Source organism: Camellia sinensis, chromosome 1 (genome assembly GCF_055761805.1).
Source record: "Camellia sinensis isolate YWXY chromosome 1, ASM5576180v1, whole genome shotgun sequence".
Lineage (NCBI taxonomy): Eukaryota > Viridiplantae > Streptophyta > Magnoliopsida > Ericales > Theaceae > Camellia > Camellia sinensis.
Window position 1 is genome coordinate 37,137,319 of NC_138961.1, and position 53,116 is coordinate 37,190,434.

Genomic DNA, 53,116 nt, shown 5'->3' on the forward strand with positions numbered 1-53,116 from the left:
AAATACAGATTTCAATGAATTGTCTCAATTCAAGCAATCCAACCTTCACCCACAGGCATTCAGGCAGTTATATCACATAAACAATTAGCCTCATGGCAATACTCACATGCATGCAAGGATGCTAAAGCATAAGCACTTACCGAGTACTCCGAGCCAAAATAGAAACTAGTTAGTAATCAAATGCATGATCCTAGTTCATGCTAAGATGGCTAATGCAACACATGCAAAGATGTAACTAGAATAGGCTCGGCTACTCTAAGAATGACATATGAGATGCGACAGTTCAATACATGTATTTAACTTGGAATTGAAATACAATGCAGTTAGTATGATGCGCCGAGCCCGGTGCATGCAATACAGATGAATGATGCAAACATGTGAGCATAAGGATGCTAATTGAAATATTCCCTAGTACTAACCATCAAAAGCAGGTAAGTAAAAGGGAGAAAGAAGTGGGGGTTGGAAGACACGCACACACGCACCCACATTTATTACAAATTCGCCCTCCCTCGAAGGAACCAAAAGAATATACAAATTAATTAACCTACAAACTAATTAATTATTACAGACCACCTAACTAGTAGAAAACAATAAACAACCTCAGGAAGAGGGTCCGATGCATGCATGCTCGGGTTTGCTCGAAAATCCGTCGCCATGCACAAGCTGCCTCTGTTTTCCCTGCTCTACTCCTCTGAAAATTGCACAGGTCCCAAGGTACACTCCATGGACAATGTGGAACACCACCGACCAAGGGAAATCACCACCGGCCAAAGGGAGTTGGTCATCGACCAATTATGGAGCTCTCGGCCACAAATATTTGGTCGGTCGGCAGTATAGATGGTCGGCCGGCCAAAGATTCCTACAGAAACCTGTTTTGACAGCAGCAGAGGACAGACAAGGCATAGCAAAGTATTTTCAAAGCAATGTTTGCACCAACATCCTCCTTATCATGTTCGTGACTCAAAGGAGGATGGTCCTCGACCCTCGGACCACTAATCGCGCATTTCAATGCGTGATGACCCAAGAAGCCAAAGCATGCAATTCAATATTAGAATGAAATGCATACAAACAAACAAGGGGCCCAACCTCAATCATGGTTAATCAAAAGGCAAGGCATGCATGCCAAATGCAACCTAAGCATGTGAGCTAAGTATGCAACATGAGCATGGGTGCAAGCAATGTATACTAGGCACACAACCTAAGCTAACAAGCATGTAAGGCACGGAACCAAGCCCAAGGACTTAAACTATGGTCATCTGACACGTGAAGCAAATGACCAAAGTGAAACAAAACAGCCCCAAATCATGTCAAAACAAGGTCAAAGACACACCTAGATGGCATCTAAATGGCCTAATTCTAAAGGCATGCAAAAGGGACCAAACATGGAGCATAAGACACCAACCTCTTAAAGTATTAAAGGAGCATCAAATGCAAGCATACAAGCATGCCATAAAGACTGAAATGACATGGCAAGTGGTTCCAAACCACTAAAATAATGTAAATAGAGCATGCTAGAGGGTTCAACACTCAAGGCCTACAAGGGAGATTACATGGTAGCTATACAAAGCAAAGCATGGATGACCTAAACAACCAAAAATAGTCCTCAAGCACACTAAAACATGCATAAAAGCTTCACAAAGCCAAGCCAAAACAAGTAAGAATAGTGGTCTAAATGCTAGATACATGTTAAGGCAATTTCATGGCATTACAAGACAAGTATGCAAAGCAAGCATGGTGTCTATAAACTAACTTAAAACAGAGGTAAAACATGGTAAAATACTACCAAATACCTACTCAGACATGGTCAACATGAACTTAAGAATGATGCTCACACATGAGGCAAAAATGGCCAATATTGAAGGCAACAAGAAGAGGGGATGGCCCTCTCCTTCTTAGGACCTTAAACCACCATCCTCACCATTAAAATCCGTCAAGATTTCAGTGGTGAGGAGGCCCAAACAAGGTGGTCCCGGAGCTCACCAAAATAGCACAAAATGGGGGCCAAACAAGGCCTAAGAGGGGGTAAACAACCCCAAATACAAAAGTGGTCTTAAAAAAACTTCAAAAACATGAAAAAATAGAGCTTTTATCAGTTATACACTAAGCTCAAAACAGTGTGCAAGATAGGCTAAAGACTTGTGCAAAACGGGGAATAAAAGAGGGAGAAACTCACCCTTGAAGGCTTTATTCAAAATCAGCACTCCAGTAGGTTTTTCTGAGTCAAAACCAAGTCTTGAGTTCCCACAAGACCCTCCAAGAACCTTAGATGAGTGGTGGAGGTGTGTGCTTAGGAGTTGTGGTGCAAATGGGCCAAGAACTATGGACTTTGAAGCTAAAATGTAAAGATATAGGGAGAGATGGATGTTTTTTGCCTTAGACAAATTTCTTAGAACCCTTGCAATGGAAGAGGAGCTCTTCTGTTATAGAGGAAGAAGTGTCCAAGTTTCTCTTAGAAGCTTGGAGCAAAGGGGCCAAGCTTCTCTTAGAAGCTTGGAGCAAAAAGGGCCAAGAAGGCCAAGCTTCATGGAGAAGCTAGATAAAAGGGCCAAGCTTCTTGGAGAAGCTAGACAAAGGGTTCAAGCTTTTTGGAGAAGCTAAAACCAAGGGTTCAAAAGGTTCAAGCTTCCTCAAGAAGCTAGAACCAAGGGTTCAAAAGGTTCAAGCTTCTTCAAGAAAAGGTCTCGGCCAGAAAAAGTGGCCGATTGACCAAAATCAGTGGCCGGCCGACCAAACACAATGCCAACCGACCATCAATAGTGCCGACCGGCCATCACCAATGGCCTGTGGCAAAGAAACAAGGCCGGTGGCCTCAAGCCATGGCCGGTGAGGTGTGGGGATGGCCTACAAGCTATTTCCCATCGTCAGAAGCAAAACAACAAGTGTTTGATGCAAAACCAAACACAAAACAAACAAGTCGAGAGGTCTTGAGGTAAGGCGCGTAGCCGAAACCTCCGAGAAGATGAACACAAACAAGGGTAATCATCGAGTGTTCAAACGATGACGTTCAAGTCTTAAGGATGGTCAAAAATAGGGTGTCTACAGATATGTTCTAAGATGTGAATGGTTCAGATTATCAAATTAGTCGCTAAAATGGGCCTAATAAAGTGCGCAATAGTTGTTGCTACGCATGATGCATAGCAGCAACCGCAAACTCTTACTTGGGAACCTACTATAAATAAGCCAGTTTTTTACTATAAATAATAAGTTAAAAAATAAGGCATGTGTTGTTATTTTTGCATTTAGTACGAACGAAAAAAAGTCACTTTTTCTCTTCGATGAAACACGAATTTAAGTCTTGTTTAACAATTTACTGTTTTAATTTAAAAGTTAAAAAGTTACTAAACACTAAAAAGTCAATAATTTATACCAAAAAGTTAAATATTTTATTTTCTCCCTAACTTTTGTACATCTTTTTATAAAAAAGCAAAAAATTATTCCAAATATATTAATTTTTTTACCTCATATTTTAGCTAAAAAATTAAAAAGTTCATAACATAGGATGTTCCCAAACGAAGGCTTACACTCGCATTTATTCTCACGTATCCCATGACTTTAGGGGTAAAATGGAAATTTTCCCTATCAAGAATGTGATTGGACAATATTTTTTTATGGTTATGCAACAATAAATTTTTCACTGCATACCATTTTCATAATTTTTTTATTACACTTATATCTCTTTATAAAATTATCATTTTGGACATAATTCTAAACCTTATCTTTTGGAACAATCACCTACTATCAACCTCCGCCACTTGCTTTCCACTCTGGCCACCGTCATCGATACCCAGCCACCATCGCAACCAATATTTTAAAAATCGGACCGGTGAACGAACCGGAAAAGGCATACCGGAATCAAATCGTGACGTAATAAATATATTAAAATTATATTTAAATAAAAATATAAGTAATAAAATTATAAATTAAAAATATTAAATTATCTTAAATATTTGTCCTAATATTTTTTTTACTGAAAAATATAATAATATATTTTAAAATATTATTAATTTTAATTTTGGAAGATGAAATCAAATATTTAATATTCCCTCCATATGATTTTAATTCAAATAATTTGATTGAAAGGAAAGCAAAAATTTTGGAGGGATATCAAAATTTCAATATTCCTTCCAATACATTTGATTGAATCCCAAATGGATTTCTTGAGTTTTTTTGAAAGAGTTTTTTTCTTATAAATAGGTGAAGACTTTCACAATAATTTCATCAAGCTCTTAATGGGATTCCTCACAAGAGGAGACCCTTGAAAAAGAGTTTCAAATTAAAATTTTCTTATATTCTTACATTATATATATATATATATATATATATAATAAGAAAGAAAGAAAGAAAGAAAAAATTTGAAACCGGTCTGGTTCGATCAATCCGTGACCGGTTCAACCGGTTTAATCGGTGGGTTCACCGGTTTAATCGGTGGGTTCACCGGTTTTCAATAAATAGGCCAGTTTTTACAACTGGCCGGTTTAAGGGGGCTGACCGGACCGGAACCCCATCCAGTCACCGGTTCAAGGTCCGGTCCGGTTTTTAAAACCATGATTGCAACCCCCACAGCCTCCCTATCTCACCGGCGACTCCTCTCTCGGTTGCAAACCCTTCCTCCTACCTGCGATTCCTCTAATTAAGGGTGAGTATGGTCCTCATTGGAGTAAAATTATGACCAATCTGTTATTTACGATTCCTGAAAAATTAGAATAGTCCAATTCGTTTAAATCGTAGAATCAATCCGAATCAATCCATTTAAACATGGATTGGATCGGTTTAGGACTACGGATTCACATAATTAAATAACAAAAAAAATATATATATAAAACATTTTAATTTCATAAAAATATAAACATATCATCATATTAGTTCCACAATAGCAACTTGTCTTTACATAATAGTGATATATTGTTCTATAATTTAAACAACCATAAGAAAACTAGTTCCACCACAAGTATTTAGATCATTACAAATTAAAACTAAAAACTAACAAACAAAAGCAACAAAAGAAGATACTATGTGGGTTTAGGTTTTATATGGAATAAGAGAAGATACAATGCGGGATGGTGTATAATATAAATATAGGCTATTTATATACTATCCAGATCGGTTTCAATCCGAAACCATGGGGTTCAATCCAGAATTGATTCATGGACTACAGATTTTTAAATTTTCAATCTGGAACCGAACCACGGATTCAAAAAAGCAACCTAAACCTACCAAATTGGAATGAACCGGATCGGATTATGAATTTTACGGATTTCTTGCTCAGCCCTACCTCTAATTGCTGTCACTAGCCACCACTACAACCCTCTCCAGCCACCAAAGACTTTCTGCCACCTCAAACAACCACCCTTGCCATCACGAACAGCCCAACCCCTCCCTCTCGGCCATTATAAGTCATCTTTCCTCTACTTTTCTCCATTATAGAGAAAGATAGAGAGAAATCGGTGCCAAACTTTCCTCGTAGCCTCGCAAACCTATTCGTAGCCCTAGCCCACATCGATGATCAGATGACAAGAGAGAGATAGAGAAAATCGCGATCGCTAGCTTCAGAGAGAGAATTGAGTATGTAGGAAGATGGACAGAGGTGAAACAACGAGGTGCAAAAGGGACAAGGAACAAGGAGGCTGTGGAGGTAAAGGGAAGATGAGGGGCTTGAAAAGGGCAATGAGATTCGCTGGAGTTAAGAGGGGCGATGAGCAGTGATGACGGAAATGATGGCTATGATGGTGATGAGGTGGTGGCTAGGGTTAGGGTTTGTGATAAAGGAAGGTAAAGGTAGTTTTGTATTATTTCAAAAATTGGTGTGCATTGAGAAAAAATTAAAATTGTATGCAGTGTGAATTGAGAAAATGGTGTGAATTGAGTGAATCAATGATATGCAAATAAAATCACCCTTTTTTTTTATAATTATTTGTCAAAACTTAAAAAAAGCAACTATATAAGCACTTTCCAAACAACATTTTGAAAAAGCAACAAAATAAACAAAAGATAAAATAAATAAAAAAAACAACCAAATACCTAAACAACTTCTCAGAATTTTAATATTTTGGGTAAATTGCAATACACCCCATTTGATTAAAATATGAATCTCTCCTTATAATTTTGAAAATTACATTTCACCTTTTAAGATTTTTAATTTCATAATAAATCGTGTATTTTATTAATAAATCATCAAGTCAATTAATAGTTTTTAATGATATTAGAAATATATTTCAATTAATAATTAGGTAATTTTATTATTATATAAGAGAACAATTATGAATTTTATTTTTTTTAATTAATTCTATTAAATAAAAAATTCTAATAAGAAATATTTATAATTTTTCAAATCATAAAGAATAATCTGTACTTTAAATAAATCTCAGGAGTGTATTTGTAATTTATTCATAATATATTTTTATTCTTTGGTGGACTGAAGTCATAGACAATCAAATTATATGCCAAAAAAAAAAAAAAAGTAGGTTAGGGATTCAAAATAAATTATTAAATTTTTTATTAAATCTCTCACATATCTGTGTCTCACATGAGTATGAGACTTACATATATGTAATTTAGTGGATTCTACGCCTATATGAGAGATTTAGTAAAAAATTTGATAATTTATAGAGTCTATAGTTTTTTTAAAAAAAAAAAATTGGGCGCGTTAACGAGGCGAGTTCACGCACTTGTGGGGTTGGGGAAAAGATCCCCAGTTGAAGCGGGGTTGGACACGTGTTATTCTAGATCAAGTCTCTTTGTTTTTTTATTTTTTATTTTTATTTTTATTTTTATTTTAAAACTAGATCAAGTCATTTGTAGTTCAAAATATAAGTAAACAAAAAAAAGTAGAGTGGAAGGAGAGTAAATGACAGAACTTATTGAATGGTGATAATGGTGATATAGAACTATAGTGGTATCATTTTTTTACGTGTTATATATATTAATATATTAATTAGTGTTATATTATTATTATTGATTATACATATTATATATATATTATAAATAATCAAAACTTCTAAAATTATATTACATTATTTATTAGTAAACTAGTTAGTATATTAATTGGTATGTATAACATTATTCAATTTTTTAAATTTTATTTTAGGCAATCATATATATATGTCGTAAAATAAAAAATAAATTATAAATATATTCTTAAAATTTGCTAAACATACATATTGTCCTTTATAATTTTAAAAATTATATTTTATCTTTAAAATTTTGTTATCGCATAACAATAACATTTTTCATTAATCAACTATTAAATTAAGTTATAATTTCTAATGATATTAACAATATAATTTAATTAACAATTTAAATAATTTTATTATTAAATAGGAGGATAGTTAGAGATTTTATTTTTTCTTTCTAACTCTGGTAAATGACAAATTCTGACAATGAGTATTTGTAATTTTCAAAATTGAGATAATTTGTATTTTCAACAAACTTCAAAAAGTATATTTGTAATCGGCTGTGATTGAGGCCTCGAAAATGAGGCTCGAAATTGCCTCGAATGCATTTTTTTTTTCTGGGCTAATACATTGCAGAAAAAAATAAATAAAAATAATAATATTAATAACAAGCAAAGCATCAACCCAGCCAAAAAAAAAAAAAAAAAAAAAGAAAATTCGAGCCAAATTTGAGCCAAAAAATTTGAGGCCTCAATCATTAATCATTTGTAATTTACCCAATAATAAAAAGGAGAGGGCTTCTCTCCAATTAGTAAGCTAGTCCATTTTGTAGCTCACTTTGATAATTCGAACTATTTATTTTATAAGAATAAATTGACTTAAAAAAATTAAGTTGATTGAATATTAGTAACTATATGTTCAGATTACATTGGTTATATAAAATTGGACGGTAAATGTTATTCGAGAATAGATTGTCTATTTTTAGAAGACAAATGTAATTCTATCATTTGCCTATTGATGTCCAATCAACTTAATTTTTTGTATGAAAAAATATTATGAACTAGTTTGGTCATAAAAATTACAACATTTGTGATGTTTTTTTTTACAAAACATTGTAATTACATTAGGAAAATTACAACTTAATGGTGTCAGAGGGAAAAAAAAATACAAAAAGGTAACAAATATTATAAATATTAATAATTAAAATCATAATATTTTCACTAATGGGCAATAATTTTTCAAAATCTATTCTCAATAGAAATTTCCCCATTACATTATGTACGTTGTGACAAAATATGATATGCCTCTTTTCATGGATCACACTGTAACTCTCTTGTACCATTTTTCTTCCCACCATGGGAGGCAAGCAGGTGTGGCATTTTAAAGCATCTTTCGAAAAAGCTTGATGAGTGGTATTTGAGAATAAAACTGCAGAAATTATATTTAGTGGTTACTTTTAAAAAATAATTACAGATTTATAAAAAAAATCTATAATTTTAATTATTAATATTTATAAATTTTATTATTGATTTGATTTTTTTTTTCCTCCCCCCTTGAAACTTACATTAAATTGTAATTTTTCCAATATAATTCGTTTGGATTAAGGAGAGGGGAGTAAAAAGAAGTCTAAGTGGAAGTGAGGAAGCAACCAAATTTAAAAGGAAAAAAAATAAAAAATTATCTATTATGAATGAAGATTGTTGAATATCAATTTCAAAAGAAATGATTGAGTACTTGATCTTGGGGGTTTGAAAGTGAGGAAGATGTGCAGAAAAGTAAAGAAAATGATGTAATAATTTATAGTAATTTTTTAATTTTTTAGACTAAAATATTTTAGTCCCAAACAGGACTAATCTAATTAACAACAATGATTCATCCCACTAAAAACATCACCACTAATAGCACTAATGCATTAAAAAAGTAAAAAAAAAAAAAACACAACTCCAAGACCAAAACATCACATCATTAATGGCGGGACCCACTGCCACCTAATTAGTGGGAGCACTTTTTAAAAAAGTAAAAAAAAAAAAAAACACAACTCCAAGACCAAAACATCACATCATTAATGGCGGGACCCACTGCCACCTAATTAGTGGGAGCACTAATTAGTGCTCCCAAGCATTTTTCATCTAATTAATAGCCATTAGTGACCTTTCTTTTCTTTGATTTTGACTGATTATAGAAGGTAGTTTTCTTGTTTGTAAGCAATACTAGGAATTCCAAAAATATTATCAAACACTTATATGAGTATGAGATTCATTTTTGTTTTTCTTTAGATGTACTGTTATGAAATATTTAAAATCTCTAACATTTTTGTTTTACTTTAGATGTATTGTATTGGAGATGCCATGTACAATATATTTTTGATCTTTATGAAATATCTTACTTTCTAAACAAAAAGTTATTCATTCAAATTTTTTATACAAAACCTATCACTTGAATGATGCGGCAGTTGGTATTTTTGTAAGAAAAATGACTCACAAACCAAAATGTACTTTTTTTTTCTTTTTTGTATAAAAAGCTTTACAACTATTATATATATATATAGAGAGAGAGAGAGAGAGAAATTTACAATGTGCAGGTGCACATTTTAAAAAAGTTATGTTTGGTTTGTGTTTAAGAGATGTGTTTTAGAGATAAAAAGTACGAAAACATGTTTGGTTTGGTTTTTTTTAAAAGATGTTTTGGAAAATTATTTTGAGATAGAGTTTTGGAAAAAGTGATTGATTTGATGTGTGAGAGAGAGAGATTTGTTTGGAAAACTTGTTTGGTTTACAAGTTTTGGGAAATTTTTTTGAGAAAATTTGTTTGGTTTGGTTATTTTTGAAAACTTATTTGTAGAGAAAATTTCCCAAATTTTTTTCAGAAAATCAAACCAAACGAGTCCTATTATGATGAATATTATGATTATTTGTGATGTATGTTATGACATTTTATAGTAAAGTTATAAATAGTGAATTTATGATGCGCATCTTAAAGTTAAGAATGATAATGTGATGATATTTTGTGATTTTTGTTATGATACTTTGAAATTTTGTTATAACATTTTTCAATGAAAAAAAGTTACGATTTTTATAATCAAAAAGTTATGATATTTTGGGTTTAAGTCATGAAATTTGGTAAAAAAGTTATGAAAAACATACCATATGTACCTTTTTGAAAGTGCACATTGTAACATCTGTATATATATATATTGGTAATTAAAGGATTACAAAATGTCACATTATTTTATATAGAAAATTTTTACACAAGGTACATTTATATTAGCCGCCTTATTATTTTTTTTGGGTGATTAAAGTGTATCTTGATGAATTTTTGTTTTAAAGTGTTAGATTAAAAACTCAACTACAATACTATAGATTCCGGAAAATGTTATTCCCATGTCACTTATTCATAAAAATACACACTAAAATCTATTTTCTAATATACATTGGGAATCATGTGTACTTTTAGACACTAAAGACAAATTTTGAATTATATTTATAAAAAAATAAAAATAAAAATAAAAACTCTTACCCAACAAAAAAGGAGAATAAAAATTTCCTAATTTTTTATTATTTTTTTATTTTTAATATAGACACATTATACCAACAAACAATAAAACATGCAATTTATGAATTTTTTTAAACTACATAAAAAAAACCAAAATTTAATACATGTGCATAAACATGAAAACAATATTATACCTACAAACAAAGGGGGAAAAAAAAAAAAGTTATTTTCACTTTATTTCATAATTCTGAGAAATTGTTCACTCATTTTCTTTATAATTGCAATTCAAATTTTGTTTCGGTGTCCGAAATTACAAACAACACCATTCTTAATGCACACTTAAAAAAACAAAATTAGAGTACAACACTAATGCTATGTTTGGATTGAGTGATTTAGAGAAAAAAGAAAAGATGAATTGAGTGATTTGAAAAGAAAAGAAATTCAGAGGTATATATTTCTCCTATTTATTTAAATAACCTAAGTGAAAAGAAATGAAAAGAATTGAAGAGAAACTCATTTCTCTTCTACATCTCATTTTCAATTTTTCCAAAAGTAGAGAGATTGGAAGAAAAAAAAACCCACTATTTTCATAATACCAATTTTATCCCTATAAAAATAAAAGAAATAAAATAATTAAAAATATAAAAAGATTATTTTAGTAATATAACATAAAATAATTTATTTTCTTTTCTCTTCTCTTAATCAAATCTAACCAAACAAGAATGAGAGAAATCACAATCATTTTTTTTCTTTTATTTTTCTTATCCAAACAAAAATGAGAGCAATCGCAATCTTTTTTTTTTCTTTTTTTTTTTTTTTTTTTTTATAACTTAAGTAATCATTTCTTTTCTTTTTTCCCCTAAATTCCCAAACATAGTGTAAAGAAGTGGAACAAGAATTGACATTATCCTGAAGACAACCCTCATTCACATGTTAACTACTATGTAATTTTCCAGCTTTCAAATGCAAGAAACCTCCGTTATTGAAGCTTCTAAAGCACAATTCATGATTTAAATAATACCTTAGTCTTCACAAAAAGAATTAACAGATTATTATAATGAAAATATTCTTTTGGATTTTTAATAAAAATGAAAGACTGGGAAAAGAAATAAGAACATTTCAAAAGGATTGAAAAAAAAAAAAACAAGTGACTAGTCGGTCTTTTTTGACATAATAATCTGCAGATGCTAATAAAATCAATGAAGTTCTTCAAAAACTAACAATTTGCAAATTAAACACACAAATCAAAGAGGTACACTTTATCAAGAACTACATTTTTCAAAGAAGAAAATGATGATGTGAACTACAGGCTATCCAGCAGTACAAGGGAAAGATAATTTCTACCAAGGCATGGACTCGAAAGTTTACTGCAACTGTCGCCGGAGATAGAGCACCCACCAGAAACATAAAAAGGATGAAACCCGCCCGCTTAGCTTCCGGCTGCAGCAGGCACAGCAACTGGCTTCGAGTCTTCTGCCTTTTCATGTTCTTTGTTGAGCATCTGGCATCACATTTCCAAATTTTAAGTCACCCAGTAATATAAACATGATTTGTGAAATTATACACAGAAAATCACAGTCGGGTTCCACTTAATTATTGTTGAGACAACTAGAATAATGTCAAAATAGCTAGGTAGGTGTATAAGTTGGGAGATTTTTTTCCCCCCATCTTGATTGGTTACAAGCCTAAGCGCCAACTCATGATTTATGTAAATCAGTTATGGAAAAGACTCGTGATAGATTTGCTTAATTGCATCAACAAGCATCCCATGATGTCAAAATCAACATAATATTGAGTTGTTGACCCCGGTGCACATTGGATGTCATTGGCTTGCAAGATTTTGATTTTTGACTCCAAAATATTCAGTATTTAGATGATGAAGCAACATAAACTATTGGTGTCTGAACTAAGTTTAAGTTGAGATGGATGTGCCCAAGAAGATCATGAATTTGGCTTCGATGACACCAGCTGGACCAGGCTACTCCCTTGTGTGTATATATAGATATGTGAAACTAATGCATTTAGTTGATTGTTTCTATGGAAAATGTAAATTGACACACTGAAAGAAGTTCCTAGGTGCTCAACTTGTTCCAGAATTGGACAGATTGATATCACTCTCGATGCAAAAAGTGGTTTAGTAAGCTACAAGTAGACTATAAAATCCAATGAATTCGACATTGATAACCCTGTCAATGCAGAGTGAATTAGTGTGCCACAAGTCATTGCTATAGAATCAAAGAGGCTATATCATTGTGACATTGTCATAATTTCAAAACTCTGCAAGCAAGTGGTCAACATCGGCCTCCCCATTCCTAGAATGACTGAGTGCTTGAATTTCTAATATGACTCATGTACAGGCCAAGACCTACTAATTGATAAGCTATATATTCATATGCCTACAAACAAATAAGAATATATATATATATATAGAAAATATAAGCCACCAGTTAGAATCCAAGATTTGGGCAGCTAACCTTATTGTTGATCAAGTTATGGAGAGCGATTACACTCCGGATGAGGGAAGAAAGGTAAGTGACCAACATCATATCATTTGTTTTCACTGCACAGAGATAATAGATCAACAATTCAGAAAAGAAAATAGTTGTTTCCGAAAATCCAGAAACCGATGGCAAAGACACAGCAAAGGATATCTGGGATTTAGTTTATTTACCTGCAAAGGCTTTAATTAGTTCGGTCACATTGAGATTCGGAAGTAGGTTAAAGACATCCTGCAAGAAGAAATTTTGAAAATTGAGAACAGAGACAAAGACCTACCCAGATTGTAGCTGCAGCAAAACAATGACCACCACCACCACCACCAAGAACAAAGTCAATAATCTTAAAAAACGGATTTAATAGGGCTCTGAGGAAGTTTCTTTGAAACTCAATGATAAAATAATGAGCTGCTACATATTTTTGTCGAATCCAGGAACAGGCTGAGAAGTACAGATTGGATGGACAAACAAACATAATCAAACCAAACCAACACATTGTGTCTCAATCAATTGATGTTGGCTACATAAATCCTTTTTATCCATTATGCTCTATCAAGGGCCAAACACATTGAGGCACCACTCAGCAATGGAGGGTCAAAGGGAAATTGAATTGGGACATGTTCAAATTTTGTATTTGTTATATGTCATATATATATGAATAATTTATTAAAAGATAATGAAAACATGCAATGTTACATAACACTAATTACAATAAAAAAGCTATATATTTCATAACTTAAACATCATGATGTATTTATCTTATAAAAGTTTCGAAACATATTTAGAGTATATAAGTAGTATCATGAAGAACGTAAAACATTGTTATTATGAAAAGATTCAAAACACAAGACATGAAGGATTCAAGAAGTGTCAGTAAAGTGTCCGATATTGTGCACTTTTATTCTTCTTTTATCTCTTAACCTAGCTACATCGGGCTCTTTAACAAGTGTTGTAAGTCATCAACAATTTCTCTCGCTCCTCAAAAGTCTGCAGGAACGGAGTTGATGCTCCCACATCCATAGCATGAGCAGTTAAAGCAAGTGAATGATTTGAAATTTGAGTTGGAAAAAGGAACCTGTAAATGGCACAGAATCTCATGGTTCAATGGAAGCTTCCCATCAATAACAAGGTCAAGATAACTGCGTATCTCTTGAAGTCGTGCATCCAACCCCTTAAGGGCTGCAAGTTTCCCAGTCACCTGCAGCAGACAAAGAGAACAAAGTTTATTTTATCCTTCTTCTTCTCCTTCTTCGTCTTCAATAGTCCAATTGAATTGAGTTATATTCCAGTGCAGCCAATTTCTATTTCTCTCAAATCTTTTTAAAATTAGAAACAGCTATGCACCGGACATGTACCAGGCAAGCAAGGAAAAGGAAACCAGAACAGTAAAGAACGAATACCTCTGTTGCAAGGGTGCTAATGGTTGTATCCTTCACATCCCTCAGCAAGTGCTCAACCCCTGTTGAATAAAGAAGACAGTAGAAATTAAAGATGAAGCTGATACAGAAACAAGATAATATGCACATATATCATATATGTGAATTTTTTAGAGGCACTAAGTAAGTTGGCAAGTTGGCATCTTCTTTAAAATCAACAAAGAACGAGAGAAGGCGCTGAGAAAAAAGAAAAACAAGATGCAGGGGGGAGAGAGAGAGAGATGTAGCATCTATTTCAGGTTTCTATCCCAAGTGGCATACCAATTTCCTCAACTTCATGAGCGGCAATTTCTGAAGGCACATGCACAAATACCTTCTGGCTTTTCTGAGTAGCATTCTGCAAACATATCCAACGGTCAGATCAACTTCCAAGCAGATTTGAGACATTCTGCCCAGAATGACAAGCTTTAACCATTAAAGCATCTCAGTTAAGTCAGTCATGCATTAGCAATTACCACGTAACATCACTGAATGATTAAAAATTGTGATGGAAATGGAAAACTAGACGGTTACTTTTACCTCTTTAACCTCTTCAACAGCATAGTAAGCTTTAGTTGGAATCCCCATCTCCTTAGGCTGGACATCAATTATGACCAAGACAGGATTGGGAACGTAGCTGCAATACCACCAGTAAAAATTGCACAAAAGTGCAAGAAGGCCAGAAAATTGTTATAGACAACGAAGTGAATTCTAAAGGTAAAACAGACATTCAATTTGCGAAGAGACATGTTATATATATTGTTGCTTGCAAAATGTTACATGCCACCATAAAAGCCCGTTTCCCTTGATAATCCAAGGACAAAATTGAGAGATATGGTGGCAAGCAATTGATGACAGATACATGACCAGCTTGTAAGAGATTTTATTGTGGGACAAAGCACAATACACATTGGGTAAGGCTTGTGATTAGACAGCTGATCAGAAGTCATTATGGACCAAATCATCATAGGTATAAGTGATGTGCCTTGGAACCAAATATTCAAGAACCTTCTGGAAATGGTGTAGAAAATCGATGATTCTAATAGGAGTACATAATGATACTCTTCCATTAACCAAACAAATAAATAAACAAACAAACAAACATAAAGGAACAATATGTCAATAACAATAACATGATGCTATCCAATGCAATACATGAAGTGATTCTAAACTAGCATTAAGTAGTTTGAACAAGAAGATAATATTTAATCCATTTATATTACTCAAAATGCATAGAAAACAGATAGTCATGGAAAAGGCACCCCAACTGATATTTTTCCTTTTAATTGATGATAATACAAGAAAGAAAACATAGGAAATGGAAACAAATATGTTCACATAAAAATCATCATTTACCACAACATGTACAAAATTTCACTAATGCTTCCATTGCATGAAATCAATCATGTGAAGATCTGTCTTTTATCCAAGTGCAATCCACTGTATGTGTGGGCTAACCAATTCCCTTCAATTATGATTAACAAGTCCAAAGTTAGAAGTCAACGATCATGTTAAGATCACAGCTGCATGAAGCGGGAGCAGAAATGGAGGCAGGGGGTGGGGACCATGGGGCAAGGTTGTTAAAATCGGGATCCTACGTTGGATCGTTGGAGGTATTTATAGGATCGGATCGTAGAATCGGATCGAGGATCGTAAGATCCTACCGAAAAAGACAAATTACATAATAATTTAATTTGAATAAATATTTCTTATAAAGTATACACAAAATGAACCTATATTCTATTAAAAAGAAGTAAACATATTGTGAAAAATATAATATTCCATGTAAAATGTACATATAATATTATGCAATAGAAAACTCGATGGTAAAAGTTCTGTATTTTAGCAAAAAAGAAGGTGAAGAAGAAGAAGAAGAATTCTATAACAAAATACTTTACAACGTACAATAATGCGTAAAAAGTGAAGAAAAAATATTTAACAAAATTAGATATGAAAACAGATTAAGAACTCAAAAGAGTAGCTTAGTCGAATGATAAGATTTGTCGTTTGCATCCCTGGTGGAGCAGATTCGAGTCACAAAAATAATTTCTCCAGAAATTGGAATAAAGTTGCAATCATCTTACCCTTCTTAGACTCCACTAAAGCTAAGTTTGTTTTTCCGACTATTTAATTTTCTTAAATTACCGCAATATTTGAATGTTTGTTTCTTAGTTTGTTTTTCTTAGTCTATTTGATTCAATACTACTTAATTTTTATTATTTATTTTGACAGCATAAATTAGTATTTAGACAACAAACATAAAATTTACAACAAAATATGTCATACAATACAAAACAAGGCTTGTAAATTGAATCGGATAGGATCGGATTCGGATCGGGATTCCACGATTCTATAAGATCCCATTACTAGGATCGAAAGATCCTACCTATAAGGAGTTTTTTATACGATCCGGATCGATTGTACTCAAATGGATCGTAAGATCGTAGGATCGTAAGATCCGGATCGGGATTCTGATAACTATGCCATGGGGGAGGGAGGGCCCTATAAAAGAGTGCAAGGTTGGGAACAAGGAAAGCTCTCATAGTTGTTTCCTGCTACTAAGGTTAAGATTAAAAATTACTTAATTGAACATATGAAGGCACCAAAAGCTGCCCTTGCCGACTACAATACCACACCCATTGAGATGAGAAAATGGGCTAACAGGGAATTTCCCAGAGCTTCACCTTCTTCACTTTAGGGCATAACAGTTTCTATCAATAGCCATGAAACTATTATTGAACTCAAAAACATGGATATGGACATACACATGGGACACAGACACACATGGCGGGGATACGGCAATATATATATATATACATTTATTTATTTGCTATGTATAGTAGATGAATAAAAATTTAGAGAATAGAGACAGGCATTATGTATATGTGGGTGTATTTTTATTTTCACCTTCCTCCCTCTTTGCTTTCATAAATTTTACTTTGACCCCAAATATTTTTTCTAACATTACAAAAAAGAAACTCACAGGGGTGTCCTGAAGCATATCCAAACACAAGATGTGTGTCTGTGAAGTGTCCTGTAATAAAAATAATTTTAAAAATTGACATGCCACGTGGCATGTCTGCAGCATGGACATGAACTCTGATGTGTCAGTGTCTCATACATGTTCAACCAGATAAATGACACCCATTTTGAAATGTCAATGCTTCATATATATAAGTTGAAATTTGAACATATTTCAAGTTACTCGTTTCTTCCTTCTCCTTCTTTATGTTACTACAATTTTTATTGGGCATATCCTAGTGAGAAGCTACAATTACTAAAAATACATTTCTCTTAGAAGTTTGAATCTCTATAGCTGATTAGTTTACTTTCTTAATGATGGTAAATGGAAAATGACTGCCCATATCCCCATCAGCAGCTAGAGATTTTGAAAGATCAAGGGCAACTACAAACATAACCATTTCTTTTTCCCATGAAAACAAACCTCATTACAAGATTCTCTGCAGAAAAATAGATGACAAGTTTAGGTAGAAGATCACCAAGACCCGGAAGAGGAAGAAGTAGCAAAATGATCTATTGACGATGAGACACATCAGACAAAAACAGAACTAACTCAATTGTTGAATCCCGCACCACAAGGGAAAAAGAAAAAGAAATAAGACACTTGAAAAGAAAGACAGAACACAGATGTTAATACAGTGCAAAATAGTATGAGCAAACCAAGGTTCTCAAACAACACTAAAGCAACCTTAATTTTTGGGTATAGGAGTAGATAATCTTACTCATTGAATAGCCCATGAATATTAAGGTCATTTTCCCGTAACTTTGGACCAGTGCTATACCACCCCACAACATGCTCCTTTGCTGAAAAAAGTTATAAATCAATTGCAACAATAAGAATAGCAATAATAACATGAGTAATGACAACTAGAATAATAATAATGATAATAATAAAGGAAAGGAAACCGAAAAGGAATAAGAAATGTAGGGAAAGGATTACAGAGAAAAAAAAATTTATACCATTTATTCTCCTGAACATGGAAAACATTGATTCATGGTAATTGTGGTCGAGAAACCAGATGCTTGGATCCTTGTCGTCTTCTTCAAAAGGTACTGCACATGTTAAATAAAAATATTAGAAGGGACATACTAAATACATGCATCTGGAAAGGTAACTGTGTTTGAAACCAGACAACATGAGTTATAGAAGAAAAATGGAACGAGTGTTACTTATACCATTTATTCTTATAGCACTTCCAACAAAACTCAAAAAAAAAAAGAAAAAAAAAAAAAAGAAGAAGAAAACAGAAAAGAAAAAAATAAAGACAAAAAGACAAAAAAAGAAAAAAGAATATTCATCATATTCTTAAAATGACAAAACAAAAAGTCATACATGTCAAATGTGCATGTCCGCAACATGCATACTCACATATTTCCAACTCCAGCTTTGGGCATAAAAGAGCTTTCTCCTTCTTTGAAAATATGGACTTAAATTAATAAGGACTCAACATCAACAATATGCCGCCATGATGCAATCATCATAAATTTCCAACAAGCTGAACTAAAATGGAAGCATCCAGGTTATATTCTCCTCAGTTCCCCTACCAAGAGCAGCCTCCTTGTAGTTTTTTATGCAATGATGTTTAAATATTACAATAATGTAACTATCATGTTTGCCAAGTAGTTTCCAAGAATTTGACAAGACAATGCTATCCATCCAAGACAAGTCAATGCCATCCATCCACAAACTACCATGCTTATTTAGATTTGGCAAACTAACCATGTAACATAGTTATTTAGATGAATTTCAGGGCTTTCCTACCAATTTAGTAGGCTTCAAACTCATTATGCAGTTTTTTATAACTTTTGCTATTTCAGCCTATGTTACTTTGTCTCGGATACAGGTGTCGGGTGCGTATCTAGGGGTTGGACTCATCAAATCTCAAATTTAAGGGTACACGAAGTTGGCACAAAAGAGTAATATTTTAATATTTTTAATCCATTATATGAGATAAAATGGTACTAAATGTAACATAGTCAAAAAAGTGTTTTATAGCAATTACACAACAAATGATACATATAAGATAGTGTTAAATACAAAAATACGAGAAGTATCCAATGGAAAGTATTGGACACATATTGCATACCCTTGTCCATGTGTCGGGTGTTCGACATAGGTATTTGATTTATTTAGAAGAGTCCATGCAACCATGAATGCAACTGCTCCTTTGAGCATGAACTGTCCTTTCCCAAAAAGTAAACATTTCTAACACAGTAATAACATTACCATGTGATAATATTCAAATTTCTCATATTTACGCTTGTTAATGTAATAACTACTCTTTTCATTCAGTTATTTGAAAGTACATGCAGATATTATATTTACGCAAACAGGTCAATTTAGCTTATAATACAGAATATGTGTACGGAGTTGGGAATTCCAGTCAAATCAGAACTCTATTTGAATGGTTTATTTATGAATTCCAGTTTTCGGTTGAATTCAGAAAAAGTCAAAACTAATTAAATTTCTGAAAATTTTGGCTACATTATGGGTTTAGCAAACTCTTTCCCGGTCAAATTTACAATGAATGAATTGCTAAAACTTGAAAAAACTATCTATTTTAAGGTCATTGATGTCAAATTTCAAATTCCTTTTTTCCTCCTTTTCTTGTGCAAACTTTCCCCACAGAACCTCAGCAAATTTCAAACCACAGATGGCTTGCAAGGTGTCAACAATGCTGACAAACCTAATCAATATGCATCTGAACCTGAAAATTTAGCGAATTTCAAACCACAGATGGCTTGCAAGGTGTCGACAATGCCGACAAACCATAAATTTTAAATTCCTCCCTCCTGAAATAGTAGTAAAACTCTTCTGAAGTCTTTACAAATAAACCTACAATGAGAAATTTAAGGAATTGCATATCTGAACCACTTTGTTCGAATTCAAACAACACAATTTTCTCACCTCAAATACTTTCTTCAAGGAATACTTCCGAATACACCATATATTACAGGAGCCAAAATTAGCTCAAATCTTCTTATGCATCCAGCATATGTATGACTTAATTGTATATCTAGCTCAAAACCATAAAAATTCCTTTTCAAAAGCTTATTCCGATGAAAATAATTGTCTTACGAGAACAATTAATTGCATATCACAAGTACAAAGCTTAAATCCCTAAAATTCAACTATCAACAACCTACTTTTTTGTTCTTGTAACTTCACTGAAAATTTCCCCAATCTACATAATAACATGCAAAGAAACACACGATAAACATGAATTAAAGTCTAAACCCTAACTCTTTGAATCAATGCTATATCTGAAGAGTCTCAACGAAACAAAAAGAAAGAATTTCAGATCTGAAGAGAGAACCTGCGTAGCTGTTGGTGACATCGACGGTTCCTCTGAAGGAAGCGCCGAGTAGGACTCCGACGACGCGTTTCTTAGTGTCGCGAGCGACTCTGTTGTAGTGATCTACGATGCTCAGAAGAACAAGAGGATGAACTATAACCTTCTCGATCGAACGAGCCGAGATTTGCTGTGTCTTGATTACATCCATTTTCTAGAATCGCAAGCAATGTCACTGAGACGAATCCGCCGAATATATATATGTATATGCGCACGGTAGAGTTTTCTCGTGGTTTCTTGCCGGTGAGAAAAGCAACAAGAAAGTGAGCATATATATATATACAGCCCCACTTGGTTTTCAAATTCTATTTGGGCGTTTGATAGTTTGAGTTTGAGATAGTAGTTTGGGCCAGTTTTATCTGGGCCCAACTTTGTGAATGATACGCTCTGTTTCTGTTTGGTTTTAAACAACAATGATTCATCTCCTTTTTCTCCCACTCCTTTGACCCCCTCTCTCTCTCATTGGTTACATTTTCTTTTTCTTTTTCTTTTTTTTCCTGCTCCTCCAATCACCACCCGCCACATGGCAAAGGGGGGTGAGGGGCTGACCCCCCAAAGGGGGTCCCAAGCATTATTCGGTTTTAAAATTATTTTGAGTTTTTTGTGAATTGTTTATATTTAAATAAATTTCTTTTTTTACTTTTTAGATGCACCTAATGTAAATACACTTAAAGAGTAAAATATTTTTTAATTTAAAAAAAAAAAAGATTCACTATATATGGAGAAATACCAACACAAAAAAAGGTACACTTTGTATTTTTTTGTATTTAGCGAATTTTTTAAAACATTATTCATAAATATTTTATTTTTAAGTGTATTTAGAAATTTAAAATTTTTAATTAAAATAATAAAAAAATCACTAAATTAAAAAAAAAAATATATATATATATATATATATATATGAAAACAAAAGACTCAAAAAGAGTTTTCAAACAGCCTGATTCGGATCCAAACTTTCAAAGTCCATGGACTGAGCTCAAGCTAGAGTGCAGCTACCAAACCTAGAGTTGAAATTTAGAGGCCCAATTACTGCACAGCCCACTGGGTCATTACAAATGGCACACCACGTCCCCGTTTGGTAAAGCTGTGGAAAAATGATTATAGATTAACTTAACAGATTATGGCTTGTAGCTGTAAACATAAACTGTTAACCTATTTGGTATAGCTACGAGATTATGAATTTAAGCAGCAGAGTAGTATTTGGTTAATAAGTTGTAAAATTTTTACTGTATATTTGATTTTTTCTGCCCTTATATGATATAAAAATGACTATTTTGTCATTTTTTTCAGTTTTAATTTAAAAAAAAAATATTTCTTTAAAAAAATTAATATAATTAGTATTAATTAATATAAAAATTGATACATTTGCTAAAAATATAATGGAAGTATTATTGTCACAATTATTTTCCATTATAAATTAATTAGTATCAATTAATTGCTTAATTAGTATAAATTAATATTAAAATTATTAATTAGTATCAATTAATAACTTAATTAGTCTCAATTAATATTAATATTTGGGTATTGACGAGGGCATTTAAGTAATTTTAGCCCCCCACACCAGTTGTGCGTTTAAGTCAAAAATTTAAACACCCCCTGACCAGCTTTTGAGATAAGCTGAGAAATAGCTTGATTGAAGCTATAAGCTGGTTAACTTAAACTATACCAAACACAATATTTTAGCTTAAATTAAGTTAAAAATTAAAATAAACAACTTATAAGGTCTACCAAACAGGCCTCTTGTCTAATTTGAAACTCTATTTAAATTTCAATAATGCTAATGACTATAAATTGAGTGTGTTTGGTTTTAATTTTTTTTAAATTGAGATTTTACTTTTTATATTTTTTATTTTTAGTGAATATTTTTAAAATTTTAAGCAAGTTTCTTACTTTTTTAAATACACCTTACTTGTATGTATTTAAAAAGTAAATTATTTATGAGAAAATATTTTTAAAAATTAATAAATACACAAGAATACAAAAAATATACTGTATTCTTGTATTTTTTTTGTATGTTTAATGAATTTTCTAAAGATTTTTTTCACAAATATTATACTTTTTTAATGTATTTATATTAGGTGTATCTAAAAAAAAATTAAAAAAAAATTTACTTAGAATATTAAAAACATTTAGTGAAAACAAAGAAATACGGAAAACAAAAAATTTTAATTTTTTAAAAAGTGAATCTTGAACATCCAAACCAAACAACCTGATTATTTTTTTTTATCATAAATTATTTACTATTTAATGTTTTAAAATTGTATTTCTCACTACTTATATTTGTTACTAATATAATGGTCACACACCACTTGATAAATAAAATATAGTAAAAAAATACGACAATGCTAGGAAACAGAAATAATATAGACTCACACACATGTCTCACAAGTGTGAGTCTCATATCATATGTGAGTTTACATCATATGAACCTCACCTCTTGTGAAATATCTATATCTCATTTTGTGTTTGGTATTCGGTGCATTTAGACTTATTGAAAAAATATGATTATCGTAGTATTATTATTTAATTTTAAGTTCTGAGTTTCCATAATGTAAATAAATTAAAAACTTAATTTATGGAAAAAAAAAGAAAAGAAGCAGGCTTCTCATAAGAATGTATATTCATGATTTCATGCCTGTATTTTTTTTCAGCTTTTTTTTTTTTTTTTTTTTTTCATGCTTAATTTTCCGGAAGTGGATTCACACCCACCCTGATTATACTTGTTTATCATGATATGCGATCAATCATCAAAAGCACAATTCTAGTAAACAAAGAAAATCAAATTAAAAGAGAAAATGTTGAGCTGTTGAAGCATAGACTTAGATATCATTATAGTATACAATTGCGTAAGAAATAAATGGATCAGATTAGTGTTGAATGTGCATAATGTGAAATTAGCTTAGTTAACATGAAAGATGAGTTACATATTTCAATATTATTCACCCAAAAGGAGTGTCACAAAAAGTTTAAATCTCTTATGTAATTGCATTTAGTTAAGAAAAAAAAAATGTAAAATAAGATTTTAAAATCAGAATAACCTTTTTGTTTCTCATTTAAGATAATTTTTTCTTCTTGTTTACTTTTTTTTTTTTTTTGTAGTCTATCTAATAAACAAGAAAATAAATAAATAATGGAGTTTTGATTTTTAAAATTGAAGAAACAAAATTAAGTTGAAATTAAACATTATGGGCGATTTCATCAAGTATATTAGTTTGATAAAATTCAACTTGTACAACAAAAAAAAATTAACATTGCAGTACACTTTATTTTAAACTAAGCATGAAAACTATTTGATTTACCACATTAACACGGCACGACATGATACAATAACATGAAAATATAATTTTAATACAAACCCGAGATAATAGTGCACGAACACGAGAAACGATTCCCAGTCTGACATGGTTCCTTGGCAATGTCAACACATGAAATTCAAAGAAGGAACCAGACCCAAGGTACGACCAGTTTTGTAGTCCAAGAAAACATCTCATGAGAACTCTAAAGCACAATGCAATTTCCAAGCATTTACATACATAGATCTATATATATACACATAATAAATAAAGAAAAGTTAAGGATCATAAAAAAAAAATTTCATGAAAATGATCATGAAAGATTTATGATTCTTAAATTACCTTGATTAGTGTGTGATGTTTTATTTTAAATGTAATCCAAAGGTCATAAATCTTTCACGATCATTTTTATAAAAAAATTTTCATGATACCTAACATTGCTCTAATAAATACTACATATATATTAATATTTATCCAACAGAGTAAACACAGAGAGAGAAAACAATGTTGAATAAGCATGCAAATGAGAATGTCGAAGAACTTTTAAACTTTCAATTTCTAGAGCTACGTGCATTTTACAACAATATTTGAAATGTCTGTCATTTCTTGTTTTTCTTGTTTTTGTTTTTGATGCTAAAACCTAAAACATCTTCGAATCATCGCAACAACTCAGAAACATTTTCTTAGATTCGAAGCTTGTTTTTTTACATGAAGCTTAAACGCAGATCCAATGGTGGATGATTCATTTCAGCCTTGCATTCATTTGCAAACAACCTTAACTTCTCAGAATCTGATTCACTAAATGAGTTCAATGGAAATAGTTGCAAAGTCTCCATCGCTCTTTCTGGCCCCGAAACTTGATTTATACTGACTAAATCTGCAAAGAGAACAAAGTGAAATACAATCAGTAAAATTTTCTTGGTCAAACCCTCTGTTTGGTTCTCGGGAATATTCAAGAATTACAAAAGAAAAAGCTTGAACACGGCCGAGAAAGTAAAGCCTTTATTTTCAAATGATTTTTTTTTTTTTATGAGCGAAAAAGAAGTATATTGATGTAAAGTAAAAAAACATATGCTAACTATTTTGGCACATATTCAGGGAATAGCTTACGTTTTGCAGAAGAAACCGAAACCCTATCTTCTCGGTGGATCTCGTGTTGTTCAGTAACTGAAACTCTGCGACGCTTCTGTCTCTCCCTAGCTTTATGGTTTTGAAACCAGTAAAAAACATTCTTACTCTCGATCTTGCCATAAAAGCTCAATTGAGAAGAGATCTTTTGGATCTGGTCAGTGCTTGGGGTTCGAAGTCCGGTCCTGAACAGGTCAGTCAGGACTTTGACCTGTTCAACGGTCGGATTCCACCGCCCACACTTATTTCCAGCACCACCACCGTTGCCACCACCACAGCGTGGCTTTACACAAAAGCCTGACATTCCAATATCATCCATATATATCTAACTAAAGTCTGAAAAACTTCTGAAACTCTGATCTTTGGTTCTGGTCAGCTTCTGAACTCAAAAAAGAGAGTTCGTGTGTGCATATATAAATACAAGAAGAATGGTAAGTTTAATATTGTTTTTGTTTTTTTTTTTGATGTGATGAAGTTTGGATTTGTTTAATGTGAGATTGAAGAGAGAATCAGACCCATTTGTTTAAGTGCAATATGCTTTGATTTTAGAGCATGTGAGAGGGAGAGAAGTTAGAGGATTTGATGGAATTGTTTTTTGGGCCAGCTTTTTTGTGTAAAGAGAGAAAAGGAGAGATAGACATGCACAAAAGCTGCCACCATTCAACATTTCGGTCGGCGAGCAGACAAAGAGTTAAGTTCTCAAATTTTTGTATAAAAAAATACACACTAATTAAAAAAATATCAAATTCTATGTTAAATTTTTTTCCCCTTTTTAAGTCTGATATATGGATTTTATATAACATAAGGAAAAACTTTCATGTATAGAAATAGGGCACATAATAGAGATATCAACCTAAAAAAAATAGAAAAAATAGAGATACTATTAATGTTACTTATTCAAAACATTTAATCAAAAAAAAAGTGCATAGAATTTAAAATCAGCAATGTTACATCCACACAAAATCATCTCCCCAAACCCTCCAAATGACATTGCAAGGTTGTTTGAAAGGTTTTGAGAGAAGAGAGGATGGAGCATCTCCAACGGTAGTAGGCATTTTACCTATTTAAATATTACTATAAAGCATATATTTTATTTTACCTATCAACTGTTTTATGTTTTTACTCCAACCATGCTCTTTATTTTAGCTATTTATCCAAATACTATTAATTTTATAGAATGCCACGTCAACAACAAAGATGGAGGGAAATGATCCTAATGATTGAATACATTTTGCCTAGCGTTGAAGGCTAGTTAGAGCATCTCCAATGCACTAGGCATATCATACTTGTTAGTTAAAATGCCTAGTGTGATTCACTTTTTTCAATTCCAACGCACTAGGCATATGATTAGGCATTTTGGCTCAACTCATATTCACTAGCTACATGTAGCTAGCCTTCAACGCTAGGCAAAATGTATTCAATCATTAGGATCATTTCCCTCCATCTTTGTTGTTGACGTGGCATTCTATAAAATTAATAGTATTTGGATTAATAGCTAAAATAAAGAGTATGGTTGGAGTAAAAATATAAAACAGTTGATAGGCAAAATAAAATATATACTTTATAGTAATATTTAGATAGGTAAAATGCCTACTACCGTTGGAGATGCTATGAGTTGAGCCAAAATGCCTAATCATATGCCTAGTGCATTGGAATTGAAAAAAGTGAATCACACTAGGCATTTTAACTAACAAGTTTTATATGCCTAGTGCATTGGAGATGCTCTATCACATCATTCAGGGGGTTTGTGAGGGAGAAAATTGTATAAATGAAACATTTTTCATTTAAAACTTATAGACAAAATTCATTCTAATATGGTCTAACAAAAATAAATTTATATTTACAATAATGATTTTAGATTCAAGATACTTTTAGGGTACATAGCATTTATGTAAAAATAATGGTGTGAGTCTCATATTTTTTGTACACATAGTACAACTGTGTGTATATATATATATATATATTAATAGTGAGTGCAAATGTATATATTTGCAATATGTCTTTTTGGGAGGTTTGATATGTGATGAGTTTGAAAGTTATTTGACAGTTCTCTACCATTATAATTGTTTAGTAGTAAATTTTATGAGCATTATTCACAGTGTCTTGATTATATGTTTTTTTATAATATGACAGATATAACTCATGGTGTTGGTTAGTGGTTATCACTTGATCATCACGTTTACACTCCAAAATGAGTTCAAAGAACCCTACTTATGACACAATTTCCGATTATAAAAGAATATGTTTAAATAGACTTAGAGATCTAACTAGTGTAATGAGTCCAAAGCCACAAAGACATATGAGTAATACAAGTTTTGTTCATAAACTAATGGATGCATTGTATATTGTATTGTATGCTAAAGATCATGTGAATGGTTACTGGAAAAGAAGTTTGGTGTGAGTGAAAGTCAAAGTTCACATTGTCTGATCATAGTTGGATGGTTGTGATCAAAGCCCCTGACATGGATACTGATAGTTTTAGTTGACCAAGGAGTTCCGTTCAGTCAAAAAAAAATTCTGATCCACCAAGAATCCTCTAGAGTGTTTTTTTCTTAAAATTTCTTAAAATGGTGTATTGTGTGGTTGAGATTTAATGTTAAAAAATTGATGTGACTTGTCATTAAATCTCAACCACACAATGCACCACTCTAAAAAACTTTAAAAAAAAAAAAAACTCTAGAGGATCCTTACTCATTTTGATCAGCCAGTTCAGTCAAAAATTGTTGTGATTAAACATTCTTTTAAGGGTATGGGGACAGTGACTAGATGACAATAAAGCCACCAAGTTGAGATTTGAGAGACACAAAACTCAACTCTCAAATCTCAACTCAATAGAAACCATTAGGAAACTGACCATGATTTGGCTTTTCTTATGTCATAAGGCTCCTGTCTTAAGCAAATAAATGTCCTTATTTAACTAACCAAAATAACTCGAATTGGTCAAAAAAATAAATATGTAGATGAAATTTATTTCGGGTGCGATATATGTTATTAAATTTGAATCTATACATCATATATATGTTATTTTTTGATCATTTTTCAGGTTTAGTAATGTTCTTATTTATAAATTAAAAAAAGTTTAAAATTTAACGAAAACTGATTTGATGATTATTTTCGTTTTCAAAATATTATGAGCAACTTATGAAATTTAATAAATTTTTGTAATTAAAAAAAAAAAGTGGTTCTAATGTTTAAAAAATTAAATTTCTTTCACTCCTTCCTCTCTAGCTCCTTCGGACACAACCTATTAGTCATCCCCATCACTAGCCACCACATTTAGCCACCTCCACCTCTGGCCACTGTTTTTGACATCACCTTCGGTTAGAAACTACTTTCGATAGCCGGCAAATATTTTCAATCATCGACAATCACCTTTGGCCATTACTTTCCTGTGTTTGTAACTTCTAACTACTCATTCATTTATTTTTAAAACAAAAATTTAAAATATATGTATCAAATATTCTATTATTTTTATTTTTATTAAAAAGTAAATATACATAAATTTAATATATTTTACAAATAAAATAATAATGATAAGGATTTTTTTTCCCACTTTGTTGTTCAAAATTAGGGAGCTTAATTAACTTTCATTATGATTTCTAGGTGACTTTATGGCGCATGCAATGAAGATTGTATTTTAGGTGTTGTCCTTTTTTATGAGGTAAGGTTAATTAATCAATTAATCCAAAGTTGAAAATTCAAAGTTTGATGAGAAGTTGGAAAAAAAAACATCCTACTATTATTGTGCTTCTCTGATATCAGAGACTTTGGATTGGATTGGATTCGTGCCCCTTCATTTAAAGTGGAGTGTCAAATTGTAGTGCGTGCTTTTTGGTCTACAATTCCCAATAATGTTTTGTCTGTTAGCACTTGTCACTTGTAGTGTGGTTTGTTCTAACTCCTATGAATGTTACTATATTTTATATTTTTTTCTTCTAATCAACTCTGATTTTAACTGGAATATTGTAGGGAAATATTAAATCAGTGAGAAGATTATTTGTATTTTTATGCTGTTATAATATTACTCTATATATAATAGAAATCCTCCATATACATGATATAAATCTCACAGCATGCTAGAATTACATCACAAAAAATTTCATCAATGTGGTATCCATTACTCTGAATGTTGCAACTCATGGATGCATTTCAAAAGCATTGGGCTAATGTTTTTTGAGTTTATTTTGTATGTTAACGTTTTTTTTTTTTTGCCCTACAAAAAATGATCCTGAGTTTAGTAGTGGTTCAAAATTTTTGGTGGTTTCAGATTAAATATCAAAATAAGATTTTATCTAATTAAACCTTTTAAGAGTTGGGCCATCGATAATAAAAAATTTAATGTTTTTATTTATTATTATAAGCATTAGGTAACAATTTAAGTGGCCAAATGGTTCAACGACCTATACTTGAGTTAGTTGATGTTAACTCAATGACTTGAACAAGTTTATAATTTGTTTTTAAAATCATGAACTGTGTCTCTCATATATGCATTTTTCATAAATATATATATATATATATATATATACCAACAAGTGTAATCAATTGGACTAATAAAATCATAAATACAGAGTCAATGTCAAACTAATTAAAATTATATAAAGATCACAATGATATATTGATCAAAATGTAAGAAGTACCGTTGTAATATCTAAAAGATAAATGTATGCAACTAGGTTTTGAAAGGGCGGTCCAAGAGTTAGCAAAATTTAAATAAAGTTAAGCTCATTTTAAATTATTTAAATTTTGCCGGGATTATATTTATTCAACGAGTTAGCTTAATCAATAAAGTATTCTCTTATGAGATGTTGACCACTACAAGTAGAGCTTCTTTTCCAATCATATCGATTATTAAAAGTAAATAAAAAATATTTATCTATTCACAAAATTTTGAGTTTGAACTAGTTTGCAAGAATTATGTACTAAGGCCTCGTTTGGAAACAGATTAATTTAGTAATTTTTTAGTTATTGGACTAAAATATGAGCTAAAAAAAACTAGTATATTTGGGATGACTTTTGACTTTTTATGAAAATATGTGCAAAAAGTAGAGATAAAAGAGAATCTTTGATTTTTTAGTATGGATTGTTAGCTTTTTGACTAATTTAGTAACTTTTTGACTTTTTGGCTAAAAGGGAGGGTTCCCAAACGAGGCCTAAGCCTTCGTTTGGGAAGTGGGTTGGCTTTTTGGCTTTTTGACTTTTTTAGCTATTTTAGCCTGGGCTAAAAAGCTTGGTTGGGAAAGGACTTTTTGACTTTTTTGACTTTTTTTGTGAGAGAAGAGTGTAATAATTATGGGTTGGATGTGATATTTTGTTTGTTATAGCTAAAATAATTTATTTTATCTTTTGTGACTAAAATAACCTGAAACTAACTTGCCAAACGAACCCTAAATACTCCTAGTCTTTATTCATCTTTGCCAAACAACCCTACATACATAGCATAGATATGGAAACAGAAAATGCTACACTTGCTAATTATTTTTATCTATTGATATGACGCATCATAATAACATGTGACACATTTTCTTGTGATTAATTTAAAATGAATTTACTTAAAATTAATAATTTAGGGTAGAGCATCGGCAATGAGAGAGTATACTAATGAAAATGCTCAACAATCAAAGAGTCAATTCAGCATGGGTTTATTCAAACTTCACTTTCATTAGCAATCGTACAGTAAAAAATTTGGAAAATAATTCTGTAAATAAAAAAATGCATGCGCATGTTATTTCTAATCTATAATAACACATAACTTTAGGTGCTTACTAAAAACTTGCCACACATATCTTCATGATTGCATTATCACTACCAAGCTCCAAAGTCAAAAGTAACATTACGTACCAAAAAAGATTGAATGGATCTATCTATCTATCTATCTATTTATATTATGCTAAAAAGAAGGCTGAATTTGGTGTTTTTGTCTTATTTTTTTGATTTTTTCAAAATACTCTTACAGTAGTTAGGTGGGCAGTTATGTCCTAAATTTAATTTTTTTCCTTCAAATCCTTAACTTCTAATTTCTTATTTTAAACTCAGTCATATAGTTCATGATCTTATTTTTTAAAATTAAATAATTATATGTGCATGCATGACATGTGCTACCATTTTTAGTATATATATGTGTGTGAAAAATACTGTTTACACAAAAAATTTGTCCAAATAATGTATAATGAGAGCTTCTGTATATTCTGTGTACAAATTTTCTATGCATGCTATTGTATCTATATAGGGATAAATGCCATATATCATTGATTTTTTACAACTATTTTGTATCACCGATAATTATAATTAATTACCTTTTTTGAACATAATTATTAAGAAAATAATGAAAAAATTGCTATCTTACCACATACCTAATGATGGAGAAGGGTAAAAAAAATATAAAAAATACTACATATAATCCTATTTCTTACTTTTATATACAAATGAGTGGGTCACATGCGTATCTATTTATGTGGGTCTCGTTGCTTTGTATGAGTGTAAGAAAACGAGATAATAAAATAAGATCATATAAAATATTAATATTATTAAGAAAAAAAAAAGAAGGTAACATATAACAGTCTTTATATACGAGTGAAACTTTGTTCAATTCAATAATTGGACATGAGGTACTAGTTACGTGCTATGGGGCCCATTTCAAGCCTATTTTGATAATTTAAATCTTTTATTAATATCTATTATGTCAAGTAAATTGTTTATATAATTGAATATTAGTAATTATACAATTAGATTATATTTATTTTTTAAAAAGTAAATTGTCTATCGTTGAAACCCTATCTGACTTCTACTCCTTTTAAGAAAAAATAAAATCTAATATTTCATCAGTCTAATTTTTCTTTTCAATTAATTTACTATTGAAAAAAAATAGAAAGGATTGAAAAGGTTGGTAAAAGGGCATTACATGTGTCGGATTTTACATGTCTTTTTTTGTATCGTCCACCTAGATCCTGGGACATCTCTTTCTCTATCATTTCATCCGAGGTTTAAAGAAAGAAGAAACAAGATTATTAAAACAGGGGGAAGATGTATTTCAGTGAGAATCGAGAAGTCTAAGCTAAGCACTAGTCATTTATTAGGTAAAGTGTGTATTGATATGTATGTATAAATAGATTTTAGATAGATAGATATATAGGCACGCGTGAAATCTAGGCCGCCCTAATTTCCGTCTTTTTCTTTCTTGTCTGGTCTCAACCACAACCACAGCCACGTTTGTCTCTCTCAGTACCACAGCGACGACCGTTTTACTACTACTACACACCATTAGCAGAACACACATTCATGTTTTGTTTTAAAAGAGTTAGCTAATACATTAGTTTATTAGTTCAAAATAAAAATTTATACAAAAAATTAGGAGCAGAAACCCTACTCTAGATTTTGGACAGGAGATATTGTTTGGACCTATGGGACCCATCACAAGTCCGTTTTGATAATTTGAATTATTCATTTTGTTAGGTATTTTGTATATTTTATTCACATAAAAAATTAGGTCGATCCGATAATTGTAAGGGAAATTTACGTGTAGGTCCTAATAGGTAGACTTATTATCTAATAGATCTTGTGATAATTAATGACAATTTTTATCAAATACTATTAAAAAAAGTTACTAATTATTAATTTTCAACGACAGTTTGAAAATTTTGTCACAAAAAATATCACTAATTATAAATTTAACTGACAGTTTAAAAAAATCGTCACAAAAAAATGACACTAATTGGAAGTTAATTGGAAGGCCTATGATAATGTTAATTGGAAGTTTTTATTGTATATGTTGGATAGACTCGGTTTTGGGGTTAGATGGAGACAAGGGGTCCAATTTTGTATTTCTACAATACAGATGCCAGTCCTTTTTAATGGATCTCCAGCAAGTTCCTTTCCTACTTATAGAGGGCTACCACAAGGTGATCATTTATCTCCTTTATTATTCATATTGGTTATGGAAGCGTTAGGGCGTTCGTTATCTAGAGCGGTACAGGGAGGTCTGTTGCAGGGGTTTGCGGTGGGGGTGGATCCAACAGTTCTGACAGTTTCCCATTTGTTTTATGTGAATGATGCGCTCATTTTTTGTGATGTAGATGTTGATTAGATTGGTTACTTGAGATTTGTGTTCTTGTGCTTTGAGGTAGTTTTAGTACTTCGAGTGAACCTAGCAAAGTCAGAATTGATTCTAGTGGGGAAGGTGGCAAGGATCCCAGTGTTGGAAGCTATTCTAGGGTGCAAGGTGGCGTCTCTGCCAGTTTCATATTTGGGTTTACCTTTTAGGGCGTCTTTTAAGGCCAAGTGGGTGTGGAAGGAAGTGATGAAACGTATGCAGTGGCGGTTGACAAGATGGAAACAACAGTATTTATCAAAAGGCAGTAGACTTTTGTTAATTAAGAGTGTTCTATCCAGTATTCCGACTTACTTATGCTTGTCCATGTGATTCCGGTGTCAGTGGTAAAACAGATTGAGAAATTGCAAAGGGATTTATTGTGAGGTAATGGAGGGAGGGTTCTCATTATCACTTGGTGGTCTGGGATCGGATTTGTCATCCCAAGGTGAATGAGGGTTTGGGGATTCGAAGGTTGGTCTTGTTTAATGTGACCCTATTAGGGAAGTGGTTGTGGCGTTTTGTGGAGAAGCAGGACTATCTCTGAAGGGTGGTGGTAGCAAAGTTTGATATAGGAAATGAAGGGTGCTGTTTAGGGCGGGTGGGGCAATCTTATGGTCGTGGTCTATGGAAAGGGATCTGGCTGGGGTGGGAGGAGTTTTGGAAGAGGGTGGAGCTCAAGATGCGGTGACCTTCCTTTAGAATTGCGGTTCCCTTTGATTTTGGTATTGTCGCTGATTATAAGGTGATGGTGGGTGCTGTGCAGTCTAGCCAAGGGGTTTCAACTGTTTGGAATGTGTGCCTGCGTCTTGATGTTCAGGATTGGGTGTAAGATCAGTTGGTCGAGCTATTGGGTTTTTTATATGAGTTGCGAGTGGGGGAGGGTGGGCAGGATTCTTTGGCATGGGGGTGTCCTGGAGCTAAGGGCACGTTTTTTGTATCTTCTTTTTATGGTGTGCTTGCGCATGAGGAGGCAATTGCTTCTTCTTGGAAATGTGTTTGGGTTTCGGGTATGCCATCTAAGGTGGCCTTTTTTGTGTGGACGACCATGTTGGGGTGTATCTTGACTATAGATAATTTAATTCACCGTGGCTACATATTAGTTAATTGTTGTTGTTTGTGTTGTGGTGATGCGGAATTGTTGGATCATTTGCTCGTTTATTGTCTGGTTATTTCTCGCCTTTAGATGTTAGTGGTTGCAACTTTTGGTTTGGCTTGGGTGCAGCCAGATTCGGTTAAGGTAATCATGCAAAGTTGGGTGGGGGGTCGAGTCGGGAGGAGGAGTCGAGAGACGTGAATGCTTGCTTTTCATTGTATTCTATGGCTGGTTTGGTTGGAGCGGAATAAGCGTGTTTTTCAAGGGGTGTCTCATTCAGTCCCTTGGTTAGAAAGACGGCTACTTGGAGTTTTATATAGTTGGGTGACAAGTTCAGTTGATACTGATGTTTTGGCTTTTGTAGATTTTGTGGAGGATTTGATTTGTTAGCCCGTGGAGCCTCTATTTTTGTATCCTTTGTATCATCTTGATGCCTTTTAATAAAGTGTGGTTATTTTCTAAAAAAAAAAATATCACTAATTTTTAACTTTCAACGATAGTTTGAAAAATTCGTCACAGAAAAACGTCACTAATTATAAGTTTTAGTGACAGTTTATAAAAATCCTAACAAAAAAAGGCACTAATAGTCAATTTTTAACGACATGCAAAAAAATTGTCACAAAAAATTATTTTTAGTGGCGATTTAAAAAAAATTATTTTTAGTGGCGATTTTAAAAAAACTAATTTTCAATAGGACTTAATGGGAATTAAGTTTAATTATTAGAATCTATTGATAGTTTACCCTAATTGTAACTAAATTAATTTATCGTGTTTTTAACTAAAAAAATATATGATTTATTTTTTAAAAGCACAATTTTTTGGGGTTAAAAATGCAATAAATTGAGTAAGTTACAATTATCAGATTAACTTAATTTTTTGTGAGTACCCGACAAAATGAAAGGTTTGGATCATCGAAATGGAATATGTGGTATGCCCCACAGGCGCAAACAACACCCTCCAGTCTAAAATCTAGACGGGAGAGGATCCTCCTCCAAACAATTAAGGGTAAATTTCAAATACACCTCCTAAGATTTGCTTAAAATATGAATTGACCTTTGCAGTTTTGAAAATTACATTCTACTTCTTCAAGTCAAATGGGCCATTTTATAATAAATCATCAAACTAATTAATAGTTTTTAATAATATCAAAAATAAATTTTAATTAATAATTTAGATAATTTTATTCTTGTATAAAAAAGTAGTTAGAAATTTTAATTTTTCTGTTAATTTTGTTAAATAAATTTTTTTGACAAGAGTGTATTTATAATTTTCCAAAATGCAAGAGGCAATCTGTATTTTAAGCAAATCTCAAGACATGTATTTATAATTTACATAAAAATTAATGTTAAAAAATTTAATTTGTTTTTGTTACAGCTTTTTCCTTGATTTCTTTTTTTTTTTTTTGAAACGACCAAAAAAAAACCTTTATTGATGATAATCAAGCAATACAATTACAGAGATGAACATCAGCAAAGACCGATGGTACAAAAAACAGTAAAGCTATACTAGCCAATCCCAATTAGGTTGGCACCAGCTAACTAGTCCAATCATCTGCTAGCACCACCCAAAGTTGGAGAGAGTCCAACCAAACAAGAAAACCAAAGAAAACATAGTGAACAAGCCAAACTCAAAACAAAGGTCTTTGAATAACTGTGAGTGTTACACTCTTCTCCACATCTCACTTGCCTTCGATTTATCACAAAGTCCTGCACTGAAAAATGATGCTCTGAATAACTTGGTTTCATTTATAATGCAATTGTCATCTTTATCACTTCACAAAGCGCCACCAAATTTGGAATAGATGCATTGAACACACAATCATTCCTATGCGTCCAGAGAGACCACAACACAACAGGGGTACTCCTCTCCAAATCTTCCTCCCTTTACTCCTAAAACATTGTCCATTCCATCATAAGAGAATGCCTTCAACAGATTCAGGTAAAGCCCCTTCAATATCCCACCAATTCAGCATTGCAGATCACACCTTCCAAGCAAAGGGGCAAGAAACCAACACATGATTCACTAACTAAAGTAAACTTGTTCAATAAAAAATAAATTTGTCAAATAAGCTAAAAACAAATTTGGCAAATAGATTTTCCTATTAAAAAGAAATAACAAATAGAATTTTTAGTTAATAAATTTACTTTAACGAAGACTCAAATCGAAGCCAAACCATGGTACTGAAATCAATCGGCAAGAATAAATATTGAATATAAACATACCTTAATACTCAATACAAAAATAATTCTATATTTATTACATTTTTATATAATACTCCCTCTATCATATATTATGGGTAAAACACCAATAAATCTCAAATTTTAATTTGTTAAACCATTTGGTCCTACCTTTTATTTTGTAGACTAATAAGTCCTATTTGAATGTTAAAAGCTCACTAAAGGCCTTTTTTAGATTTCCATTCTTTCCGAACATCAGCAACATTAACTACACCAACAACATCATCAACATCATCAAACATCAACTATATCATCAAACATCACCAAACATCATAACACATCATCAAACATCAACTACATCATCAAACATCATCACACATCACCAACATTATGACCATCATCAAACATCAACTACATGTTCAACCTCATCAAAAATCACCAACATCATAAAACATCATCAACATCAACTACATCATCAAACATCATCATCACCACCAAAAGAACTCATGGTCCAGACACAGAACATGAATGAACCAATAGCTCGGTGGCGGAGGCGAGTGGTTGTTGGGTGACGCCAACGGTGCTTTCAATTCGAAACACTTTGGATTTACTATCTATCTATTTATATACATACATAAACTTGTATGTGTGTATGTTTTGATTCAGATTTTACACTTGAAATTCTTGGAAAACTCTGCGATTGAGATTTCAACTCTTCCATGGCGACGGAGCCGGAGTCCGTCACAGCGGCACTGCCCTCACCGACTGAGTTCACTTGCTCAGAAAGCTCAGTCTTCCACACGGTTATGGCACTCATCATTTGGCTCGGCGCCATCCACTTCAATGTCGTCGTCGTCTTGGCTTCCTTCCTCTTCCTCCCCCTTCCCAAATTCTTCATATTTGATGAAGACATTATCCTCACCCATCCGCCATTGCTGATGTTTGATGAAGACATTAACTACACCAACAACATCATCAACATCATCAAACATCATATATCAAAAACATATCACACCAAAAATAAAAAGGACTAAATGGTTTAAGAAAAAACACTTAGGACTAACTAGAGTAACATTTACTAAAATGGGATTTATGAGTAATTTTACCATATATTATTGGTTCATTTTGTTACTTTTTGATATCCCAAAATAGTTGTCCATTTTAAAAATTCAAAACAAAAAAATTTGTATTATTTCAAAACTATCCTTTAAAATGATTATAATAATGGAAATAAAGGGGATAATATGAAAAATCAATAAATTTTGATTCGACTTCAAAACAATAATTACATATTTCTTTAAAAAAGTTAGAATTTTCAAAAAGTAACTAACATTGTGAGATAGAGGGAGTATTATATTTGTTTACCATTTTATTTGTTATCACAATATTGACATAATGGGTTTATCACTCATGTACCTCTAACACAAAATTGATTACTAGATTGATAAATAAATAATTATTATAGCATTACTCTATAAAAATATAAATAAAATTAGACGGGCATCCATTATCCTATCTAACATAATCACATAATCTCATTATCACATGAAATTTCTAACTAATTAAAGATATCAAAATTGATTACTAGATTGATAAATAAATAATTATTATAGCACTACTCTATAAAAATATAAATAAAATTAGACGGGCATTTATCCTGTCTAACATAATCACATAATCTCACTATCACATGAAATTTCTATCTAATTAAAGATATCATCACGTAATATTATTATCGTACTTAACCTAAGCACAATTTTTATGAGTTTGGATCCTCTGTTGTGACATCTTGTGGCACTTCTTGCCGTGGTGCCAAAACGGTGTCGTTTTGCTTAAATTTTTTTTTTCTCTTTTCCCCTGTTTTCATCTCTTTCTAAGCTCTCAAATTACAGAGAGCTAAGAACCTTAAGCACTTTAAGCACAAACGATCGAAGACAAATATGAGGGCTATGGCGGCAGCATGGCCATGGCAACCACATCGTTTTTGGTGAAGGGATATGGAAAAAAAAAAGAGAATCGGTTCTCAATCTTTTTTTACACAGAGAGAGAGAAAAGAGAGAAGCAGCATTGAACAAGAAGAAAAGGATCGATAGCTGTCGACAAAGCATTCGAAGCTGCCGACAAAGAAAAATTCGCTCTGAGTCGCTTGTTGATTTGAATTATACTTATTCAATTTTTCAACCCAATGGTGTTCTTGGTTTGTTGTGTGAAATTAACATCTTGGTTTTCTCTTGATTTAAATTGATACTCAAAATTTTAAAATTTATTGAGGAGCTTAACAGTAAGTTTTAATAGGTTATTGTCTAATAAGTCTTTTGAGAATTAATCAGTATTTTTGGTTTGAATTTTTTGAATTAAATTTTTTGAAAATTGAGTTTTTTAGTTTTTGTGTTTTTTAGTTTTTAGTGAATATTTTTAAAATTTTAAACATTTTTTTTTACTTTTTAGGTGCACCTTACTTAGATGTATCTAAAAAGTAAAAAATTTGTGAAAAAATATTTTTAAAAATTAATAAACACATAAAAATATAAAAAATATATTGAATTCTCGTATTTTTTTTTTCTATTTTTGGTATTTAATGAATTTTCAAAAGGTTTTTTTTCAAAAAAATTTTACTTTTTAGGTAAATGTATGTTAGGTATGTTTAAAAAATAAAAAAATTTGCTCAAAATATTAAAAAATTCAGTAAAAATAAAAAAAATACGGAAAATAAAAAAATAAAATTTTCTGAAAAGTATTTTTGAAAAATGATAACCAAGCATAGTGAATAGCATTTTTCATCAAACACTATTAAAAAAAGTCACAAATTGTTAATTTCAGCGACAATTTAAAAAATCGTTATTAAAAAGGTCACTATTTTTCAATTTTCAACAATATTTTAAAAAATGCGTCATAGCAAAATGTTACTAATTGCAAGTTTTAGCGATAATTTACAAAAACTGTGACAAAAAAAAAAAAAAAAAATCACTAATTGTTAATTTTTAGCGACATGCAAAAAATTGTAACAAAAAATTATTTTTAGTGATGATTTTATTAGAACTTATTTTCAAAAAGATCTAATGGAATTAAATCCAACTATTAAGACTCATTGGTAGTTTATCCAAATTTTTGTGGATCCCCCAATTCTGGGTTTGTTTTTGTGCTGTTCTATTTTATAAAATAGATGTGTTGGTTTATCTTTTGATTCAAATTGATGTTCAAAATGTCAAAGTTTGTGTGTCTAGTTTACAAGTTAAAAAATCCAGCCAAATGCAAGATCCAAAAACAAAAAATCTAATATTCTTTTCTTTACTTCGAAAATTTGAGATTCCAATTCTGTTCATCAGTTTTCCCCATTATCAAACCAAAAGGGGAAAACAAAGTAATCCCAAAATCACAAACAGAAAATCAGTAGAATTTCTACAGAACTTCTCAAATAAGAATGTACAAACTCAAAATTTGCCTCTTCTTGGGTGTTGTTTTCAATCTGTCCATTAGGATATTGACGATTGGTTTGAACCCATTTGCCGATACTGACGAGGATGATATTGGAAGTCTTGCTTGAGAGGGGCATTGGCAGAGACGATTGCATTTGTATGTGATGAGAGCTACTGAGAAGGTTATGACGTGAGTGAAGACCTCGTTCCCACCACAACCCATTCTCTCTCTCTCTCTCTCTCTGTCTCTAAGATCGGAGATGGCTGTTTCAAACTCAGCCATCTCTAGCAAGCAAAGGTTGAGATCTGAAAGAAAAAAAATAGTTCCCACAACCCATTTTCCTCTCTCTCTCTAGGATCGGAGATGGCTGCTTCAAACTCAGTCATCTCTAGCTCTCAAAGGTTGAGAGCTGAAAAAAGAAATGTTACAGAACAATGTCATTTTGAAACCATCACACAGGACTCTTGGACTCAGGACTCTTGGACTCCTATTATTATCGTATTCAACCTAAGCACTATTAATATTATAGAAGATGCATTCTATTACATTTATCATTTCTCTACTGTAATTTTTAAATTATCTATCATACATTATCATTATTACAAAAAATCACTTTCTTTTGTACACAAACTAAACTCTTTCATTATCAAAAAAAAAAAAAAAACAACAAAAAAACAAAACAAACTAAACTCCTACTATGCTTGATCCAATTATATGATCCAAACCTAGAGGCCCTTCCAACTCCAACAATCCGACCCTTAGCAACGTGTTTGGAACTCAAAACATTAGGGGAAGGTTTTTTCAACATGGCTGGGAGTTGAACAGGACTTGATCCTTGCCTTTTCAGCACAAATAAACGGTTCAATTTCAAGAAATAACTTGAAAATCATAACAGGCCTTCCAAAAACCAGTTCAGAACCACAATATTCCATCTCAATTTCCCTAAGATTCTAACAAAAGTACTGTTGTTTTCTACATAGCAATTTTACCACCACAAAAAAAGCAAATTTAGATCAATGAAGGACCACCTCCATGCTCAAGATCAGAAAAGATATTACAAATCTTTCTCGAAATCAAATGTGAGCAAAATTCTCAAAGTGGCCAAACAAGCACTAACAGCACAGAAATATCTTGAAAATGAATGAGTTCAACAAAGTCAGTTACAGGATTTGAGCAGCTGTGTTCAATTTTTCGGCAAGGCTTAGTTGCGTTCTTGTGATGCTTGACAAATAAAGCAAGAGTAATTGGTCCTGCCAAATGCAAATTCACAGTAAGATACAGGCATAACTGTTGCAATAAACAACCATACATAGAAGTAAATTCATTTCCATTCTCTTATCCCTTCCCTCAACAATCCGCAATCCAAACATAGTCCTCAGGTGCAAAACAACATCATTAAAGAAATCAAATGACCCATTCATCACATGTTGTAGTAATGAACCAAAATCAATTTAGAAAAGTAATATAAAAAGGATATAAAGAAAAAGATTCCCCACCCCTTTTATTAAAGAAAAGAGCAAAATCACACGAGGATTTAAAAATGAAGCTAGGCACCTGTAAACTATCATTCACGAGCCTATCAAACGCTGACGGTGATATTTTGGGAATGGAATTAACGGTATCTGATATGAATCTCCCAATGTTATTATCAGGTGCAATGCGGCCTTCCTGAGAAATGAATAGATAGTGACTGAATCAGGTAAAAATCACTGGAGAATGAAAATAGTCAAAGAGGATAGAATTGGTCTTCTCACCACAACATCATCAACATATTTGTAGACATCATCAATCAGAGCTAATAACCGTTCCATTGATGCTTCCATTCCTTCCAAATCATTTGGGAGTTTGTCAACCATTGTTGTCTTAAGGATGTCAACTACAATCATATATTTTTCCCAGTCAAAATTTGCATCACGATTGTAAATCACATCAAACTAGTAAGGGTGCTTAGTTTTAAACAGCATTTCTGTGCTGACTTTTGTTTAACCAACAACACTTACAATAGTTTTGGCAGAAAATAACACATCAATTGGAAATAAATAAGAAAAACACGTAAAAAGACAGTTTATATGTGTGCGTAAGACAGCAATAAATTAACACCAGAAAAGAACTAAAGTTTCACCATTCTACTATCAAGATAAATTCAAGCATCATTCTGATTTCACAGCAAATGTAATATTAAGGGGGGAAAATTGTGCTTCAAATCAGAACTGGATTTAGAAAATGTTACAAAAAGTTCATATGCATTAAACTGATACCTTCAACATTAGCAAGGTTGAATATCATGTGATGCCATGTAATCAACAAACTAGGATCATAGATGAACTCTTAACTTTTGAGAATAAAGAGCCTCAGCTATGGGGAAGAAAATCCATAGAAATATTTGAAAATGGGTGATTGATTAAAAAACTTCTGAAAATTCTTCCTTTGGAAAGGCTTTCATCAATTTTCCAAGCTCTCAATTTGGTTTTAATTCTTGAATAACAAGCACCATCAACCACAGATGCCCCAGTGGTTGATGAGATTACAAGATTCTCACTCAATGAAAATATTGGATACCTACCAAAAACATATAGTCCCAAAAGCAATAAGTTCGGGTAAGCACTGACCAAAAGAAATATTCCTACAAACTAAGCTTTAATGAGCAACTTAAATATCAAATCTGGAATTAATTCCCTAGAGACAAAAGTTGGCAGAGATTTTAAGAAACACGGACATAGACACGCAACACAGACACACAACATGGCAGACATGCCGACATGACAATACATAGTTTTACATATAGGACGTGACAAAATATATAGTATTCAAGGTTATTAAAATCGGGATCCTACGTTGGATCGTTGGGGTGTTTATTGGATCAGATCGAGAATCATAAGATCCTACCGAAAAAGACAAATTATATAATAATTTAATTTAAATAAACATTTCTTAAAAAGTATACACAAAATGAACCTATATTCTATTAATAAGAAGTGAAGATATTGTGAAAAATATAATACTCCATGTAAAATGTAAATATAATATTATACAATAGAAAACTCGATGGTAAAAATTTTGTATTTCATCAAAAACGAAAGTGAAGAAGAAGAATTCTATAACAAAATAATTTACAATCTACAATAATGCATAAAAAGTGAAGAAAAAATATTTAACAAAGTTGGATATAAAAATAGATTAAGAACTCAAAAGAACAGTTTAACCAAATGATAAGATTTGTCGTTAGCATCCTTAGTGGAGCGGATTCGAGTCACAAAAATAATCTCTCCAAAAATTAGGATAAAGTTGCAATCATCTTACCTTCCTTAGACTCTACTAAAACTAAGTTTGTTTTTTCGACTAGTTAATTTTCTTAAATTACCACAATAATTGAATGTTTGTTTCCTATTTTGTTTTTCTTAGTCTATTTGATTCGATACTACTTAATTTTTATTATTTATTTTGATCACATAAATTGGTATTTAGACAACAAACATAAAACTTACAATAAAATATGTCATACAATACAAAACAAGGCTTGTAAATTGAATCGGATAGGATCACATTCGGATCGAGATTCCACAATCCTATAAGATCCTATTTCCAAGATCGAAAGATCCTACCTATAAGGAATTTTTTACACGATCCGGATTGATTGTACTCAAATGGATCGTAAAATCGTATGATCGTAAGATCCGAATCGGGATTCTGATAACTATGATAGTATTATATATTTACTATGACAAATATATGAATATATCATTGAAAGATAATTAAAAAAGAAAAAAGAAAAAAGAAAAAAAGGAAGCAACATAACACTAACTCCTATAAATTTAGATCATCTTTCTCTTACTATTGTATCCTATGTTATTTTGTTCAAATATATAATTAGTTTGTGGCTAGCTAAGTGACGGATATGTGTGTCCTCTAAATTTCCAAAGAGTGCCCGGGTCTAGAAAAATTAAAAACTATAGGACCTGTTTGGACAAGTGTTAGACATGTGTTGAAAAATGTCCGATGAGTGTCAGTGTCTAACATGGACACGACACAGACACCACACCTTGTTATAAGTATTCTACTTCTTAGGCATAGATTCTATCTGTATCTGCCATCATATACAAGCACATGTGTGTGTGTCTATGAATGCAGGTAGTGAAGATTTTACTGCAAAACCAGGGAGTTCAGGTAAATACATACAGCCAACCCTCTCAGCTTCAACCATGCGTAGATCCAACGGAATTTCTTGAAATTGTGCAGCAAGTTGCTGATCTCCAAGAGACAAACTAACAGAGACAAAAGCTTTTATGCTAGTCTCTCCATTACTGAATCCTGTATCAACAGTCAGATGAACAGGGTTTGTAACTTCTCTGGAATAAAATTCATGAATCAAAGCACTCCCTCCTGTGACACCAAAGCCTGTTGAAAACCTGCATCATTTTAATATGCAGAAGAGAAAAATATTTTAATCCATAAGAAAATAGATAATTGGTATACTTCCTAATAATACTATAACAGTAACATTAAAAGTGACTAACTACTCGTGAAATTGAACTACACAGCTAAGATAATAAAATGTGGAATATCATTATATATTCATGAACAGATTCCCTAATTAAAAAATGAAGGCTGATTCCTATGGAAGCAGCATAAGGAAGAATAATCAGAATGTAAGGCCACATGATGCAGATCATAGGAAGCCAAAGAATGAGAAATTTGGAAATATAGAATTTTCTTAATTTTTTTTGTTATCGAACTTACTCTTCAGAATGGCAACCTGGATCCCAAACATGTCTAGACCACGTCGGACTAATTATATATGTCCCAGCCTTGTCCAGATCAAAATAAATAAATAATTTCGGACATACCATGTGTGTTTTACACGTACCCAACTGGGCTCAAGGTGAATTTGTGTCCAATACATGTCAGACTAAGAAACACAGACATGGAGATGGATAAGGACACGTGACACGACATGGACACACCCACACAGATATTTCCAATAAATGTAGGATACAATAAATGGGAGCACACACGCAAAATATATAGTTTTATATATCAATTATATGTCATACATAATGGAAGGGTAACTAATTATTATGTCATATATATGAATAGCAATTCAAGATAATAACAAAATGCAATGTAATACCAATTTCTAAAGTCTAACATAGTGAAGTAGATATAAATTTATATCGTTTCTCTTTTATGATTGAATTCCATAATATTTTATTTAAATTTGTAATGTGTTTCATGTATGTGTGAGTGATACATATGTTCCTCAAGTGTATTAAGTGTATTTGAGTCCATACAATTTAGAAAAATAGTACAAAATGTTTGGATGTGTGTTCAATAGGAGTCGAAAAGTGTCCAACGAGTGTTCATGACACAGACACAACATGCTACTTTCTTACATGTGTTAATTCTTCTTAGGTGACAGACATAGCCATGACAACCATTTTGGTGTGTCTATACTTCACTCATTCACAAATCTACAACCGTTGGGGTAATTGAACACTTCGCCAAACTGCTTAAAATCTAAGTTTAACATGTTTTCCACTTAACCAAAAATTCCAAAAGAACAACAATTTTGCACCTAGCTCTCATATGGTGTTTGGTGTCCAAATGCATATAGCAATACTAACTGACAAATACAAGGAAAGCTTCAATTTCAATCTGAAGATGCACATAGCTCAATGTGTGTAGCAAAATACAAGATAAATTGAACAAGGCTTTCAAGTTGATTCAACTTAATTGTCTGAACAGAAGACAACCAAAATCAACAGAGTCCACATTTCATACAATTACGGTTAATTCATGGATCCAAAGATTTTGCATTTTCTTCCTTGCATGAAGGTTTCTCACAACACAATTAAATTTAACCAAGAATTTAGCAAGAGTTCTAGTATAATAGTTCTCATCCACCATGAAACAAGATGCTAACAAATAAAAAATTAATGAATCATGACTTTTTCTTGCCGCGAGCCACAGATTTACTATTCAGAAAGGGTATAGCTGTATTGAAGAAGAATACTTAGATGATTAGACCCCATTACTTTGACCTAAAGAAGAGAGAGAGACAGCCTTGAGAATTTTCATTATCTATAATAGAAAGCAAAACCAACATGAAACTCAAGAAAACTCCCACCTCTCACACCCACCAAACTCAACTAAGTAAAACAAGGATTTAAGGATATCACATCCACATTCTTTTTGATAAAGATACAACCAGCAAGTGTGAACCAATATAATCTTCCATTGGCACCCAAGAAAGGTATGAAGAAAAAATTTACTAATGTAGAAGACCTAGAACACAATTTTAAAAAACAAGAATCAAATACAGACAAGTTGGGAGAAAATCCACAACAAATAATGGAAACAGGCACAACCAGGTAAAAGCTCATGCATAACATTAACAGCATCATCCTTGTAAAAAACAGCTGCAGTGTCCATTCACCAAAACAAGCAGACTACAAAAATTAATAAAGTTAGACCTACATAAGGTCTCCAGGAAAACAAAAAGCACCAAATATAAAAAGGAGAATACTAGTCTGAAGCTGTCAACGACTAGATGCAGCCTGTTAGTGCACTATTCGTTATTTTCTACTTGAAATCTTTGATCATATACGTTGTTTTGGTAGAAGCACCAAGTCAAGCAGACTACAAAAATTAATAAAATTAGACCTACATAAGGTCTCCAGGAAAACAAAAAGCACCAAATATAAAAAGGAGAATACTAGTCTGAAGCTGTCAACGACTAGATGCAGCCTGTTAGTGCACTATTCGTTATTTTCTACTTGAAATCTTTGATCATATACATTGTTTTGGTAGAAGGAACAAGCAAACAGCACAGATTCATAACTAAACACGAGTTCAAATTATCCAACTGAATATATGGAAAGCATCAATATTAAAACAAACATGTTCCATATAAAACAAGATCAACGTAAATATAACAAAACAAGGTGATTGGCTTTTTTTATGAGATTAAGAAACAAGGACTAGTAGGATGAGAAATTACCATCCAACAATGACTTCTTTTGGGTTCACCTTCAGGTGGGATTGTAGCATATTATGATGATAGTCTATATCCAGTGCAACCTACAACCATAACAAACAAAAAATAATAAAAATTGGGGACAAAGGAAATAAGAAATACGAAGTAAGAAGAATACACTAGATGGCCCTCATGTGAACACGTACACACAAATCTCTCACTATTTGGCGGAACTAGTGTCTAGTAAGGAACTATTAGAATAAATTTCAGTGAATGGATAAATTTTTTTTATAAGTACTTTTTTGTGAATGAATGAACGAACTGGATTTAGGCCAACATTGTTTCCTTACTCAATTCCTTGAAGAATTTCCACATATCTAAAATTTAATACCCTCATGTTACCCCAATTCAGAACTACAATTACCCTGCAAATCCATTGCTATGAACAGATATCTTTCTACCAATTTGTGAAAGTTCAAACCTAGTAAAAGTCTACAAATTAGCTTCTTTTTTTTTTTTTTTTTGGGGGGGGGGGGGGGAACAGTATTAGGGCATCTCCAGCCGTTGACACAAAACTATATCAAATTCAAATTTAGGTATTAAAAAAAAACACTCAAAAAACCTCTCTACTATCAAATTGAGTTTTACCCATTTTTAACCCAAATCAAGGGAGACTCAAATGTTTACTCAAAATTTCAAGGTCGCAGATGTCAAATCTACAATTTATTCATAATCTGAGTTTATCGTGTTTCATATCAAATAAAACTGAACGTAGGAGTCGTAGTTTTTGAGCGTTTCTCTTATTTTTCATCTAGTTTTTTTTTTTTTTTCTTCGAGAAACAAACAGAGTGTGAAGGAAAGGCGGAAGCAAAACCTGATCAGAGGACTCGTTGTGAGGAACGGCGTAAGAGTTGCGAATATCAACGGTGCCATCAGGCAAGACGGAGCCGAGAAGAGTTCCGATGACTCGCTCGGCCTGGTCGGGTCGCCGGACGTAGCAGTCACAGATGTTGAAAATCACCAGAGGATGGACCTTCGCTGAGACGCTCGTCGACGACGGCGAAAACTGCAACACCGTTGGATTGCTCGTCGCCATTTTTCTGATCTTTGATTTGGTATCCGAGAGAGAGAGACAGAGAGAGAGCAGTGATGGTGTGAGGATCTAGGGTTTGAGGGAAATCTGGAAAGAGATGAAGTGGATGGAATTGTTTGGTGGTGGGCTTGGCCCAATATATAACGGCTGGGTCACAACATCAAGTTTTTATGAATGTTTTGGTTCTTGGATCCAATCATAGACTAACTAACTGTTTGGGCCAGCTTGAATATGACTTGATTAGAGATTTTATTTTAATTTTTAAATTCTCAGGCCAAAAAAATTATTTTCTAAAGGGTGATAATATACAAATAATAAAAACTTTATACATAATTTTCATACAGTCTTTCAACACTATTATGATACTTTCATGAACTTCACGAATCTGAAATTAATCATGCAGCATTTTCAACAATTCTTATCTTTTACTACAAAATCTTGTAAAATATTGCAAATAATTCATATACCTCACCGTGGAATTTGTTTTTAGTAGTCTCAAATTACCAAGTCAATTCTGAATCAATTATAGATGATTAATCAATAATAGTGAGACTCAAGATTTTATTACAGTGGAATCTACCTTAGACACTATTTGGGGGTACACTACACAGTATACTGTTTTATCTTTTTATTTTTTTAGATTATATCATCTTTTTATTTTTTTACATACTTTTTTTTGTAAAAGTCAAAAAATACACTTATTTAAATTATTTCAAAAAATCCGTAAAAAGATAGGATATTAAGATTCAATTCTACTAAGGCCATGTTTGGGATGTGTGTTTGGGCTAAAATAGCCATATAGTACAAACTAGACTATTTTAGTCAAATATGACAAAATGTCACATCCAACCGAAAATCATTTCATTTTTTCTTTCACAAAAATAAAAATGTCAAAAAGTCTATCCCAAATGAAACTTTCTAATCCTACGCTAAAAAAGTCAAAAAGCCAACTCACATTCCAAACGGACCCTTATACTGATTTGACTAACTAAAATTAGTCAAAATAAAATCTAATATGCCAAATAATTTTACAAAACATTTTATAAAACTTCAAATTTTATTAAACACCCTCCCCCCACCAAAAAAAAAAAAAAAACTAACTAAAATTAGTCAAAATAAATCTAACCTGCCGAATATTTTTACAAAACATTTTATAAAACTTCAAATTTTTTACCACCACCCCCCCCCCCAAAAAAATGTAAATTCACACACATTTGTAGTAGGAATGGCAACGGGCCGGGGCGGGGCCGGGGACCACACTCCCCGTTCCCGATCCCCGACGATAAAAACTTCCCTGTACCTGGCCCCGATCCCCGACGGGGAACCTATCATAGTTCCCGTCCCCGCCCCCAACGGGGATTGGGTTTCCCCGACCTCGAAAGTTCCCCGGACCAAAAAAAAAAAGGACAAATTACAAACACCTCGCTCGAGGTTTGATGAAAATACAGATTCCTCCCTGAGGTTTGAGAAATTACATCCCACCCCTTGAGGTTTATATTTCCATAACAAATTGCCCCATGAGGTTTTTATTTTCATACAAATTCCTCCCTAATTTTTCCTAATTTGTTATGAAAATTTGACCCTTAAGGAGCAATTTGTAATTTCTCAAACCTCGAGGGGGTGTTTGTAATTAGCCAAAAAAAAAAATCCAAACAACAACAAGTTAGCAACATCGTCATCGAACAACATCATCAACATCATCATCGAACAACATCAACACCAACATCATCATCAAACAACATCAACACCAACATCATCAACATCACAAAGGGAGATAGAGAGATCTGAGAGACATATCTAAGTATAGAGAGAGATCACGAGAGAGAGATCGCCGAATGGGAGGATATGGCATTGACAGTTGAGATCTGATCTGAGTTTGCAGATCTGAGTTCAACGATGATGAAAGGAGGGAGAGGAGGACAATGGAGGAGGAGGGAGAGGAGGACAACGGAGAGAAGGAGATCGGCGTTGGCAGTGAAAGAGAGGAGGACAGCGTGTCAGCAGTGGAGGAGGGAGGCTTTTAGAGAGAGAGAGAGAGAGAGAGATAAGAGGCCGTGTGAGTGAATTGGATCTGTTTTTTGGGTTTGGTTTATATATGTATATATAAAGGGCTATTATAGTAATTTCACTTCAGGGAGAAAACGGGGACGGGCCGGGTTCGGGGCTGTGAAAGTTATCCCCGTTCCCAGCCCGAAACTAATCGAGGATTTAATTTCAAATACCATCCCCGTCCTCACAGGGGTATTTTTCAGGAAAAAACCATTCTGATCGAGGTCGGGGGGTCGGGTTCCCGCCGGACTGCGTTCAAATTACCATCCCTAATTTGTAGTGTTGGATCTCTTATCTATAAATGTCGAATTTAATGAACACACTTTTTTTAAGGGCTTGTTAAGAATACATTAATAACATAAACAACCTTTATTATTATAAAAAGTTGTGAAGGCAATAAATATGTTTTATTAAGGAATTATTATTATTATTTTGAAAGGGACTAAAATACCTACTCACCAATTTTTTTTTATTTTATTTTATACAATTTCCTCTATTTAACGTTTTTATTTACTTTTTTCTTATCCTTTCATTTTTCACGGTTTGCATTTTATCCCTTTATAATATTCTTTCCCAAATTAGTGAATTGGAAAAGTTTTGCTGTTTGTCTCTAATAGCAGCTAATGTCACCACAAATCTTATATATTTTTTAGTAGTATTTTACAAAAAACTCATACGCATTTAAAAGTGAGATTTTTAATATTTAAATATGATAAATAATATACAAACAAAAAATATATGCAAAAAATATATATTAAATGATGTGTTGAATTATAAACCTATCATTTTAAAATTTAAAATCATCAAAATATATTTTATTTACAAAAGTCCCATATGGTTGTAAAAAAAACTAGTATAATAGAATTTTTAAAAAAATATTATTAACAATTCAAAAGGATTGTCATTAGTAATTTTTTTTTTCTTAATAAGTTTATGAATATGAAATTCAATCAAGATCCATAATATATATATGGATAGATAAATTTTTTTAAAAGTGGACACACTAATCATGTAAAGTCTCGTCTATTCATTTATATTTTGTATTTGATTTTAATAATTTTTGTGTTGATATCAAATTTTTTATATCTTTTAATTAAAAAAATTGGGTTAATCTAATTTATAAAATAGTGATGAATGAATTACAAAAAGGTAGGTAAAAATAATATTTTAGATTTATTAATTTGTTAAAAATGTATTCCATTATATAACTAGAAAAAGGTATTTTCGTCTCTTTCATAACAATTATTTGGATAAATTACAAATGTACTTCTTGAGATTTATTTATAATATGAATTGTCCCTTGTGGTTTAAAAAATTACAAATATCTCCTTGTCAAATTTTTTTATTTATCAGAATTAATTGAAAAAATAAAATTCTTAACCGTTGTATAATAATAAAATTACCTAAATCATTAGTTGAAACAAAATTTTATTAAAAACTCTTAATTAATTTGATGTTTTATTAATAAAAAGGGTTATTTGTTATGGAATTAAAAATCTCAGGGGGTGGGATGTAATTTTCAAAATTACAGGAAACAATTTGTATTTTAAACAAATCTCAAGAGGTATATTTGTAATTTACCCCAATTATTTAATAGAGGATATTTATCACATTCACAACTTTTTTTTGTATAATAGTAGATGTTGTTTATGTTATTAAATACATTCTTAATAAGTGTTCTAAGGACACTTGTTAGAGTAATGCTAAAAATTTTAAAAATTTTATCAAAGTTTTTACTAAATATTTTACATGTGTGTGAGACTCACATAATGTGAATTCTATATAAATCTCACATCTATGTAAGACATTTGATAAAACTTTTAATAAGAATTTTTAGAATCTCTAAGTATTTTTACAATTGTAACAATACCCATTGAATCCCCATTACTGAATGCATTGTTTCTAAGTATTCAGAACTTTTTTTAATATTGAGAAAGTTACCCATAAATTCAAAATGTTGATATTGTGTTCTATTTGGTCTCAATTTTTTTATTTTATTTTATTTATTTATTTATTTGTTTATGGTCCATTTGGTCCTCTCTATTGTGAAAAAGACATAAGTGTCGTTGGGTTAATCACAGGCTACTTTATGTAAGGTTTTTATTCGGTGTGTGCTTATAACTTGCTACGCTATGTGCGTGGTTGGGTGACACAAAGCACAAAAGTACACTAAGACTTTTTATACTTTTTGCTTTGTGGGTTGATGCATTACACGTGATACACAGACCACTCTCCCCCCTTATTACCCGACCCATCACGTTAGAGTGTCACATTTAAAAAAAAGTACACTAAATAGTTTTTAATTTTTTAAAAATGTTATGTCATACCCGTTACGTTGGAGTGTCACATGTCACGTTTGATAAAAGTATACTAAGGAGTTTTTTATATTTTTAGAGTGTCACATCATATCTGCCACGTTGTTATCTTTAAAAAAAGTACACTAAAGAGTTTTTATTTTATTTTTGAAGTGTCACATCATACCGGCTACGTTGTCACATTAGGGAAAAGTACACTAAAATGTTTTTATTTTTTTTCAAATGTCACATTATACCCATCACGGTGTCACAATAAAAAAAAATACATTAAAGAGTTTTTATTTATTTTTTTGAGTAAAAGTTTTGGTATGTCATATCATACCCACATTGTTATATTTAGGAAAAGTACATCAATGAATTTTTAATTTTTTTGGAGTATTGCGTTAATACCTGTCACATTGGAGTATATTTTTTTAGAGTGTCACATCATATCCGCCACGTTGTCACGTTTGAGAAAAGTACACTAAGAATTTTTATTTTTTTAAAAATGTCACATCATACTCGCCACGTTGTCACATTAGGAAAAAGTACACTAAAGAGTTTTTTTTTTGAAGTGTCATATCATACTTGTCACGTTGTCACATTAGGAAAAAGTACACTAAAAAGTTTTTATTTTTTTTTAGAGTAAAAGTTTTGGAGTGTTAGATCACATCCGCCACGTTGTTACATTTAAGAAAAATATACTAATGAGTTTTTAATTTTTTTAGAGTGTCACATTGAAATATCACATCATACGTGTCACATTAATAAAAAGGTATACCTGTCCACCAAAATCCTACCAAAATAAAAAATAGGACTAAACGGAAAGAAACTCTTTACTAATAAA

At 32.0% G+C, this 53,116-nt stretch overlaps 3 protein-coding genes across 3 annotated transcripts; all 3 read right to left on the reverse strand.

The window, feature by feature from the left end:
• Positions 1-11,176: 11,176 nt before the first annotated feature.
• Positions 11,177-21,014, reverse strand: LOC114274569 (26S proteasome non-ATPase regulatory subunit 7 homolog A). The gene is made up of 10 exons (XM_082876289.1): positions 20,631-21,014; positions 18,274-18,366; positions 18,036-18,117; positions 14,833-14,929; positions 14,575-14,650; positions 14,278-14,336; positions 13,953-14,075; positions 13,054-13,111; positions 12,857-12,942; positions 11,177-11,883 (listed from the first exon to the last, which is right to left on the reverse strand). The coding sequence occupies exons 1-10, from the start codon at positions 20,815-20,817 to the stop codon at positions 11,812-11,814; spliced, it is 933 nt and encodes a 310-aa protein (XP_082732415.1). The 5' UTR covers positions 20,818-21,014; the 3' UTR covers positions 11,177-11,811.
• A 3,475-nt stretch (positions 21,015-24,489) lies between these two features.
• On the reverse strand, positions 24,490-26,147 carry LOC114274596 (WUSCHEL-related homeobox 5). The gene is made up of 2 exons (XM_028216560.2): positions 25,070-26,147; positions 24,490-24,836 (listed from the first exon to the last, which is right to left on the reverse strand). Exons 1-2 carry the CDS (start codon positions 25,404-25,406, stop codon positions 24,664-24,666), a joined length of 510 nt encoding a protein of 169 aa, XP_028072361.2. The 5' UTR covers positions 25,407-26,147; the 3' UTR covers positions 24,490-24,663.
• A 14,628-nt stretch (positions 26,148-40,775) lies between these two features.
• On the reverse strand, positions 40,776-48,102 carry EIF2 (eukaryotic translation initiation factor 2). Its single transcript, XM_028216528.2, has 6 exons — positions 47,708-48,102; positions 46,858-46,937; positions 44,037-44,266; positions 41,615-41,736; positions 41,415-41,528; positions 40,776-41,110 (listed from the first exon to the last, which is right to left on the reverse strand). The coding sequence occupies exons 1-6, from the start codon at positions 47,927-47,929 to the stop codon at positions 41,021-41,023; spliced, it is 858 nt and encodes a 285-aa protein (XP_028072329.1). The 5' UTR covers positions 47,930-48,102; the 3' UTR covers positions 40,776-41,020.
• Positions 48,103-53,116: the final 5,014 nt, after the last annotated feature.

Coding starts and splice junctions, on each gene's coding strand:
- LOC114274569 (XM_082876289.1), bottom strand. CDS start 20,817: ATGGATGTAATCAAGACACAGCAAATCTCGGCTCGTTCGATCGAGAAG. Junction 18,367..20,630: donor TGTCACCAACAGCTACGCAG/GTTCTCTCTTCA, acceptor TAACATGTGCAG/TACCTTTTGAAGAAGACGAC. Junction 11,884..12,856: donor ATAACTTGATCAACAATAAG/GTTAGCTGCCCA, acceptor ATGTGATGCCAG/ATGCTCAACAAAGAACATGA.
- EIF2 (XM_028216528.2), bottom strand. CDS start 47,929: ATGGCGACGAGCAATCCAACGGTGTTGCAGTTTTCGCCGTCGTCGACG. Junction 44,267..46,857: donor AAAGAAGTCATTGTTGGATG/GTAATTTCTCAT, acceptor AAAATGATGCAG/GTTTTCAACAGGCTTTGGTG. Junction 41,737..44,036: donor TGAAGCTGAGAGGGTTGGCT/GTATGTATTTAC, acceptor ATATGATTGTAG/TTGACATCCTTAAGACAACA.
- LOC114274596 (XM_028216560.2), bottom strand. CDS start 25,406: ATGGATGATATTGGAATGTCAGGCTTTTGTGTAAAGCCACGCTGTGGT. Junction 24,837..25,069: donor TTCGGTTTCTTCTGCAAAAC/GTAAGCTATTCC, acceptor TTCTCTTTGCAG/ATTTAGTCAGTATAAATCAA.